Here is a 72,089-nt window from a genome sequence, read left to right as displayed (position 1 = left end):
TATCTAAAATGAACAAAGAAAACACAGAGGAACTCACCGATATCTTCACAAATACACAAAAGGAGAGCCGAACCTATCGATAAAGTAAAAAATACAGGAAATCAGAGCCTGGAACAAAATATTCAACAAAAAAACGAAGGGAAATGAACAAACAACAAACATAAATAAGATGAAAACAAACACGAAAACATACAGGAACTCACCGATATCTTCCAAAAAACACAAAATGAGAGCCGTAACAAAGAAATCGAATGAAAAAATCAACAAAAAATGATCGGAAATGAAACGGCGCTATCGGAAAAAGGAGAGAAATATTAGAGAATCGCTGGAGAAGAAAGAACCAGAAAAATATAGGAGATTACAAATATACCCCTAACTTAACAACTATTTATACTAAGCACGTAAAAATACAAATATACCCCTCTGTTTTTTACACAATTACTAAAAAGCCACTGTTGTCACACAATAAGCCTTGTCACACCATAAGGAATGTGTCACACCTGATCTCTCCTATATATATATATATATATATATATATATATATATATATATATATAATCCGTAAATGTAAATTTGGTTGATTTTGAATTTGATCATATAGCTAGATAGAAAAAAAACTTGAATTTCTGTTACAATGTCTCGACCCTGGCAAACTTTGAGTGATCTGACTCATGAGCTTCCTCAGTAGATAAGACCCCAAATCTAGATCCAGAACCAAGGACCGATTCTTTACTAGACCCAACTTTCTTATTGGGGGGCCTTTCTTTGATCTCAGGGGCAATCTGGAGAGAATTCATCTCCTTGCTAATGTCAGGAGGACGATTCTGAACAACAGTTGCCCGAGTCCTTCTTCTAACCGACCTCTTAGCTAACATCCAGGGGCCAAAGTTCCTCCCTTCACCTTGAAACCCCTCTTCTCTTTCTTTATCAACCACCATAACCTCTTCGACCAGCTTCTCTTTCTTTGGACACCCTTCATAAGTATGGCCAAACATACCACACTCATAGCAAATATTATGAATACCTTCATATTCAATATAGTAAACCGTATTCTGAACACAGAATTTAGACAAAAGAGGCCTAGCTAGATCAATATCAATACAGACCCTGGCAAACTTGCCTCTCACTGCCCCAATGGTGGTTTTATCCACATGGTGAACTTTCCCAACAAGACCACCAACTTTATTAAGAAAGCTATCATTATAGTATTCAATAGGTAAACTTGGAAATCTTACCCAAGTAAGAATCCTATTAACAGAACAGTCGTGAGGATTAAAATTAGGGACCCATGGCCTTAATGCCAAAACATGATTAGATATGATATAAGGGCCACCATTAATGACAACATTAAAGTCCTCTGCCCTAGTAAATTTGATAACATAATAGTCATTCTCCAAGTCAGTAATGGTGACTTTCCCTTTCTTTGCCCACTGTGCCTGGATCCTCTGAGCGAAATAATTGAAACTAATTCTTTTACCAAGCACAATCACTACTAAAGCCAACTTCCATTTAGACCTGAGTGCACGTTTATCCGAGTCAGAATAGTCCTCAAAGTCATCCTCAATGATCTCATCATCTAACACGGGTTCCTCCTCGACTATCCCCATCATAGTATCTCTCCAGGAGATTTTTCCCACGCCTTGCTCGTTAGGTTTATTAATTACCGCAATCTCGAAAGCCTTAGAAACCACTTTCGAAGTGGAACTAGACTCGATTTGCATCTCGACACCCTCTGCCTGACTACCCCTAACGGCCAAGGCCGAATCCACGACTTTCCCAGCCCCTTGGACAGCAGGCGCCTCCCCTAGGGCAATCGTCGGACCTTCTGCCTGTACAGCAGACGTGCAAACAGCGGTAGAAACGCCAGCCGCATGGGCATCCCTGCCTGCCCCCGTACTACCACCACCGCTCACCATATGAGGCGCCCCCTCCCTGAGTAGAACCATCAGCACCTGGCCTGCCTCCAATAATTCTCGATCTCCCTCCCAGATCAGCGCTCTCAACCACCTTCTTTCCTCCTACACGCCCACCCCTGCTCGCGCCCCTGCCCCGATCCAGGCGCTCCTCAGCCGCCTTGGATCCGCCAAATCCCAACCAAACCAAACCCGCCTCATCCCTACCACCTCCACCTTCCACCCCTTCCGGCACAACAAACACGCCCGACCCCTTGCCATCGAGCCGATCCGCCTCTGCATCCCAGAACCGTCCGCTCAGGCCGCCAGTCGCCGCCCTTTCCTGCGATCTATCCCTAACCCTCTCACGCTCCTTTTCTCGCTCTTTTCCTTTCGACATCATGCGATTTTCAATATTTTTGTTAATAATTGGCTCAATTTGTTTTTAATAATAACCAATCATTCCTATCTATTTATCTATAAACGAGAGCATCAAGTACCTTATGTGGCATCTTATTTATTTTTCACATTATTTTCCTTAATTTCTCAACAGCTAGGGATTTTTACCTCACACTAAGAATTAACAATATACGTTTCTACATTCACATAAAAGAAACTAATGCTTATTATGAGTTACAACTAATACTTTTTACAATCAAATAAATTGAAAAGGTCATTAACACCAATTAAAAAAACTATATATTATGACTTGCAACTTATATTGGCCTGTTATTAAAAAAAAACTTAAGGACTAGGAGAAATAATCTAAATGATTTTATGATGATAAACTTATTAGTAACTAACATAATTTTTCCTAACTAACCTTGCTAATTCCTTTATTTGACGGTTTGAAATTTATAATTTTTTTACAATATGGGTTATGTAAGATGGTGAAATAATATAAAAATGTTATTATTATTATTATTAGAAAATTTATATATGTATTCAGATTTGAAAATTTATCACTAATGATATCAAATAGTAATTTAAATTATATTTTAAGTCTAATGGCCAATGGGCCGTATGCATAATGTGGGTTTTGCCTTTTATTGTTGTGATTAACTACATTTAATTGTTGGGCCTCCAATAGTAAAAAGAGAAATTACATGGTTTTTTTCATTATGTTCTTTATATATATATATATATATATCGGTAAATGTAAATTTGGTTGATTTTGAATTTGATTATATAGTCATCAGGTCAATTTTTTTCTTAATTAAAATAGCTAGATAGAAAAAAAAAAACTTGAATTCGAAATTGCAAAACCGAACACTCAATTTTTTGACTGTATTTTCGATAAATAAATCGAACAGCCTTGTAACTCTTACTAGCCCCAACATATCCGAACCCGAACCCGCAGACTCTAGTCGCAGAGTTCGGAGAGAAAAAGGACAACAAAGTAAGAAGCCGAAGAGTAGCCGGATTATACACATAAATCTGATTCTCTGTTGAAAAGGAAACCAAACCGGAACAACTCGGAAGAATCAGTTTGATCGCGTCGTCGACCATGGCAGTGAATGTAGTAGTATGAATAGAAGTTGCTGTGCCATTGAATTTCGCAAAATAAAACTGATAAGAATAGCATGGATCTATAAAACTGATATAGATTGATCTTCTCCCCTGCATATTGGTGACAATAAAAATAGGCAAAGATCAATCTATTTGGATTCTAATTATAGTGAAATCATCCCTAGTAGGGGGTGATTTCGGCGAACATGGGCCTTTCGCCTCTGCATATTGGTGGCAATAAAAACGGGCAAAGATCGATCTATATGGACTATAGTTATAGTGAATATAGGGAAAAACTGTTATAGATTTAAGAATTTGGCAATGATACATATGATTTTAATCTGGATTTTTTTTGTTATCATTGTTTCAGTGATGATGAGAATCTCCTAATGGGAAAAGAAATTTCCAATAGGTTACAAGATCATGAGCATTGGAAGAAACTTGCACCCTTTTGAACCTTCTCATCCTGATATTGTAAAAGATGATTAAGTTACGATGTGATGCGAAAATAATCTCACCATCCTTGATGCATATGACTTCTCTGATAAGTGTCGGATCAACTCCTGTGAAATTAATCACTCCTCCTTTATGCCACTCCTGATCTCGCCACATCCATATTTGAGCATTAGTTGCGGAAATCTGCACCATGCACAAAACCTTGTCAAGATTAACCAGTTGAGTCCACTTATATGACTCAAATTCAAGTCTATATTTCCAATCTGATGGATTAGGAATAACAGAAAACTTTTCATCCTCAATGTTGAATGGGAGAATATTATGATTATCCTGACTCAGACTCGGACTCCAGTTCTTCTTCTGATTCTGATATCAATCAATCTTCCAGTAAATTGTTTCGTTAACAAAAGCCGAAATACTCAACTCTTGTATAAGGTAAGGAAAAGCCTATTCCAATACTTTCCAAGCAAGCTGTGAATCTTTTGCCCCAAATTAAATTGCAGAATAGAACACTCGATTCTCTGAGTGCATTTTCGATAGATCAATCTTACAACTCTATAACACTTATTAGGCCTGATATATGTATTTTCTAATTTCCAAGCCTAGCTGTCGTAAAAATTTATGTACATTTATTTCTATTATTTATTTTTAGGGGAATTCTTTTATTATTTTGGGCTAATTTTTTTAAATAGAAATTATGGTTTTGTGTTAACTATATAACATATTGAAGGAAACCTGCTATATATTAAAATACGTAGTTAATAAGAAAATATCCTTCATTTGACATTTTGAAATTTATAATTTTTTAAAATATAAGTGTTATCTAGCATACTTAAATAATATAAAAATATATCACAAAATAAATTGTATGTTTATTTTTTTTAATTGGTGATTCAATATTTTTGTTAATAATTGGTTCAATTTTTTTAATAATAATAATCAATCATCCCTATCTATTTATCTGTTTATGTATAAAGGTGAGCTTCAGGTACCTTATGTGGCATGTTATTTATTTTTCACGTCATTTTTCTTAATTCCTTAAGGACTATGGCCATTTTACCTCATATTAAGAATTAACAATATACGATTCCACATTCACATTAATTAGAACTAATGCTTATTATGAGTTACAACTAATACTTTTCTATTATTAGAGAAAAAACACTTACAATCAAATGAATTAAAAGGGCCATTAACACTAATTAAAAGACTGTGTTTTATGACTTGCAACTTATACTTTAAGGTTACTAAAAAAAAACTTAAGGATTAGAGAAAATAATCTAAATGACTTTATGATTATAAACTTATTGGTAATTAACATAATTTTTCCATACTAACCTTGCTAATTCCTTAATTTGACGTTTTGAAATTTATAGTTTTTTTTACAATATGAGTTATGTAGTATGGTGAAATAATATAAAAATATTATTAAAAGTTATTATTCCTGATATATTTATTATTATTGAAGGAAACCTGCCATATATTAAAAATGATTATTAATGAGAATCTTCTAATATGGAAAAGGAGATTCCCAATAGGTTACACGATCACGAGCAATGGAAGAAACTTGCACCCTTCTGAATCTTCTCATTTTGTTATTGTAAAAGACGATAAGGTTGCAATGTGAGGTGAAAATAGTTTCACCATCCTTGATGCATACGGCTTCTCCGATAAGTGCCAGATAAGTTCCTCTGAAATCAATGACTCATCCCGTATGCCACTACCGATCTCGTTGCATTCATATTTGAGCATTAGCTATGAAAATATGCACCATACACCACATATTATCAAGATTCGGCAGTTGTATCCAATTATACGATTCATGTTTATTTTTCCAATCCAAAGATTAGGAATAATAAAAAACTTGTCATCTTCAATGTTGAGTGAGAGGATATTATCCATATCGTGACTCCGAGGACTCTAATTCGGCCTTTGATACCAATCGATGTTCTAGTAAATTGTTTTGTGAAAAAAAGCGGGAAGACTCAACTTGATTGTTCTAGTTAATTGTAAAGATTTTTTAAATGGAAGTATTGATTTTGTGATGGCTATATAGTATGCCATAAATTAAAATAGTTAATTAATAAGAAAATGTATCCTCCATTTGACATTTTGAAATTTATCATTTTTTTTCACAATATGTGTATTATGTAGCATACTAAAATAATATGAATAAATTATTACTAATATATTTTTATTATTATTAAAGTCAATGCTTATTTTTTATATTCCACCCAGCATATTGGTTGCTATAAAAATAGGCAAAGATCAATCTATATGGATTATAATTATAATGAAAGCATCCTGGTAGGGGTTGATTTCGGCGGCCAGGGGCCCTCTAGGCCCCCCTTGTTTCCGTCCCTGCGTATTGGTGGCAAAAAAAATGTGCAAAGATCAATCTATATATATCATAATTATAGTGAATATAGGTAAAAAAAAATTGTTATAGATTTAATAATTTCACAAGGATAAAAATGATTTTAATCTGGAATTTTTTTATTCCCACTGTTTCTGGGTTGATGAGAATCTCCTAATGGAGAAAGAGATCCCAATAGGTTATAAGATCATGAGCATTGGAAGAAATCTGCACCGTTCTGAACCTTCTCATCTTAATATTGTAAAAAACGATAAGGTTGTGATGTGAGGTGAAAATAATTTCACCATCCTTGATGCATTAGCCTTCTCCGATAAGTGTTAAATCAAATCCTCTGAAATCAATCACTCCTCCTTTATGACACTCCTGATCTCATGGCATTGGTATTTGAGCATTAGTTGCGGAAATTTGCACCATACACAACATCTTATCAAGATTAACCAGATGGATTAGGAATAGGAATAACTGCAAACTTGTCATCCTTAATTTTGAATGACAGAATATTATGATTATCGTGACTCGGACTCGAACACCGATTTTGCTCTCGATTCTGATACCAATCGATCTTCTGGTAAAGTGTTACTTTAATAAAAGCTGAACTACTCAACTTTTGTACAAAGTAAGGATAAGCCTGTTCCAATGCTTTCCAAGCAAGCTCTAAATCTTTTACCCCAAATTGAAATTGCAGAATTGAACACTCGATTCTCTGAGTGCATTTTCGATAGATAAATCGTACAACCCTGTAATACTTACTAGACTCGACATATCCGAACCCACAAACTCTGGTCGCCGAGTTAGGAGAGAAAAAGGGCGGCAATGTTAGAAGTCGAAGAGTATCAGGGTTATACACGTAAATACGAGTCTCTGTTGAAAAGTAAACAAAACCATAACACTTACTAGACCCGATGTATCTGAGCCCGAACCCGTAGAATCTGGTCGCCATTTATAAACTAATTTAATTTTGGTTTATATCAATTTATCACGTGAAAGAAATAAATAAATAAATACAGAAAATAAATTACATTCCAAAAATGGCACAAATAGCCCTATAATATGTTGAAGAAATCTACTATATATTGTAAAGATTTTCTGAGTGCATTTTCGATAGATAAATCGTACAACCTTATAACACTTACTAGACTCGACATATCCGAACCCGCAGACTCTGGTCGCCGAATTAAGAGAGAAAAAGGGCGGCAATGTCAGAAGTCGAAGAGTATCAGGGTTATACACGTAAATACGAGTCTCTGTTGAAAAGCAAACCAAACCATAACACTTAGTAGACCTGATGTATCTGAACCCGAACCTGTAAAATCTGGTCGTTATTTATAAACTAATTTAATTTTGGTTTATATCAATTTATCACGCGAAAGCAATAAATAAATACGGAAAATAAATTACATTCCAAAAATGGCACAAATAGCCCTATAGTATGTTGAAGAAACCTGCCATGTATTTGTTCTGGTTAATTGTAAAGATTTTTTAAATAGAAATTTTGATTTTGTGCTAGCTATATAGTATGTTGAAGAAACCTTCCATATATTAAATAGTTAATTAATAAGAAAATATATCCTCAATTTGACATTTTGAAATTTATAATTTTTTTCACAATATGTGTATTATGTAGTATACTAAAATAATATGAATATATTTTTTCTAATATATTTTTATTATTATTAAATTCAATGCTTATTTTTTGTATTCCATTGAACATATTGGTGGCCATAAAAATAGACAAAGATCAATCGATATGCATTATAATTATAAGGAAAGCATCCTGGCAGGGGTTGATTTTGGGGGCCAGGGGCCCTCTAGCCCCCCTTATTTTCGTCCCTGTGTATTGGTGGCAAAAAAAAGTGCAAAGATCAATCTATATAGATCATAATTATAGTGAATATAGGTAAAAAAAAAATTGTTATAGATTTATGATTTTGACAAGGATAGATATGATTTTAATCTGGAAATTTTTTAGTTACCATTGTTTCTGGGTTGATGAGAATCTCCTAATGGAGAAAGAGATCCCAATGGGTTACAAGATCATGAGCATTGGAAGAAACTTGCACCCTTCTAAACCTTCTCATCTTAATATTGTAAAAGACGATAAGGTTACGATGTGAGGCGAAAATAATTTCACCATCCTTGATGCATACAGCTTCTCCGATAAGTGTTAAATCAACTCCTCTGAAATCAATCACTCCTCCTTTATGACACTCCTGATCTCGCCGCATCGCTATTTGAGCATTAGTTGCAGAAATTTGCACCATACACAACATCTTATCAAGATTAACTAGATGGATTAGGAATAGGAATAAATGCAAACTTGTCATCCTCAATGTTGAATGACAGAATATTATGATTATCGTGACTGAGGTTCGAACACCGATTTTGCTCCCGATTCTCATAATAATCGATCTTCTAGTAAAGTGTTACTTTAACAAAAACCGGAAGACTCAACTTTTGTACAAAGTAAGGATAACCATGTTCCAATGCTTTCCAAGCAAGCTCTAAATCTTTTACCCCAAACTGAAATTGCATAACAGAACACTCGATTCTGTGAGTGCATTTTCGATAGATAAATCATACAACCCTGTAACACTTACTAGACTCGACATATCCCAACCCGCAGACTCTAGTCATCGAGATAGGAGAGAAAAAGGGCGGTAATGTCAAGAGTCGAAGAGTATCAGAGTTATACACGTAAATACGAGTCTCTATTGAAAAGCAAACCAAATCATAACACTTACTAGACTCGATGTATCTAAACCCGAACCCGTAGAATCTGGTTGTCATTTATAAACTAATTTAATTTTGGTTTAGATCAATTTATCACTTGAATTTGACAAGGATACATATGATTTTAATCTAGAAATTTTTTTGTTACCATTGTTTCTGGGTTGATGAGAATCTCCTAATGGAGAAAGAGATCCCAATAGGTTACAAGATCATGAGCATTGGAAGAAACTTGCACCCTGCTGAACCTTCTCATCTTAATTTTGTAAAAGACGATAAGGTTACGATGTGAGGCGAAAATAATTTCACCATCCTTGATGCATACAGCTTCTCCGGTAAATGTTAAATCAACTCCTCTGAAATCAATTACTCCTCCTTTATGCCACTCCTGATCTCGCTGCATCGCTATTTGAGCATTAGCTGTGGAAATCTACACCATACACAACATCTTATCAAGATTAACTAGTTGAGTCCACTTATAGGATTCAGATTTATGTCTTTATTTCCAATCTGATGGATTAGGAATAACAGCAAACTTGTCATCCTGAATGTTGAATGACGAAATTATGATTATCGTGACTCGAACTTGAACATCGATTCTGCTCCCGATTAGGATAAGCCTGTTCCAATGCTTTCCAAGCAAGCTCTAAATCTTTTACCCCAAATTGCAATTACAGAACAGAACACTCAATTCTTTGAGTGCATTTTCGATAGATAAATCTTACAAGTCTGTAACACTTACTATACTTGATGTATCCGAACCCGCAGAATCTAGTCGCCATTTATAAACTAATTTAATTTTGGTTTGTATCAATTTATCACGTGAAAGTAATAAAAAAATAGAGAAAATAAATTACATTCCAAAAATGGCACAAATAGCCCTATAGTATGTTGAAGAAACCTGCCATATATTGTAAAGATTTTCTGAGTGCATTTTTTATAGATAAATCGTACAACCCTGTAATATTTACTAGACTCGATATATCCGAACCCGCAAACTCTGATTGTCGATTTAGGAGAGAAAAAGGGCGGCAATGTCAGAAGTCGAATAGTATCAAGGTTATACACATAAATACGAGTCTCTGTTGAAAAGCAAACCAAGCCATAACACTTACAAGACCCGATGTATCTAAACCCGAACCCGTAAAATCTGGTCGTCATTTATAAACTAATTTAATTTTGGTTTATATCAATTTATCACGTGAAAGCAATAAACAAATACGAAAAATAAATTACATTCCAAAAATGGCACAAATAGCCCTATAGTATGTTGAAGAAACCTGCCATATATTGTTCTGGTTAATTGTAAAGATTTTTTAAATAGAAATTTTGATTTTGTGCTAGTTATATAGTATGTTGAAGAAACCTCGTGGTTTTAAAACCCGGACCGGCCGGTTGAATCGGTTTAACCATAAACCGGCCAGGCAACCGATCCGGTTAAAGTGTTTAGGGGTCACTACTTGTGACCCCATATGAACCAGATGAAACCGGTGAACCGAAATTAACCCGGTGAACCGGTTTCACCCCGGTTTGGTTAATAAAACCTTTTTAACCTAAATTCGACCCAATTAGATCAGATAAATGAAAAACACCCAAATTTAGAAATACAAACTTTACAGATCCATTAAGGATCTGCTTATTGGGCATGTCAGCTAATGAAAGCCCACAATCTTGCAGCATCAATTGCAATTGTTACCCACTTATCTATTTATATCCAACTAATCCCTTTCTTTTGCTTAAAATACTCGATGTGGGATTCTACATGATGGGGTTTTCACTTTCTTTCTATCCCAAAAGCTTCATTTTTGTTTTCACACTGTAATAGTGGAATGAGAAATGAAAATTTGGCCTATAAAACTAATTTGATTATGACTTTCAAATTCATTCTTCCTTCCACTACAATATATTTTTAGTTTAGTTTTAACTGTATGCAAACCTAAAATTTAAAATACTTTCTAATCTTTCTCTTTACAAATTTATTTGTAATAATTAATTTAATATTTGGATGTATAAACTTTTATATTTGATAAAAATAATATATATATATATATATATATATATATATATATATATATATATATATATATTATTGTATCATCTGGTTCAACCAGTCCGAGTCAACCGGTTGAACCCATCGACCCCTGAACCCTTTGTCACACCGATTCGATATCCAGTCCGGTTTTTAAAACATTGAGAAACCTGCCATATATTAAAATAGTTAATTAATAAGAAAATATATACTCCATTTGACATTTTGGAATTTATAATTTTTTTCACAATATATGTATTATGTAGTATACTAAAATAATATGAATATATTATTTCTAATATATTTTTATTATTATTATTAAATTCAATGCTTATTTTTTGTATTCCGCTCAGCATATTGGTGGCCATAAAAATAGGCAAAGATCAATCTATATGGATTATGATTATAATGAAAGCATCCTGGCAGGGGTTGATTTCGAGGCCCCCCTTGTTTTCGTCCCTGCGTATTGGTGGGAATAAAAATGGACAAAGATCAATCTATATGGATTATAATATTAGTGAATATAGGGAAAAACTGTTATAGATTTAAGAATTTGATAAGGATACATATGATTTTAATCTGGATTTTTTTTTGTTACCATTGTTTCAGTGATGATGAGAATCTGCTAATGGAAAAGCAATTCCTAATAGGTTACAAGATCATGAGCATTGGAAGAAACTTGCACCCCTTCTGGACCTTCTCATCTTGATATTGTAAAAGACGATAAAGTTACGATGTGATGCGAAAATAATTTCACCATCCTTGATGCATACGACTTATCCAATAAATGTCGGATGAACTCCTTTGAAATTAATCACTCCTTCTTTATGCCACTCCTGATCTCGCCGCATCCATATTTGAGCATTAGTTGCGCAAAGTTGCACCATGCACGACACCTTATCAAGATTAACCAGTTGAATGCATAACACTCCTATGCTTGGAGGCTAATTTTACACATGCATTATAAAAAAAATTCCATTCCATATTGACACCCCAAAATCCCAATATTTCGGAAACAGGGGAGTTGAAACCATCCTTGGTAGGGGTGATTCCAGCGGCCAAGGAGGCCGGAGGCCTTCTAAAAATCAGGCTGTTAGTTTTTCTTTTCAATCCTATGTACATGTCAATCTTTAATTCTAATGAATGTAAATAGTTTCAGATGGAATGTTGGCAGCGACAAATACTGAATTGCTATGTTGTGAGGCTAATTTTACACATGCATACATTAATTTTATTTTTCCATGTTATCTTGACACCCCAAAACCTAATCTTCCAGAAAATGAGGGGTCGAAACCATCCCGGTAGGGGTGATTCCGGCGACTGGGGGACCTCTAGGACCCCATTTTTCTGCGCCCGGGTACTAGTGGCTATAAAAATGGACCCATACCAATCTATATAGATTACAATTATACCGAATATAGGTAAAAAAACTATTATAAATTTAAGAATTTGACAAAGTACAAATGATTTTAATCCGGAAAAAATTCTGTTACAATGTCTCGAAAAATTCTATTACCATTGCTTTCAGGGATGATGAGAATCTCCTAACGGAAAAAGAGACTCCCAATAGGTTACAAGTGTTGAAACACCTTTCCACATGATTTTGATTTGACAAAATTATTTAAGTAAAATTAAGTATATTCTAAACACACTCAGTTTAAATGCTTTGATTTATTACACTAATGTGTTTGTTCAATGTTGAGTTAAATTGTTTATAAGACATAAAGACTAAAACGCTCAAAGCCCAATACGGAAGTCAAAGCTCAAGTCAAACAGATCAAGACCACTCGGCCCGCGTGTGCAAAACGTTGTCGTTGTGTACAAAACGCAGCTCAGCGAAAGAGGATCGAGAAGACCTTCGTTAAGCAACTTCGGAACGAAGCTGCTGAGTTGATCGACAAAGAGTACAAGACAGCAGCTAAGCAAAAACAACTTCCAGACAAAGTATTTCTACTTTGGGCAAAGTTCAGAAGACACAGAAAGCTGTCTAGTTGACCTTACCATAAATGGAGAGACATTCTGCCGGACTGACTAAAAGCTGCTCAGTACTGACCGAAGACAGAAGATACTTGAATCTGATTGGCCAAGAGCACTGAGCAGGACTGAGTGACAACGACAGGAAGCCGTTTCCCTCCAACGGTTATTTCGAAATTCGAAATGACTAATACCTCAGACGTCTCTATAAATAGGGCCTTTCAGTTGCTTCATTCGATGCAGATCTTCATCAAGCCATTACGCTGACCAAAATTCTACTCGAAGTTCTGTGAGAAAAAGCAAAGCAAACACTTACACCAAATTCTATATCTTTCGTGTAAAAGTCTAGAGTGATTATTCAATCATCTAAGGTGTCTTAGCAATTGTTGTTTAGGACAAATCTTTATCATTTCTAGAGATTAGAAAGGAGAGGCTGTGTACTCGGTTATAGTACTCAGCGAGAGATTAAGAGTGAGTAGAGGTATAGAGGAAGGTACTCTTGTTATACTCAGCTTCTAAGTTGTAAAAGGTTTGATGCTCTACTGTTAAAGAGCTTAGTAGAGAATTCGAAAGCTCGGAACGTGTTCCGGGGATAGGACGTATGCTTAGAGGCCGAACCTGGATAAATCTGCTGAGTAACATCTTTCTAACCTTAAACACCTTAATATATATATTGCTTGCTTAAACAAAACTGACCAAGAAAAGAGGTCACGCTGAGTTGTGTGTATTGAGTATCTGAGTTCGGGAATAGACTCAAGTGCTATCTCTTGACTCAAAGAAAGAAGCTGACTTAGTCACCAGTTGAATAAGCTAGTGTCTTAATTTACTCAGCGCGCTGTGTAATCCTTTTTCAAAGAAAAAGAAGTCAGCCTTAACGTACTAAAATTTTAAATAGTTCCTATCCCCCCCCTTGGAACTAACTTATTACGTTATAAGGGACCAACAAGTGGTATCAGAGCTTAAAAGCTCAATGTGCAAGGTTTAACTACCTTGAGCTGATCCCCACTATGGCTGAAAACAGCACTCGGTTTCTCCCAGGAAATCTGACAACTCAGATTCTACCTGAGGGTCTGTCCATAACTCGGCCTCCCTTATTCTTCGGGTCTAACTATACCTTCTGGAAGAATAGGATGAAAAATTTCATTTAGGCTACAAATATGAGTGTCTGGCTATCTATAGTTCAAGGCCCATTTGTTCCTGTTGAAACTGTTGATGGCCAAACGGTTGTCAAATCTGAGACCAAATGGACAGAGGATGATCTCAAGAAGCTACAAAATCATGCTTCGGCTATAAACATGCTTCACTGTGCGCTAGATGCTGCAGAATACAATAAGATTTCAGGTTGTGAGTCAGCGCAGGAGATCTGGAAGAAGTTGGAGGTCACCTACAAAGGAACCAATAAGGTGAAAGAATCCAAGGTGAACCAGCATATGAGATTGTACGAGCTGTTCGAAATGAACGATGATGAAAGGATCTCAGACATGAATGCAAGATTCACAAACATCATTAACAAGCTCAAGAGACTTGGGAAGATCTTCACTGAGGAAGAACAAGTCAAGAAGATTCTTAGGAGTCTTCCTAAAAGCTGGCAAGCAAAGAAGACCGCTGTTGAGGAAGCTCAAGACTTAACCACCTATAAGTATGATGAACTCATCGGCTCACTGCTGACCCATGAGATCTCGATGAAGAATTTCGAGGTGAAGGAAAAGTCTGAAGACAAGAAGCAAAAGTCTCTTGTCATGAAAGCTAACTCCACTGATGGGAGCTCAACAGACGATGAAGAGATGGCTATGTTTACTAGAAAGATGAAAAGGCTGTTCAAAAAGAATGACAAATATTCTAAGAAGCCTTATAAGAAGTTTGATAAGTACAAAGCTGACTCCAGTGACAGCAAGTACAAGAAGGACAGCTCAAAGCCCATAACCTGCTTTGAATGTCATCAAACTGGCCATATCAAGTCAAGCTGTCCCTCGCTGAGGAAAGAAAGAAAGAACGGCAAGAAGGCAATGGTGGCAACCTGGAGTGATAGTGATGATTCATCATCATCTGAAGCTGATGCCACTGAGTCAGCGAAGATTTGTTTCATGGCTGACGAACTTGCTGAGCCATGTGTTTCTGAGCATGCTGACCCTTCCATTGCATCTAACGATGAGGAACATTCAACTGAGGTAATATCACTACCCTTGCTCAGAAATGAAATGGTTAATGCCCTGAGTGACCTCTACACACTTGTCAAAAAGTGTAATAAAAAGGTTAGAGCACTCAGCAGGCGATGTGACGAGGTTGAGGAGGTCAAACTAAGTGACCTTCGATATCTTCTTCAAGACAACTCAGATTTGCATAGTAACATTGGAATTACGCAAAAGCTTGTTTCTGAGGTCCAATCAGATTCTAAGAAACTGAGAAAGGACGTCACATCTATTCAGAACCAACTAATGGTTCCAAACAAAAGAAATATTCCTCTGAATACTCAGTACTGAAGTACTGGTCAGCAGAGATGGAATCCTCAGCGGAATGTCCAGTGTGACTTATGTGGGAAGAAAGGACACGCCATAAAGGTGTGCTGGCATGCTCAGCACTGGGGTGCTGACCAGTCAGTGAGATATCCTAAACGGAAAGTCAGCTATGACTTCTATGGAAAGAATTGCCATACTATCCAAGTATGTCGCCATAAAATCAAATATGTTGCTTTACCTGTTGAACCTAACAAACCAGGACCCAAAAAGAATTGGGTACCTAAAAGCAACTAGTTACATTGCAGGTAAGCCTGAGGTGTGCTGAGAAGTAAAAAATGTGGTATATTGACAGTGCATGCTCGAGGCATATGACTGGTGATGAAACTTAGTTCATCACATTTGAGCGTAAATGAGGAGGAAGCGTAAGTTTTGGAGACAACAAAAAGGGTAAGATAGTAGGGTCAGGAACCGTTGGAGGTAATCCTACTATTGAGTCTGTCTCCCTAGTCAGCGAACTCAAATATAACTTACTCAGCGTAGCTCAGCTATGTGACAATGGGAGAAAAGTTATATTTGATAACACTGGATGTAAAATATTCGAGGGTAAGACTAATGAGTTAATTTTAACTGCCCCTCGCATTGATAATGTCTTCATGCTGAACTTAGAGAAAAAGTTTTCAAAAACTGTATGCTTAGTATCAAAGGAAGAAAATTCCTGGCTATGGCACAGGAGACTTGGTCATGTAAGCATGGACCTCCTGGCCAAATTAGCAAGAAAGCAATTGGTTGAGGGACTGCCAGAACTTAAATTTGAAAAAGATCAACTATGCCACGCTTGCCAAGCTGGAAAACAAACCAAACAATCTTTTCATAGCAAAAACATTGTCTCAACTAAGCGTCCATTAGAGTTACTACACTTGGATCTCTTCGGTCTAGTCCAGCCACTGAGTCTGGGTGGAAGAAGATTTTCCTTGGTCATTGTAGATGACTTATCTCGGTACACTTGGATCATCTTGCTGAGTAGCAAGGATGAGACCTTTGAGACATTTTCAAATTTGGTTAGAAAACTTGAAAATGATAAAGACCTAAAATTGGCTCACATCCGAAGTGATAATGGTGGAGAATTCAAAAACCAACATTTTGTTGAATTCTGTGAAGCCAGCGGCATTGACCATAATTTTTCTGCTCCCAGAACGCCTCAACAAAATGGGGTTGTTGAAAGGAAAAACAGAACCTTGGTTGAAATAGCCAGGACAATGCTGAGTGAGCATAGGCTTCCAAAGTACTTTTGGGGAGAAGCTGTCAACACAGCGTGCTATATTCTTAATAGGGCTTTTGTTAGACCTATACTAAAGAAAACCCCCTACGAACTTTGGAAAGGACGAAAGCCCAATATTGGATACTTTCGTGCCTTTGGCTGTAAATGTTTTATTTTGAATACCAAAGATAGCTTAGCTAAGTTTGACTCAAAAGCTGATGAAGCTATCTTTTTAGGCTACTCAACAAACAGCAAAGCATACAGAGTTTTCAATAAACGAACTCAAGTTTTAGAAGAGTCGGTACATGTTGAGTTCGATGAAACTAACCCTGCAGAAAGATATCAGCCGCTGACCGAGGATGATCCACACTCAGTACCCGCTGATCAACATACAGCCGCTGAGTCATTCCCTCAAGGGCTGACCAAAGGTAAAAGTGAACCTCAAATTGTTTTCACTGACCAATCTACACCTGCAGAGATTGTTAAAACACAGACAGCACAAGACATCAATCTACCAAAGGAGATAAGGATACCAAGAGGACACTCAGAGAGTGATATTCTTGATGCCGCTGAGAATACCCTGATGACAAGAAATCAACCCAGGAGATACCTCAGCAACGTAGCCTTCGTCTCAATTCAGGAACCAAAGAACTTCGCTGATGTTGAGCACGATGAATTCTAGATGAGCGCAATGCAAGAAGAACTTGATCAATTCAGAAGAAACGATGTATGGGAGTTAGTGCCACATCCAAGGAGTCAGAAGACCATTGGAACAAGATGGGTCTTCCGAAACAAGCTGGATGAACAAGGAAATGTAGTCAGGAATAAAGCAAGACTTGTAGCTTAGGGCTACAGTCAGCAAGAAGGTATTGACTACGGTGAGACCTTTTCCCCATTGGCAATGCTAGAGGCTATTAGAATTTTATGCGCTTATGCAAGTTATATGAACTTTAAACTATTTCAAATGGATGTTAAGAGTTCATTCCTTAATGGAGTTATAAATGAGGAAGTTTATGTTAATCAGCCTCCAGGGTTTGAGGATCCTAAATTCCCAAACCACGTTTATAAACTCAAAAAGGCTTTGTACGGCCTCAAGCAAGCACCACGTGCTTGGTATGAGAGGCTGACCAGTTTCCTGCTGACTAGAAATTATGTCAGAGGCAAAGCTGATACAACTTTATTCATTAAGAGAAAGGGTAAAGACACCCTGCTGGCTCAAATATATGTTGATGATATTATTTTCGGTGATACTAATGAGTCAATGTGCAAGGAATTTAGCAAGCAAATGCAAACTGAGTTTGAAATGTCAATGATGGGAGAACTCAACTTCTTCATTGGACTTCAAATCAAACAAGGGAAAAATGGCATCTTCATCAGTCAAGCTAAATATGCCAAGGAGATATTGAAGAAATATGATCTTGAAAATTGCAAGCCAATATCCACTCCTATGGGCACTGACACTGTCCTTTGTGTTGACGAGAATGGTAAGTCGGTAGATAGCAAATTGTATCGAGGTATGATAGGCTCTCTACTTTACTTAACAGCGAGTAGCCCGGATATTCAGTTCTCAGTATGTTACTGTGCTAGATATCAATCTAACCCTAAGGAATCTCATTACATAGCTGTAAAAAGAATCCTTAGATATTTGCAAAGCTCAGTGAACGCAGGTTTATAGTATCCCAACACTCATGATTTTACACTCATTAGATACACTGACGCTGACTATGGACGAGACAAGCTTGAACGAAAAAGCACCTCTGGAGGATGCCACTTCCTAGGAAGCTGTCTTGTATCCTGGTTCAGCAAGAAGCAGGCGTCAGTAGCCTTGTCTACCACTGAAGCTGAGTACATTGCTGCTGGACACTGTGTTGCTCAAGTCCTATGGATTAAGCAACAGCTTGAAGACTATGGTGTTCAAACAAAGACAATTGAGGTCAAATGTGACAACAAAAGTGCAATTGATCTATCAAAGAACCCAATTCAGCACAGCAGGATGAAGCATGTCAGCATCAGACATCACTTCATTAGAGACCATGTACTCAAAGGTGAGATCAAGCTGACCTATGTCCCAACGGATGAGCAGCTTGCGGATATCTTCACGAAGCCACTGGCTCGTGAGCAGTTCAGCATACTGAGAGAAGCCATTGGTATGTTTAATCCCCTTCAGTAAATTCCAGCTCTTAATATATATTTATACTGAGTGAATTACCATGCTGAATGACTTATGCTATTACTTACTGAGTGGATAGATGTATGCTGAGTATTTAATGCTAAATGAATGAATATCACATACTGAGCAAATATTGGCACTGAGTAGTTATCTCAAACTGAGAAATCAATTACTTAAATCATCCGTTTGTGTAAAACTGACTACTCAGAATATAAAACGTTAGAATTCTAAACGCTGAGTATAAGATCCGTTGCATTTAATGCTAAAGCACGTGAATAGCCACCTAGGATGACGTATGCGCCGAATGTGTCATAAATGCCAGGATCCTTATCGGTTGACAATCCCAAAGCAAAACTGACACATGGATTCGATAAGATCCACCTCTTACAACTATAAATAATGGGCAAATTCCCATTTTTTTATCTCTTTACACTTACCGAATTCTCTGGCATAAATACTTTCTCTCTAAAAACTCTCAAAACTTCCAAACCCCTCTCTGAAACTATGACTAAGATTTCCTTGAACATCTCCGATGCCGGTCACTCTAAGACCAGTTCCGATGAACCTTCCAGGCATTCTACTCCGCCTGGAACGACTGAGGCCACTACACCGAGCAAAGGCAAAGCTGGCCAAGCCACCTCCTCTAAAGGAAAGCCGACCAAAGTCAGAACCTATACTAAGGTCTTCGAAAACGTTAGAGAGTGGAAGATTGACCACTCAAGGTGGTTCTCTGAGGCTTTCGTAGAAACCGAGCAACCATTCTGTGAATGGATATCGAAGAATGGCTGGACCGAGCTGTTCTCAATCAGAGATCCAACTTACCCTGACTTAGTAAGGGAATTCTACCATAATCTGTGGGTTGCTGACGATAGCTAGGACCACCTAGCAACTGTGGTAAAAGAGAAAACAATTTTTGTCAACCCTACCTACCTTGCCAACTTGCTGAAACTGAAGAATGAAGGAACAAAACTGAGGAGGACTGGTGATCATGAAGGAACTGGGTACTCTGCCACCTTCTGCAAGCCCACTGGCCATTCTGGAGAAATCTCCAGTTCCTCAATGGGCCAGCACTAAAACATGGCACACTACCTGCTGACCAATTATATCTTCCCAAAGATAAATTGCACCAGCTCAGCAACAAACTTTCAGCAATGCTTCATAAGGCAGATGCTGACCTACAAGCCTATCAACATGCCAGTATTCTTAATTGCCGGCTTCTAAAGGAGCACTGGAACTCTAAGGTTGGGCTCACTCATTACCAGAATCCTCATAGACCATCGGATTGACCTATCCGAGGAAACTAAGGCCCAAGGCTCTGAGATCACAGCTGCTGCGCTGCGTGCCTTGAAGTTTGACCAGCCGATTAAGAAAGCCAAAGGTGCTGATCAGCCTGCTGAGGAGACTGTCCCAAAGAAGGGCAAAACAACAAAGGCTCCAGCTGCCCGCAAAAGGAAAGCTGTTGGGACTCCTTCAAAAGATGTTGAGTCTCCGGCTAAGAAGCTGAAGTCAGTTGCTCAAAAAGGTCAGGAGAGACCTAAGTCAGCTGAGAAGAGAAACAGGCAAGATGAGCCTGATACAGAAGAAAGAATGGATGCTGATGAGCAACCTCTGAAGAAGAAGAAGTCTTCAGAGCTGACCCCTATTGATGTTATCCCCACTGACTTCATTGTTCCTGGTGATTCTCACTTCACACAATGTCAGGGAACTGAAGCTGAGCATCAAGAAGACGATGTTCAACTGGATGATCAGTTCATCACACAGCTTGAAGAAGAGCTAGAAGAAAACGAAGGGAATGATCAACAGGAGGAAAAAGAAAGTGGTCAGGATGACACTGAGGAGACTGTCAGTGAAGAGGAAACTGCTGACCCAACTAATACTGAGTTGGCTGCAGATGAAGAGCAAGAACAAACTGACCAGCTCAATACTGATCAAGAAGAAACTTCTCCTCCTCACTCAGTAGAGTCTATCCCAGCTGACACTACACCTCCTCGAAGAAGAAGACTAGTAAAGGCAAGTCAGACAACTGTCATTGACCTTCCTATCCAGAAGCCGACCAAAGACCCTTCTACACTTAAGCTAAAAATTTTCAGCAAACAAACTTCTTCTTCTCTGCCAACTTCTCTTGAAAAGCAAGCCTCTGTTTCTTCACTACAGGAACAAGCCGACTTGAATGCTTCTGCCAACCCTACAAGCCAAACCGAGCAAGTTCTCGCTAATGCTGCTGCTCCAAGCACTGTGCTGACTCAGGAAACTTCTGCCCCTGTCAGCACTGAACCCATTCAGCTTACTTCTGCACCAACAATCCTTCCTACCGATCAATCATCTCTACAAGAAAACCAAGTGCAGATTAAAAACCCCCTTCCAGTCACTGACCATGTCGTCACTGAGAAAAATCCATCTCCTCCGTCCACTGATCACACTGAGGAAACTAGGCAACCTGATGAAGGATCACTCAGCTATCTGCATGCCACCGAGTCTGGTAGACAAATCATCAACTCGGTGCAGTCATTAATCAAAAATCTTCATCAACATGCTGAACCTACTACTGGGTCTACCAACAATGAGTCAACTCAGCTGTCCCAAGTCACTCAGCTTTTAAATAAAGTTAAAGGACTGAAGGATCTGCTAAGTGTTATGATCTCAATTCAATAACAACAGCCCAAGCAGGACTCAATAACGAAGCTGGCTGAGCTCCAACTGACAACGGTTCAACATCTCAACACTCTTCAGGGACAATTCCAGACCTTGTCAGCTGCGAACACTCAATATGCAACTTCTACTGAAGTTAAGATGCTCTTTGCCCAGCTTCACACTGAGCAAACCAAGACCAACCATCAGCTGGCTTCCTACTCTCAATTCTCGGTGGAGCAAATTAGCGAAGCCGTTCGTTTGCTGAACTTGAATAAGCAAGAGATGGACACTGACCAAATGAAGCAAAATGAGATACTGGTCACTACCCAAAAGACTTTCACTCATGTACGTCACTACAATATCCAGCGTCAATATTATGACTCAGCCTTGCTGAAGACATTTCATCAAGTTTTTGCTGCACTGTCAGATACAATTACTTGGGTGGGTAAGTCTCAAGCCTACATACTGAGCATGCTCAGCGCAGCTGAACTCAGTATACCTCAAGAGGTCTTGGATGATGGCGTTGCTGTCTTCGACGGCATCAATGAAAGTGCCGACAAGCTTAAGGAGTTGTCCGCCTCACTGACCAACACGGCCTTAACCGAGTACTTTAGAATTCCTCCTCCTCCCGATGATGACAAAACGGGGGAGAAAGAACAAGCTAGAACTCAGCAGGAGGCTGCTAAAAGTAGTCAGTCTAAGCATAAGAAGAAGAAATAGAAATAGGCTAACTCAATCTTATTCTTTACTTTGTAGTTTCTATGTTTCTTTTTGCTTATCTTTTTGCTGTATATGCTGACTACTTTATTTCAATACAATACTTGCATCTTTTATCCAAACTTGAGTTATTTTATATGATGCTGAGTATTATGTTATTATGTATCTTCAAATACATCAACTGTACTTGTTGATTGTATGCTATGCTGATAAAATGTTTGACATTATCTTGTATGTTTATTAAACACTGTCTCATAAGACCTATTGAACAATAAAATACTCAACGCTCTCTGAATGTTAAATCTTCCGCTTAACACTGAGTAAAATAGAATATGTTCCATGAGCTGACCTATATCTGAAAACTGACCTTAGACTTACTCGATTAAACCTTAAAATGTTTAGAGTAAAACTAAGTCAGTAGCTCAACCCTGACGGGGGAGTCTGCTAAGTAATATTAGGACAACTATCATGGGGGAGCTCAACACTGAGTTCTTCGCTGAATAGTTTTGCCAACATCAAAATGGGGGAGTTTGTTGAAACACCTTTCCACATGATTTTGATTTGAAAAAATTATTTAAGTAAAATTAAGTATATTCTAAACACACTAAGTTTAAATGCTTTGATTTATTACACTAATGTGTTTGTTCAATGTTGAGTTAAATTGTTTATAAGACATAAAGACTAAAAGGCTTAAAGCCCAATACGGAAGTTAAAGCCCAAGCCAAACAGATCAAGACCACTCGGCCCGCGTGTGCAAAACGCTGTCGTTGTGTACAAAACGCAGCTCAGCGAAAGAAGGATCGAGAAGACCTTCGTTAAGCAACTTCGGAACGAAGCTGCTGAGTTGTATCGACAAAGAGTACAAGACAGCAGCTGAGCAAAAACAACTTCCAGACAAAGTATTTCTACTTTGGGCAAAGTTCAGAAGACACAGAAAGCTGTCTAGTTGACCTTACCATAAATGGAGAGACATTCTGCCGGACTGACTAAAAGCTGCTCAGTACTGACCGAAGATAAAAGATACTTGAATCTGATTGGCCAAGAGCACTGAGCAGGACTGAGTGACAATGACAGGAAGCCGTTTCCCTCCAACGATTATTTCGAAATTGGAAATGACTAATACCTCAGACGTCTCTATAAATAGGGCCTTTCAGTTGCTTCATTCGATGCAGATCTTCATCAAGCCATTACGCTGACCAAAATTCTACTCGAAGTTCTATGAGAAAAAGCAAAGCAAACACTTACACCAAATTCTATATCTTTCGTGTAAAAGTCTAGAGTGATTATTTAATCATCTAAGGTGTCTTAGCAATTGTTGTTTAGGACAAATCTTTATCATTTCTAGAGATTAGAAATGAGAGGCTGTGTACTCGGTTATAGTACTCAGCGAGAGATTAGGAGTGAGTAGAGGTATAGAGGAAGGTACTCTTGTTATACTCAGCTTCTAAGTTGTAAAAGATTTGATGCTCTACCGTTAAAGAGCTCAGTAGAGAATTCGAAAGCTCGGAACGTGTTCCAGGGACAGGACGTAGGCTTAGAGGCCGAACCTGGATAAATCTGCTGAGTAACATCTTTCTAACCTTAAACTCCTTAATATATATATTGCTTGCTTAAACAAAACTGACCAAGAAAAGAGGTCACGCTGAGTTGTGTGTATTGAGTATCTAAGTTCAGGAATAGACTCAAGTGTTATCTCCTGACTCAAAGAAAGAAGCTGACTTAGTCACCAGTTGACTAAGCTAGTGTCTTAATTTACTCAGCGCGCTGTGTAATCCTTTTTCAAAGAAAAAGAAGTCAGCCTTAACGTACTAAAATTTTAAATAGTTCCTATCCCCCCCCTTGGAACTAACTTGTTACGTTATAAGGGACCAACAACAAGATCATGAGCATTAGCATTGGAAGAAATTTGCACCCTTCTGAACCTTTTCGTCTTGATATTGTAAAAGACGACAATGTTATGATGTGAGGCGAAAATAATTTCACCATCCTTGATGCATACGGCTTCTCCGATAAGTGTCGGATCAACTCCTTTGAAATCAATCACTCTGCCTTTATGCCACTCCCGATCTCGCCGTATCCATATTTGAGCATTAGCTGCGGAAATCTGCACCATACACAACATATTATCAAGATTAGCCAGTTGAGTCCACTTATACGGTTTAGATTCTTGTCTATATTTCCAATCCGATGGATTAGGAATAACAGAAAACTTTTCATCCTCAATGTTGAATGAGAGAATATTATGACTATCTTGACTCGAACTTATATTTCGGTTCTGCTTCTGATTCTGATACCAATCAATCTTATAGTAAATTGTTTCGTTAACAAAAGTCAGAAGACTCCACTCGTGTACAAGGTAAGGAGAAGCCTTTTCCAATTATGCAATTCATGTGTATTTTTCCAATCTTAGGATTAGGAATAATAGAAAGCTTGTCAATGATAGGATATTATCAATATTGTAACTTCGACTGCAATTCTGCTTCTAATTCTGATACCAATCGATCTTCCAGTAAAAAAAATCGTGAACAGAAGCGGGAAGACTCAACTTGATTGTTTTAGTTAATTCACTACAAGAAATTGGATTTTTTGTGGCGACAAATTAGTGGGGAAACTAAAATCCCCAGTAATTACAATATATTTGTGGGGAATTCATCATTTCCCCATAAAATATAAGTATTTGCGATGACACTATAATTTCACCACAATTCATGTAATATACTGTGGGAGATGGTTTATGTCGCCACAAAAATAGAACATATAGTGGGGATTAACATCTTCCCCACTAATTTTCAGAAATATTAATGGTGAACCTTCGGAAATCCCCACAGATTAACGAACATAAAAGCGCAAAGATTTCTCACTTTAAGGGATGAAAAAATTCATTACATATTGTGGGGATTTCAAAAGTTCCCCACTATTTTTTAGACAAATTAGTGTCAAAATTTTATAAATCCCCACTGATTAGTTAAAATAAAAAGCGCCAATATAGTATAAGAACTAAAAAAAATTATTCAATATCTAAAAATAAAAAGAATCTATTTTATATATTATATATTGTAAAAGTAGTGGGGATTGTTAATATCCCCACAAAAGTTCACATATTAGTGGCTAATTGAAATGGATTCACCACTGATTGACTTGAAATTTGTGCTAAAATTTAGCTTAATATTTTATTAAAGCAAAAAATTTATCAATTTTTTATTATCAAATATAGCAAGATATATCTTGTAAATGGTCTCTCAAAAACCCTCTCTCTCTTCTGTAAATCCCTAAACCCAAAAACATATTTCCCTTTTCTCTGAATCCCTAAACTCAAAAACCCTAAACCGTATAAATGGTCTCCTAAAATTTCCGTGTCTTCTCTAAATCCACCTAAAAAGGAAATGGGTTGAAAGGGAAAAACTCATACATCCCAAAAACCCTAAACGGTCTTCATTCCTTATATCTGGTGAAAACTCATCCATGGTCTCTAGTTCCATAATCAAAATCAAATTCCAAAAGGTAAGGAGCTAAACTCATTCTCTCATTTAGATTTCAGTTTGCAACTCATTAAATCGGTGTCCTTTTCTCCACACTTGTCTCTCCCTCGCTTTATTGTGGAAAAAGAGAAAGCTCTGTTTGCCAACCTACATCGTGTTCTAAAGGACGATCTTGATTTTCAATTTGAGTACTGTATAAAGGGGTTTTGAAATTTTGTTCATTTATTTGTTTTGATTTTGTTGTGTTATGTGTTTTTTTTTTGTTATTATGGTACTGCCCTGTGCTTTAATTTGTACAATCTAATGGCCTCATTATTCCCAGTCCTTCTTCCTTTCTATGTGTGTTGGAATACACCTATGGACATCAAAAATCTGATTAGAAAACATAAAATGCAAAAAAAAGGGAATTTTCCTCTTTTGGAGAAGGACCGACCATGGCTGGTGTGCCTTTAGGCACCGAAGGCTACTGGGGAGGGTCCAGACATCTCCTCATTTGCCTTTTTGCCTTATTTCGTGTCTTATTATGCCTCCAAAATGCTTCAAAATACAAATGCTAATATTTTCCAATAGGTTTAAAAGTGTCTTGACGATATTATATGAATGGGAAATAAAAGGCTGGGTGTAAGAGGAATTAAATTGTGTATTTTCAGTTTCTCCCAAGGATCTGGTTTGTGTCCTCCTTGGATTTTTTCATTCAACTTGAGATTTCAAGTGCTTTTGTGTTCAGTAGTTAATTTGATTTTCTGGTTTTTGATTATTGATATATTCACTGATTTGCTTTATGCTCAGGCCCGTCCCTGAGCATGGGCAGGAGGGGCGTCTGCCCAGGGCCCAAGGATGAGAAGGGCCCCAATTATAGTAATGTATTAGTACCTATTAAATTTTACTTGATTAAATTCAAAAAAAAAATTATAGCTGATTAAAAACGTTGGCATTAGATTCTTTGCAAATTAATTTTTCCAAATAAAAAACGTTGGCATCAGTTATTAAATAGTCTTTCTAAATTCCCTAATTTATCTCATATTCTTTCCAAATTTTTTAATAAAAACTTTAGGCATCAATTCCCTAATTTATCTCAAAGTATTTCTATAATTATCTTTCGCACATATCAATCCCAACAAAAATTTACAATTTATCTCTCACTTTTTTTAATCACACTCCAATCCCAAAGAATATTAAACAGTAATATTATCACACATCCTCAGTTCATCTTCTCAATTCATCAGCTATATAATCAATTTTGTTTTCTAATCACCTCACTGAAACTTCCAATTACTAATAGCTTTTTTGTGGTCTTTGAGAAATCATATCAGATTTTGATTTACTCGATCTTCAAAAGAAGTTTGGGAAAAACGTATCAAAATCTTCCAATTTCAAGAAATTAGGCGCTAAATCTCGTTAAATGATGTGATTTTCAAATTTGGTTTTTTATTTTTCTGTTATCATGCTTTGTATCGTAAAGAGTATAAAATCTATTAGAACTATTTCATAATTTATTAAATTTAAGAAATTTACTTCTAGAAATACTCATAGACATCATTTTGTATAAGAAATTTGGTACTTAAAGTAATATAAAATGTTTTTATTAGATATTTTATCAAATATAATAAAAAAAGTGTCATTTTTAAGTAATATTCTTTTATACAATTTACTTTTCTATTTATTTTTTTTTCCACTTATTTATTAGGGCCCCACTTGATAATTCGCCCCGGGCCTCTAAAATCTCAGGATCGGCCCTGTTTATGCTCACATAATTTTGTCAGAGACCATCATTTGATTTTGTTGGATCGTCGATTGGTTTACATCGATTGTTCGTATTGATTGTTTTATTATCATTGTTAAAACACGCATTTAAAACTCAATTTGAAGTATTCTTTTGTAAGGTGATGATAGTTAGTTGGTTCTTACAAGTTCCTTACTCCATTTTATTTGCTACTACGATTATTATGTTGTTTATATTACTGAGTTTTTATTGTTTGTTTCATTGGTGTTTATAACTTCTCTTCTCAATGATGAGGGCTATAATTTTTTTTTTCAAGGAAATCACATTCTCAAGAAAATATTACAGAAAGGTTAAAGTTACCTGATTACTCTCAAGCTTTGGAATAAAACTAGAGAATAGACATTGAAGTGAACAACCCTATCCAGCCTATGCCTCTCTATGTTGAGATTTTGTGAGGAAATAATTCCCCACATAAAAATGTTAATTGTGGGGAATTTAAATTCCCCCGCAGATAAATAGCAACAGTAGTGGGAAAATATTCCCCACAAATAAAATTATTATTTGTGACGAAAAAATTCTCCACAGAATAGTACGAGGATTAGTGGGGATATTGTTCGCCATAAAAAAATGGGTCTAGTGTGGCGATCGAATAAATCGCCACAAACAAAATGCATTTTGTGGAGACATTCTATTTCGCCATAATTGTGTGTCTAATGTGACGAATCAAATATTCGCTACCTTTAACGTCGGTCTAACAGTGGCGATCCTGTGGCGAATTATTTTTCGCCACAAAAACCCTTTAGTGGCAAAATTTTGACATTCTGTGGGGAAAATTTTCCCCACAAAAAATTTGTTTTCTTGTAGTGATTGTTAAAGTTTTTTTAATAGAAATATTGATTTTGTGCTAGCTATATAGTATGTTGAAGAAACTTGTCATATATTAAAATAGTTAATTAATAAGAAAATATACCATTCCTTTGATGTATGAAATTTAAATATGGAAAGTTAGTGTCCTTTATATATGGCAAGTTAGTGTCCTTGTAAGATAGATATTATCGATATTGTGACTCCGAGGACTCCAATTCTGCTTCTGACACCAATTTGATTGTTCCAGTTAATTGTTAAAGATATTTTTAATAGAAATTTTGATTTTGTGTTAGCTATATAGTATGTTGGCGAAACCTGCCAATATTGAAATAGTGAATTAATGAGAAAATATATCCTTCATTTGACGTTTTGAAATTTATAATGTTTTTTACAATACGTGTGTTATGTAGCATACTGAATTAATATGAAAACATTATTTTTGATATATTTTTTATTATTATTAAAATTCAATCATTATTTTTTGTATTCTGCCCCTACATGTTGGTGGCAATAAAAATATGTAAAGATCAATCTATATGGTTATAATTATAGTGAAATCAACATGGTAGGGGTGATTCCGGCAGCCGAGGCACTCCAGGCCCCCCTTGTTTTCGCCCATGCGTATTGGTGGCAATACAAATGGGTAAAGGTCAATCTATATGGATCATAATTACAGTAAATATAGGTAAAAAAATTGTTATAGATTTAAGAATTTGACAAGGGTAAATGATGTTAATCTGACAAACATTGTGTTACCATTATTTCAGGGATGATGAGAATCTCCTATGTAAATAGTTTCAGATGGAATGGTCCATTTTAACTGCATAGTGTATAAACAAAGTTGTTCCATTGCATATTGGTAGCACAGAATTGCTACGTTGGGAGGCAAATTTTACACATGCATACATAAATTTTCTTTTTCCAGGCTATCTTGACACCCTCAAAACCTAATCTTCAAGAAATAGGGGGGCAAAAGCATCCTGGTAGGGGTGAATCCGGCGGCTGAGGGACAAGCCCCCCTGTCTTCAACTCTAGAAGTGCATAAAAAAGCTATTCCATTGCATATTAATAGTGGCGAAAACAAAACTCTGTTATGCTAGGAGGCCAATTTTACACATGCATATATAAAAAAAATCACGCTATCTTGACACCCCCTGATAACATTGTGATATTATCCCAAGGATCAAAAGGGATATTCGCCTAAAGAACGCCACGTGTAGGTCGCCTGATACAAGAATTCCGCGGCGTATCAAAGTAAAGAGATCCGACGGGCGGATCACCTAGGACTCGCCAAGAGAGACCCGCGGGCGAACCTGTGAGGCGAATCTCCATAAGCTCTCAATCCGCCATTCGAACGGCTGGGCCGATCCGACAATAAAGACCCTTAATGAGCTATCAATTAGCTAACCGCCAACTTAAGGGTAACTTGTAACCGCCATTAATGAGGTATTAATGGAGACTTTCTAGTTACTAGAAGTTACAACTTCATAGCTATATATAGCCTGTGTCTCAGGCTATCAAGGTACACATTCATCTTTACCCTTTGTCAATTCAGTTTGCACTCTTGTTCATCCTTACTGACTTTGGCATTAGAGCTTCCCCCCGTCGAACCCAACGACGCCCCCACAGGGACGGAAGCTGATCAGAATTTCTCCACAAGTCATCAATTGGTGCGGTGAACATGGAATCCTTAACCAAATAAAGGGTTTTTCGTTCACTTTAAAAGGATATGGCAACTGGAGAATCAAACCCCACATCGGGGGAAGAAACACCATTAGTAACACCATCGAGCCAACCTGTAACTAGTGCTGGTCGCGCTGATTCAAGTGCTCCCACAACGCAAGCTGAAGGTAGCGTCCCACCAGATGCATTCATCAACATGTGTGCTGAGGCAATAGGTAGGGAGTTTGGTCCTGAGGTAGGTAATCGCCTACGATCATTCATGATCATTCCTCCGTTCTGGAGCATGACGCCCACGTCTACGGTACCTTCATGGCCCCAGGCGACTATAGGATCAAACGCCCTCAATTCTTTATTTCTCCAAGCTCATAATACAGAATCCATGATAACTTCCACGGCAGCGCTTGGGGATCTACCGCTCAATCGGGAACTATTCCCTGCTGGCGCAGGAGGAAGTCAAAGGAACGATCAAACTCTTCCTAGCGGGTCTGTAAGCCAGGGGATAAACCTAGGCGGATCAAGTGTCCCAAGACGGCCACGGTCGACTCTCTCCTTGGGTGGATCAGAAGGGCGAAGGCATAAAAAGCATAGAAAAGAGAAAAGTAGGCGGTCCGAATCACCTTCGCCTCGGAGATCGAGATCTTCCCGCAAGGGTAGATCAGCCCCATCTACTGGACGTAGACAGAGCAAAAGGCTCGTAGAGATACCGCGTTCGGATAGGCCACCACCACTGCCACACCAAGGGGATGATAGGCACCTTCCCTCAGAAGGCCATGGAGGGGGTAACGGTACAGCTCCTCCGGGTGGACAGGGAGGAGGAGGTGGAGGTGGAGGTGGCGGCAGATGTGGAAGCGGAGGCGGACGATCACCCTCGGATCCGTCTTCTGGATCCAGCTCTTCATCTTCTCCAAGTAGATCTCCACGGAGGGAACGCCCAAGGGCGGGTCCGGAGAATTTTGACGACAGAGTTCGGGCTGTGGTGCTCCGCATGAATGAGGAGAATGCCAGGCATAACCCATTCGCCAATAGGGATTCGCCCTTCACGGCTTGGATCGAGGCAGAGGAAACGGATAGGCATTTTAAAATACCTAATCTCCCTATATACACGGGTGCTGACAACCCAGAGGCCCACGCCAGGAAATATCGAATACTGCTTCGCCTTAACCGTGCAACGGAACCAGTGCTATGCAAAATGTTTATCACCACATTAGGAGGTCCCGCTTATGAATGGTTCCAATCTCTACCTCCTGGCTCGATAGACAATTGGGATCAACTAAGCAGAGAGTTTTGTGCTAAATTCGCCGGCTGTATCCCTCCAGTGGTCAAGTCACGGAAGCTTTTTGAGTTAAAACAGAAGGCTAACGAATCTCTTCGAGAGTATGTAAACACTTTCAACAAATTGTGTATACAAATTGTTGATGTGGATATCTCCATGGCAGTGGAATCTCTGGTAAAGAACACAACTTGTAAGAGTTTATAGGAGGATCTAATTCGAAAGAAGGCCAGTAGCATGGCAGAATTGATGGAACGCTGCAAGGACTTTATGGAGGTGGATGACATTCGCCGCGAATCACTATCTCCGCCTAGAAAGGACAAAGGTGAATCTCGCCACCGAGATAGAGAAAAGGAGAAGCACCAAGACTCCTCCTCTAGAGGCCGAAGAAGGGGTTCTAAGAACAAATCGGCGTTTGTCACGTCCTTCACACCTCTCAATGCCTCTAAGAGCGAAGTGCTCATGTGGATAGAGAACAACCAGCACAAACGGAGCATTTCATACCCCGAACCAAAAGACGGGGAGTACACCAACACTGGTAAAAATCCTAAAAATTATTGTAAATATCACAGGAAAAATGGCCATGACACAGACGCATGCTGGGAGTTAGCCCGGGAAATAGAGCGTCTCATCGAGAGAGGCAAATTGGATCGGTTCATCCAAAATGATGGCAAGAAGGGAGATGGGGATAGATCCAGAGATGACCCGAAGAAGAAAGGAAAAGGGACCATCAATGTCATAGCAGGCGGACCTGGGTACCAACCTGTACTGAAAAAGGCAAAGACCACCGCTCTTGACAGGGCATCGCTGAATCGCCCCTTTGCAGATGTAGGTCCAGAGATCTCTCCTCATGCAGATGCCTTGGTCATTACTATGATGGTGGAAGGCTGGGAGATGAAAAGAGTGATGATAGATACTGGGAATTCGTGCAATGTCATCATAAGGGGAGCATTCGCCAAACTAATGGTAGACCCGATCCAGGTGGAAACCACCATAGTAGACATCCTGGGAGTGACGGGACACACCATTCGCACGAAGGGCCAAGTAACATTAGATTGTGAGTTAGCAGATGACGAACAAATCTGGAAAGGTGATCTGGAATTCTCTATCCTGGATGGTCAGTTAGCCTATAATATGATCCTTGGGCGACCTTTTATCTTCGAAGCGGCGGCCCTTATCTCCATACGCCACTTAACTCTTTACATCCCCACGGCCAAGGGAGGTGTAATGATCAGAGGAAGTCAAAAGGTGGCTCAGGAGACGTACTCAGCGTCACTAACGATTCGCCCACAGTCTAAAGATGAGGACGAGGAAGAACTGGTCACAATGGTCTTGGGCGAAACGGAGATGTACCTCATGGCGGATGAAAAACATGTACGAATGGCTAAAGGGCTCAAAGGAGAAATTAAAGAAGCAATCACCAAGGTTCTCCATGAGGCAGAAGACGTCTTTGCATGGAAGGATGAGATTCTTCCCGGGATTAGTCCAGATGTGATAACTCACAAACTCAACATTGACAAAGATGCAGTTCCGGTTGCCCAAAAGCGGAGAAACCATGGCCTAGAAAGGCAGAAGGTGATAGAAGAGGAAATCACCAAGCTCCAGCGGGCGGATGCCATTGAAGAGGTACTTTACACACAATGGCTGGCGAATGTCGTTCTAGTGAAGAAAGCAGGCGGATCATACCGCATGTGTATTGACTTTACAGATCTCAACAAAGCTTGCCCAAAAGACAACTATCCTTTGCCGTGTATCGATATCCTCGTAGATGGAACCGCAGGACATGCTATGTACTCCTTCACCGACGTAAAGTCCAGTTATCACCAAATCCCAATGGAGCCTTCAGATAGAATCAAGACCTCGTTCGTGACTCACCAAGCCACTTATTGCTTCAAAGTCATGCCCTTTGGGCTTAAGAACGCGGGAGCAACCTATCAACGGATGATGAACAAGATATTCGCGGAAAGCAAATGTGATAACTACTCCATCTATGTAGATGATATGATCATCAAAAGCACCACTGTGGAAAAACATGCAGATGATGTAAGGGAGGTACTGGGCGTACTCCGATGTCACAATATTAAACTGAACCCGGAGAAATGTACCTTTGGTGCAACGTATGGAAAGTTCTTGGGATTCATGATTAGCGAGAAAGGAGTGAGCCCAAATCCTGACAAGATTAAGGCCGTTCTGGAGATGCAAGCGCCACGGAACATCAGGGAAGTGCAACGCCTTAACGGGCGAATCATTGCCTTGGGCAGGTTTATCTCCTGTTCAGCCCGTAGATGTCAGCCCTTTTATGAGGTGATCAAGAAACAAAAGGCATTCGAGTGGAATGAGGATTGCGAAAAAGCTTTCGAGGGAATCAAACGATTTCTCACAGAACCGCCCATGATGAGCTGACCCCTGAAAGGTGAGAACCTCTACATGTATGTCTCTGTTACAGATAAAGCTGTTTGCACGGTCATGATAAGGGAAGAGGATGGCCAGCAGTATCCAATTTATTACGTGAGCAAAGTGTTAAAGGATGTTGAAACCAGATATTCCAAGCTTGATAAAATGGCGTTGGCTGTTGTCACCACGTCTATCCGCCTTAGGCCTTACTTCCAGGCTCATACTGTTATAGTTCGAACAAATATACCAATGAGGAAGGTGTTGCAAAAGCCGAAAACTTCAGGGAGATTGATGGAGTGGGCAATCCGCCTTGGAGAATTTGATGTGCGATATGAGAGCAGGTCGGCCTTAAAGAGCCAAGTCTTGGCAGACTTTGTGAATGAATTCACTGAAGAAGGGATGAACCTCCCTAAATCTCAAGTCGAAGAATGGACGATGTATACAGATGGAGCCTCCTCAGCCGAAGGAGCTGGTATCGGCATCGTGATCAAAGGCCCCCAATTTATAAAACTTCGATACGCAGCAAAATTGGATTTTATGGCAACTAATAATGCCGCGGAGTACGAGGCCTTGATATTGGGACTGCGTCTGCTGAAAGAAATCACTCCCGAGCGGATCGTGATCTATAGTGACTCCAAGCTGATGGTCAACCAAGTGATCAAAAATTACGAGCTGAAAGATGACGTTTTGGCCAAATACGTTGCTGAAGTTAAAAAATTACTGGATCACCTTGAAGCCAAAGAAACTAAATGGGAGTTGATCCATGTACCTCGCGGATCAAACACTAAAGCAGATCATCTAGCTAAAATGGCTTCCAGCAAGGAGAATTGGGTGGATCCGCAATGTCCATTCGAAGTTAAGGCAGCTCCGGCATTCGCCTCGGAAGAAGTATCCCTACTCACGACAGTAGAAGGTGATTGGAGGTCCGCTATCCGCCTGTATCTGCTAGAGGGAGCATTACCTATGGACAAAGAGGAGGCTCGGTGGATAGTCAGGAAGGCGGCTTATTTCTCCATGGTAAATGACCGCCTCTATAGAAAATCTTTTAGCGATCCTTGGTTAAAATGCATTTTGCCAGAAGAGGGACAACAGGTCCTCAAGGAGCTGCACGAAGGAGCATGTGGAGCCCATGAGGCATCCGCCTCCATCTTAAAAAAGTCCAGGCTAGCAGGATTTTATTGGCCCACAGCAGAACTTGATGCACAGAAACTGGTAGAACCTTGCCATAGTTGTCAGATTCATGCGAATGAATCTCATACTGCCAAACATCTCCAAAAGCCCATCCTTGAAGGTCGACCCTTTGCCCTCTAGGGAATTGACATCATTGGGCCATTTCCTCCTACTCGTAGATAAAGGAGGTATGTGGTAGTAGCCGTAGATCACTTCACCAAGTGGGTAGAGGCTGCAGCTGTCTCCTCCATCACTGCTGAAAGAATGGTAGAGTTCGTCAAAGATAATATCGTGGGAAGATATGGAGTTCCTCACACAATCATCACTGATAACGGAACGCAATTCAATTGTGGCGAGTTCAAAGCTTTCTGTGAAAAATTGGGCATTTTAAACAGATTCGCCTCCGTATATTACCCACAATCCAACGGTATGACTGAAGTCACGAATCGTACAATCGTAAAAGGAATAAAGAAAAGACTGGGGGAGCATGATAAGAAATGGGTGGATCAGTTAACAAGCGTCTTATGGGCGTATCGTACTACTCCTCGCATGGCCACAGGCGAAACCCCATTCGCCCTTTCTCATGGCGTGGAAGTTGTAATCCCAGTTGAGATATTGGTTCCGAATGTCAGAGTTGCATTCTATTGCGAGGAAGACAACGGTCAGAGATTAAAAGAAAGTCTTGATCAAGTGGAGGATAAGAGAGACAAGGCATATGTGCGTATGGCGGCTTACAAGCAGCGGATCGCAGCTTATCATGACAAAAACGCCAGACTTGTAGAATTGAATGTGGGAGATCTCGTGCTCCGCAAGGCCGACAAAATCCAATCAAAAGAAGGGAGGGGCAAGCTAGGGCTCACCTGGACTGGTCCATATCGCATAGTGGACAAGATTGGGTTCGCCACATTTAAAATACAGGACATGGACGGCAATACATTACCACGCACTTGGAATCTCCACAATCTTCGTAAGTACTTCGCCAGAAAATAGAATGTAAACAAGGTCTTGAGTACTCTTTTTCCTTTAATAAGCTTTTTTCCCATGTGGTTTTTCTTATTAAAGGTTTTAATGAGGCTCACATATAAGACATGCTTGCTGTACTAAGCGTATGTCCTATTAATAAAAAGCAATTGTTCTATTGTCCATATTCTTTTTAAGTATTTTCTTGCAGCAATATAAATATTCCAGTCTCAAAAAGAGGGGGGGCATCAAACGCTCAAACGCTCTCCACATTAAAAAGTACTGCTATCTCATAGCTACTTTTTCTCTTCAAAGATAGGAGAACAATCTCATGGGCGGATCCATCTGTAGATGATCCCCATTCGAGATAGAGTTAAAACGTTCCTTGGACGCAAGGTCTTTACACTCTCTTACTCACCTAAAGGCGGATCACTTCACCTCAAAGATAGGTAGCAAGTTGATCCCTAAAGGCAGCTTTACTTCCTCTAAAGGAATAAAACAGCTTCAAACCTTCACAAAGGTTCGCACAATGGAGTATGGCTGGCCACCTACTCCAAAATAAATCCTGAAAGTATATATATATTTATTTACGTAAAGGTAAAATAAATAGCAAACATACGGATTAAAAATTGTACTTAAAGTTTTACAAACAATAAACATTAAGTATCAACGGGAGCAGTCTCCTTAACATTCTTCTCGCCAGCTTGAGAGGCTTCCTTCTCAACAGCCCCAGATACGCCCACCAAGGAGACCTCCTTTTCCACGGAAGGTGTTCCCCCAGAAAGAAGGGTGCCATCGGTTATCAACTCCTCACCCGCCTTTGGAGGCACTTCCTCGAGGTCCACTATCTTGACGTTGGTGGAAGGTTTTCTTTCCTCGACGGGTCCCTTCATCCATTTCCGAACATAGTCACGAAGGTAATCTTTGATGTCGGGAATTTTGTTATATTTGATAACATCATCTGGATCTAGTACGGCGAACTACGGATCTGTGAAATCGATCTCGGGATGCGCCAGCTGGACATACGCCATGATCAGTTCGCCGTAGAAGAAAGCTTGCTCTCTTGCCATGTACTCTGCCTCTCCAAGAGCATTCTCATGCTCCTTGGCATCTGCCGCCATCTTCTCCTTTAGATCTTTAATCTCGGCATCCTTAAGGGCAATGGCGGACGCGGCGGATGCGACATTTGCCTTGGCATCAGCTACTTCTTTCTCCAACCTTTCTATGGTAGCCTTGTCCGCCACACCTTGAAGGAGCTCCGCCTCCATGGCACGTATGCGAGTATACATCTGTTAAAGGCAAACAGTTTTGTCAAAAAATGAAAGAACAAAGGTATGACTTTTTCTAAAAGAGATCCTTTCTAGCAAGGGGACCTACCGTAAGAAGCTCCGTCTTTCCCCTTTGAGCATGGATGGATCCTGGAATCTGATTCTGATTCCTCTGCACCTCACCCAACTGGCCCAGAGCCTCATCTAAATCGTTGATAACAGACTCATTCTCTAAGGATCCCTGGACACCATACTTGGCGGACCAGTACCTGCCCAGGTCGGGCTTCGCCGTCTGCACAAAAATGTAAGGATCAAGGCTTAGATTCCAAACATAGCTAACAGATAAGAGATAAAAACAACCTACTTGTTCCATCTCCACCACGGGCATGGCGGATCTCATGGCATCCGCCATAAGCTTTGGACCACCAAAAGCTGCAGGCTTCCTCCTTTTCAGAGGCGGATCGACCGCTGTATCCGCCAAATGTTTTCCAGTATCCTTTTGGGGGTTCGCCACCTGAGCTTTCTTGCGAGCCTCATCCTCCAACAACTTCCTACGCTTCTCTGCAAGAGCGTGATTGGCCTTAGATAAACCCCTGCCAAAGCAAACAATAAAGTAATCAAGGTTCAAGAAGAAAATAAAGTTACCTTGGTCAAATTGTGTAATCTTCGAGTAAATGAACTTGTCCCCATCCTGGCGAATCAGGGGAATATCACTCATCATGAAGGCTAAAGCATCCGCATATGTCCAGGCATCCGCCTTGACACTCTTCATGAGCTCCGCCACTACCTCATCGCATATCGCCCGCCATATGCAAAGGTTTGGGATTCCAGAATGTTGGAAAACCCAATGATTCGCCCTCGTTTAGCTTTACGTAGAAGAACTTTTCATCCCAATAATGGACGTTGGACATTTTGCCAATAAACGGCGAATACACTCCAAATTTTGCAAAAGTAAGGAAAGACTCAGACTTTCGCTTTGACGGTTTATGAAAAGCTCTGAAGATACGGGGAGTGAACATTACTCCTAAGTTCGAGGCCAGATAGCAATCTAAAGCAATATCTAACCAGCCATTGGGATGTAATTGGATGGCAGTAATATCGAAGTAGGAAAGGATGTCCGCCATCATCTTTGGAAGAGGAAGTCGGAACCCTCTCTCTACGTGACTACAGTATACGGTTAAGAAACCACTTGGCGGACAGGAAGGTCGTTGATGAGCCGCCGCTAACTGAGTCTCATAATTATTGATCCATGGGAAGCGACTCGCCAGATCCGCAAGATCCACGGCGTTCATACGAGACGGAGTGGACTCCGCTCGAGGATTTTTTTTCCTAAGTCGGGAAGAAGAAGAGGCCATCCTCCTAGAAAAACACCTAAAGTCTACGGCCGGAGCAGTACCGGTGACCGGACTGGAAAGGTTTTTACTTCTACCTAAATGAGTTCGATCACAATTATACGCCAATCTTCCCGAAACAAGGGGGCCGAAGTGATTTCGGCGGTTGAGGGGTAGGCTTCCCTTGTCTCTGCCCTGGCAAGTGCATAAATGAAGTTTTTCCATTGCATATTGGCAGTGGTGAATACAGAGCTGCTATGCTGGGAGGTCAACTTTATACATGCATATATAATTTTTTCTTATGCTACCATGACACCCCAAAACCCTAATCTTCCGGAATTAGGGGGCTGAAATGATCCTGATAATTCCAACGGCTGAGGCGGCCAGGGCACCTCATGTCTTCGGCCCTGCATATTGGTGGCAATAAAAATAGGCAAAAGATCAATCTATATGGATTATAATTATAGTGAAATCATCCATGTAGGGGTGATTCCAGTGGTCGGGGGCCCTTCGAGGACCCCTTTATTTCTACCCATGCGTACTGGTTGTAATAAAAATAGGCAAATATCAATCTATATGGATTATAATTATAGTGAATATAGGTTAAAAAAACTTTTATAGATTTAAGAATTTAACAAGGGTACAAATGATTTTAATCTAGAACAAATTATGTTACAATTGTTTCAAGGATGACGAGAATCTCCGAATGGAAAAAGAGATTCCCACTAGGTTACAAGATCATGAGAATTGGAAGAAACTTGCACCCTTCTGAATCTTTTCATCTTGATATTGTAAAAGACGATAAGGTTATGATGTGAGGCGAAAATAATTTTAGCATCTTTGATGCACACGACTTCTCTGATAAGTGTCAGATCAACTCCTCTAAATCAATCACTTCTCCTTTATGCCACTCCTGATTTCACCGCATCTATATTTGAGCATTAGTTGCAGAAATCTTCACTATACACAACATATTTTCAAGATTCACTGGCTGTGTCTATTTATATGATTCAAATTCAAGTGTATATTTCTAATCTGATGGATTAGGAATAACATAAAACTTGTCATCTTCGTGACTAAAACTCCAATTTTGCTTCTGATTTTGATACCAATCGATCTTCCAGCAAATTGTTTCGTAAACAATAGCGGGAAGACTCAACTTGATTGTTCCGGTAAATTGTTATTGATTTCTTTAAAATAAATTTTGATTTTGTGCTAGCTATATAACATGTTGTTGAAGAAACGTGTCATATATTAAAGTAGTTAATTAATAAGAAAATATATCGTTCATTTGATGTTTTGAAATTTAGAAGTTATGTAGTATATTGAAATAATATAAAATATTATTATTCTTAAAATTTATTATTTCTTATATATTATTATTATTATTAATATTCAATCATTATTATTTTTATATTTTCTACTTTGCTTGTGCTAAAACGTTTATGTCAATGCTTTTATTATTTTGGGCTTATATATATATATATATTTTTTTTTATAGAAATTCTAATTTTGTGCTACTTATATAGCATGTTCAAGGAAATCTCCCATATATTAAAAATGTTAATTAATAAGAAAATATATAATTATCATTTGACGTTTTGAAATTTATAATTTTCTATAGAAGTAATATAAAAATATTATTATTATTAAAATTTGTTATTTCTGAAATATTATTTTCATTATTATTAAAATTCAATCATTAGTGTTTGTATTTTTTACTTTCCAAGCCTAACTATGCTAGAAAATTGTGTAAATTTAATTTTTGGTGAATACATTTATTATTTTGGGTTTATTTTCTTTTAATAGAAATTCTTATTTTGTGCTAGCCACGTAACATGTTGAAGGAAACTTGCTATATATTAAAATAGTTAATTGATACGAAAATATATCCTTCAATTAAGGTTTTGAAATTTATAATTTTTTTACAATACGTGTTACGTAGCATATTGAAATAATAGAAAAATATTATTATTATTATTATTATTATTATTAAAATTTATTATTTTTGATATAATTTATTTATTATTAAAATTCAATCATTATTTTTTTGTGCTAAAACTTGTGTAAATTTATTTATTTTATTTTTAATGGAAATTCTTATTTTGGACTAACTATATAGCATTTTTGAAGGAACCTTTTCATATATTAAAATAGTTAACTAATAAAAAAATATATCCTTCATTTTTGTTTTTTACAATATGGATTATGTAGCATGCTGAAATAATATAAAGATATTATTATTATTATTATTAAAATTTATTATTCTGATATATTTTTATTATTGAAGGAAACTTGCTATATATTAAAAACGATTATTAGTGAGAATCTCCCAATAAAAAAGGAGATTCCTAATAGGTTACAAGATCACGAGCAATGGAAGAAACTTGCACCTTTTTTAATCTTCTAATCTCGATGTGAGGCGAAAATAATTTCACCATCCTTGATAAATACGGCTTCTCTTATAAGTGTCGGATCAATTCCTCTAAAATCATTGAATCCTCTTATATGCCACTACTGATCTCGCGACATTCATATTTGAGCATTAGTTACTGAAATCTACAACATACACAACATATTATCAAGATTCACCAATTGCGTCAAATTATACGATTCATGTGTATTTTTCCAATATGAGGATTAGAAATAATAGAAAACTTGTCATCTTCAATATTGAATAAGTGAATGTTATTATTATCATGACTTTGAGGATTCCAATTCTGCGTCTGATTCTGATACCAATCGATCTTCTAGTAAATTATTTCGTGAGCAAAAGCGGGAAGACTCAACTTGATTGTTCCAGTTAATTGTTAAAGATTTTTTAATAGAAATTCTGATTTTGTGCTAGCTATATAACACGTTGAAGGAACCTACCATATATTAAAATAGTTAATTAATTTTAAAATTTATAATTATTTTTTTCAATATGTGTAGCATACTAAAATAATATGAAAATATTATTTCTGGTATATTTTTGTTATTACTAAAATTACGATCATTAATTTTTGTATTTTCTAATTTCCAAGCCTGAATGTACTAAAAATTTGTGTAAATTTATTTCTATTATTTATTTTTAAGTGAATGCTTTTATTATTTTGAGCTTATTTTTTTATTAGAAATTCTGATTTTGTATTAGCTATATAGCATGTTTTAGGAAATCTGCCTTATATTAAAATAGTTAATTAATATGAAAATATAACCTTCGTTTGATATTTTGAAATTTATAACTTTTTTAAATATATGTGTTATATAGCATACTTAAATGATATAAAAATATATTAGAAAATAAATTATAATAATACTAACAATAATAATAATTTCTTCAAAAAAAAAAATAATAATAATAATAATAATAACAATAATAATAATAATAATAATAATAGTAGTAAAAGTCTCTAATTTAATATTCCCAATATCAAATAAAAATGAGTCTAGTTTAAACTAAAAATACAAATTATATACAAATACAAATTTACATACAATTTAAAGAGTTATCGTCACATTAAATTCTTTTTGCTTCCAATTTTATTCATATGGGGCATCATTAAAAAAAAAACAATTTAATTGGTTATTATTTATCAACTTGAAGCATAATTAGTTTAATGAAGAGATGAAGTTTTAAATAAGAAGTGAAGCGTACTATGAGATCTTTCTAGCAGTAAATTATAAGCTCAAAACAGATAAATAACGAATGAGACACAAAAATAGACATTGAAAACATTATTTCTAAAACATACGGTCATAAAACCAATTGAACTAAAATTTTACGCTGATAATCAAAGGATCAATTCATATTAATATCTGACACCCCGCAAGCGAATGTCAACTGGACTTGAAGCGTAAACAATATAAATCCATCTTATCATATATTGAAATTTGCCAGGAATCAAATCCCTTGATCTAAAAGGCTATGATATCATATCATAGAACCAATTGACTTGAAAACTTAAACTGGTATTTAAAAGCCAAATTCATATTAATATCTAACGCATACCCTTCAAACAAAAACAGACACGAAAAGCATAAACGTTACTAAATAGAAGTGTTCGTACAACATCGCTAGCAACCCTTGAAGCAGGAAAAAAGAGCTTTCCAAATTCCTTCAATCTTACTTCATTATTCTGTACAAGTACTTATAAAAACGGGTAAATTACACCTATGGCCACTGAACTTTACTCATTTTAACATTGTAGCCACTGAATTTCAATTCTTAACGATATGACCACCAAACTTTATTCTTTTTAACATCGGTGGCCACTGAACTTTAACTAATTCCTCAAAATGACCGGTAGCTACCTCAAAATGAAAATATTCAACAATTAAATGTGTTCGGAACGACATTTACACATTTTTTATTTTCCAAAATCACTTTTTTTTTGGAGCTTTCTCTCTCTACAAATTCACAATCTATCTCCTAACCAAAAAAACATCTAAATGACCTCAAAACAAAAAATTTCAAGAATTAAAGTCCCTTAGAATACCATTAACTCTTTGAATTTTTTATTTTAAGGCCGTCAACGGTCGTTTGGAGACGTTGAGTAGCCACCGGTGTTAAAAGAGGTAATGTTCAATGGCCATTCTGTTAAGAACTGAAGTTCAGTGACCACAATGTTAAATGAGTAAAGTTCAGTGGCCATGCGTGTAATCTACCCTATAAAAACTGATTCTTTTACAGTTTATTGATTCCTATTATGCTTGCCATCAAAGTCTAGAAACAAACATCATATTCTGAGGAAAGAGCAGAGCTATATTCTGTATTAGGTTCCAGTTAAATCCTAATTTATTTGACGGAAAATTTCCGTTAATATTCCACCCACAAATTTTACTGTAATTTTTATTACATTTGACGGTTTTCGTTCCATCTGAGTTCTGTATAAATTTACTTACTGACGGAATTTTGATGTTTACAACATCGTAAATAGATTTCTTGTAGTGATTACAGCTTTGATATCGCACTTCTATCGTCATCAATAGTAATCATCAATTTCATTCATGTAGAGTATTGGGACTTAATCAGTTAATGAAGAGATGAAATTTTAAATGAGTAAAGTGTCGTTGTATTTTACTCTGTAAGATCTTTCTAGTGATAAATTATAAGCTCAAAACGGATATATAATGGATGAAACACAAAAATAGACATCGAAAACGTATTTCTAAAACATATTGTCATAAAACCAATTAAACTAAAAGTTTATGCTAATAGTTAAAGGCACGTTCATATTAATATCCGACACTCTGCACGCGAATGTCAACCGGACTTGAAGCATAAATAATATAAGCTCATCTTATCACGTGTTGAAATTTACCAGGAATCAAATCCAATCTATGATACCATATCTAATGCATACCATTCAAACAAAAACAGACCGGGATACAAAAGGGACACGAAACGCATAAACGTTACTAAAAAGAAGTGCTCGTGCAACATCGCTAGCAACCTCTGAAGCAGGAAAAAGGATTTCCAAATTCCTTCAATCTACTTCATTCTTCTGTACAAGTATTTATCACAACTAATTCTTTTCACAGTTTATTGATTCCTATTATGTTTGCCATCAAAGTCTAGAAACAAACATCATATACCGAGGGAAGAGCAGAGGTTCCAGTTAAATCTTGATTTATTTTCGACGGAATTTTTCCGTAAATATTCGGTCTGCAAATTTCACCATAATTTTTATTTCTTACACGTATATTTAACGGTTTTCGTTCCGTTCGAGTTCTGTATAAAGTTACTTACTGATGGAATTTTGATGTTTACTTCGTAAACAGGTATTTTCTTGTAGTGATTACAGCTTCGATATCGCACTTCTATCGTCATCAATGGTAATCATCACTTTCCCTATAGCTTTCCTATCTCTAATAGCAGAAAATGCATGGTTGGCCTGCAGAAGACATTCAAACAAATAATATTAAGTGATGTCTTTCTTAAAGTAAGATCAAAACTATAGCTGCTGTCAGGTAAAATGTTTGCATTTAAAATTTAATTTCCTAAAGTGCCAAATTAGGAAGGGTAGATTTGGCTCTAATGTACGAAATCGTACAAATTTAACACTAACGTTTCCCAGTAAGGTCAATTTTAGTCTTACGTACTGAAATTTTAAAAAGACTGATTTGACTGTTATTTACCTGTCACACCTTCCATTTCAATAACATATAGCTTAAATTGATCTTGTTTAGAAAAGTTAGTGTTAAATTTGTGTCATTTCATACATTAGGGTTAAATCTGATTCTAAGGGTCAAATTTGGCATTTTATCCCAGAATGCAACAAGTCACATGTTTTCAATCCATGACATAAACAATACCGACAGAGACCTACTCATAAAAATTCTAAGGTAAATTAGATCCATGGCCACTAAACATTACTCATTTTCACAGTAGTGACCACTAAACTTCAAAACGTAACATAAAAATCGCTCAATTTAACACTTTTTAAAATTATAGCCAGACACCTCAAAATTACCGTTAACGACCATAAATTAAAGTTGTTTAGAATCACATTTACCATGGAACCACATTTTTATTTTCCAAAATCACTATACTTAGAGCTTTCTCCCTCTACACATTCACTTTTTCTTTGCTAACCAAACAACACCTTAATAACCTCAAAACAAAAGTTGAAGAATTAAAGTTGTTTAGAATATCATCTAACTCTTGGAATTTTCTATTTCGAGGTCATTTTTAAGCGTTAATTGAAGTTTGGTGGCCTATGTTAGAAAGTGTAAAGTTAAGTGACTTTTATATTATGTTTTGAAGTTCAGTGGCTATACCATACCGTCAAAATGAGTAAAATTCAGTGGCATGGGTGTAATTTACCCAAAAATTCTGCAATCTGCCTCAAAGGCTTTCATCAGACACGGAAACAGACACGGACATGGGAAACGTTATTTCTAAAACATAACCTTCATAAAATAACTTACAAATGAAAATGGACATGGACACGAAAGGCAGAAACGCTACTAACTAGAAGTGTCCGTGCAACATAGCTTTCAACTAAAGAAAAAGTTATAAATGTAACTATTTACAACAAGTTAACAACTAACAAGAAAAAGTTGAGTTCCAAACCTCTTTTAGGCTGTAAGTATGAGAAATGTGGACACTAATCAAGCCTTTTTCCATCCAGGAGAGTAGCTCCCTGAGAGAATCTTCTAGAACACCTGGTCGATGTATTTTGTAGCTACCCCAGTAAAGTCCATGTATAGTCCAGTTCTGATAAAACATCAACAAATTTTTGGATCAAAAACTCAGATTCATGTTTTCAGTTGTTTGATTTCCATAGATTTTTCTTTTTCTGTTTCCATGTTAATAGCTAAACAGTGATTTACATTGGAACTTCAGATCTATGCAGCATCACACAGGAAGATACTCCCTCCGGTCTAAATTAACTTCAGATCTATGCAGCATCACACAGGAAGATACTCCCTCCGGTCTAAATTACTTGGTCGTTTTAGAACTCTGAAAGAAAGTCCAAAATGGATGATGTTTTCATTGTTTTTGTTTCATTTAGACATTTTTGCCCGCCCTTCCATTTACTCCGATTAACCTAAATGAATGCATAGCTAGGAAGCACCGACACAGATACACGTACAAGTGCGGGTGCGGCAAACGACATTTTTAAAAAATATGAGACACGGGTACGGCGGGGACATGCCAAAGATAAATTCAATCAACTGTATTAATTAAAAATAAATTTAAAACATCCATCAACAAAAGCACAAGATTAAAGGTAAAAATAACAGCCAACATGTTAATTTTCTTTGAGGCTGAACTAATTAAATTAAAAAAAAACTGGGCCCAGATTAAACGAGTCTGGGCCCAATTTTTTTTTAAAATGGTGCCCAGCCCTAATGGGCTGGGCACCTTCTTCTTCGCTGAATTGAAACCATCTCAACGAAGAAGAAGAAGATACATACATCAGCGGCGGGCGCAGACCTTCTTCCTCATCTTTCGCCGGAGATGGAGGGCTGTTCAGAGCTTGCCGTATCCGAGTGTTCACTCACGAATCCGACATGGATTTCGTACCCGGATCCATGTCGACACCGGTACTTCGGCATTTTTGCCGAGTCCAGGTAACATAGATCATAGGTAAGCCAATTTGTAGGTAAATGAATTAGTACCAAGTACCTTAACTAGAGCAATATTAGCAGGGATGACGGGAACTTCGCCACTAGCAAAACCAATGACGAGAATTTGAGCACCCCAATTCAAAAGCTTCAAGGCATCTTTGGTGAGCTTGCCTCCAACTGGATCGTACAAGACATCTACCCCTTTAAGCTTCCTTGTCTTCAGGAAATCCTTAACACTTGCTATGATGTTTTCTTTGCTCGAGTCCACTGCACAATCAACTCCTAGTGACTTCAAAAATGCTACCTTTTCGGCTCCCCTATTTTTAGTTACAACGCAATAGAACGAGAAATTTTTCAGCAAACTCAATTCAAGAAAGATGAAGAAAAGAGAGAAATCATTGTACCTCGCAATGGCAATAACAATGGCACCACAAGCCTTTCCAATTTGTACAGCAGAAATTCCTACACCTCCAGCTGCTCCAAGAACAAGCAGTACCTAAAAGAAATCATTGCATTTGACAAGCAGAGGTTAACCATCTGAAGGAAACACAAATACAAATACAGATCAACAAACACTAATATGAAGGAATAGCATTTATATGATTCATAATAGAGAAATTGATAACTATAGAACAATGAAAAGGACGATCTAATAGAAAAGAATTATCTCCTGTACTAGCCTAAGGAGAGAACCTCTCCTCCCAAGCCAAAGGCCGATTTCCCAAAGTGAGATTCAAAATCCCCCTCTCCACTACCCCTAACTCATCTATATAACCTCCCATACACAAACTCCAGCTAACCCTATTCATGTATCACTTTTCTATTCCAATATTGCCCTTAAGTCACATACAGTATTATATTATATATCATATTCTCTATCACCATCTCTCCCAGATTCATTTGTATGCGACATGTGATAAGTGCAATTCACCAAAGTTACATGTAGAGTCGTCTTTTTATTTTAATTTTTATATGGGGGTAGTAAACCCCTAGTTACATTATGTCATGTTAAAAGCTCTCTTAAAATGATTCTAGATTGTGAATTCAAAAAGGCAAAATCAGCTGAAGCACATTGAGATTTTTTTAATTTCTCGTATATGTAGCAAAATGATTATTGCTTTAGCATCTTTAGAAAATATAGAAAAGAACCTATTTAGGATAGTTATGTATAAGGTAACAATCAGTGTGAACAAGAAGCTAGTGTGGAGAGGAACGATAGCTGGTGCTAGTCAAGTGATCAGAAGCGAGCTGAAGAGAAGATCGGAGTCGAGCTATGTAGATATAAGCTGAGCTATGCAATTGTAGTTGAGTCATTTAATTAAGCTGCGGTAAGAATTGTAGTTGAGTCATTTAATTAAGCTGCGGTAAGAATTGTAACAGAATGGATAGCCTAATCGTACTTAGATGGTCACTAGTTGTAATCAATTTTAACTATACAAGAGACTGAGAGATATGTAAAAGCAGTACTTCAGTTCATGTCTATAAGAGATACTCAACCAAATAATACATTCAATAATCAACATAATTCATTCTCTTTGTGTTCTAGATTTTTCTCCATTTCTCTCTCAAATCGTCCAAAATATTCTCCAATCCTTGTTTACTTCTCACAGTTAGTAAGTCCAAATCCCAACAGCATGCTCATAAGCTATGTTGCACGAAAATGGAAACACAGCAGTAGAAATAAAATGCAAAAGCAAAGCAAACAAAACAGTGTTTTTAACAGCTACCTAACAATTTGAATGCCAGATGAATATAAAAGAAAAGATACCAAAAGTTTAAGAAAATTTCTTCAATTTGTTTCACGTTTCTTAGAAAACTAGTAATTGCAGTAAGTAAAAAATGCCTGTAAGTCTTATTTTTCAGCTGACAATATGCTTTCTTTAACAAAGTAGCCTCTAATTTGGCACATTAACATGCTGATCAATGATCAAGGGATTAGGACCGACCGTAAATAAGCCGAGCCGCTCGTTAGACTCGATAAAAGTTCGAGTGTGTTCGGTTCGATTTGTAAATGAGCCGAGTTTGAGCACGGCGAAACTCTGTTTGAAAGCTCACGAGTTATAAGTTCATGAACAAACTTGATTATAATGTTCATAAACAAACTCGTGAGCAAGCTTGATTCAATTATTATTTAAAATAATAGTATTTCTATATTGTGAGAAATGTAAAAGTACAATGTCTTAGTATATCTGTTGTCCCGAATACTTGGCCCAAAATTCAAATGTCCTGAACTTTCAAAAGTTGCAAATGAACCTCATTCTCATCCAATTGCATTCAATAATGAATGTCTATTCTTATCCAATTGCATTCAATAACCCAAACATTCAAATGGCCCTGAACTTTCAAAAGTTACTAATTATTTGTCTATTTGACATTTTCTTTTTGACACATTGCAGAGAGTGTGCTCCATTTTCTGGATACAACAAATTCTATAGAAAAAAAATGGTGTTATTGAATGCAATTGGATAGGAATAGAAATAATTTGGAACTTTTAAAAGTTAGAGAGCAATTGAAGTTTTGGGCCAAAGTACGGGGAGATGTATGATGAACAGAATTACAATCTGGAATAGGATGTTAAGCTCAATTCTGCCCAGCCGAACATGAGCATGCCAAAGCTCGACCTAGGAGCGAGCCTACAAAGGATCATACGAAATACCTGAGAAGAGGTCAACTGAGCTCGGTGAACAAGAGCGACATGTGAGGTCCCAAAAGCAACTGGCAATGCACCGGCAGCCACCAGATCACACCCATCAGGAACTCGAAACCTTCCTTCGAATAGAACAAAAGTATTTTACAGTGCACAATCGTTGTATAAATGAAAACCTAGTCTAATTGAAAAACGAACAAACTTACAGGTGAGATTGATCGGCAACAATGAATTGGGCAAAGGAGCCAAGGGAAGCGAAAGAACAGACACGGTCGCCGACCTTGAAATTGGAAACATTTGGACCAACAGCATCGACAATACCGGAGTAATCGGAGCCAGGAATGAAAGGTAAGGGAGGTTTTTCTTGGTATTTCCCCAAAATCTGGAGGTAATTGGCGTAGTTCAAGCTGGTTGCTTTAACTCTAACTCTCACCGCAGTTGGGGAGTCCAATTGTGGAATTGGGTGGGATTTGCTCAACACAATCGGAGAATTATCGTCTATCTTTCCCACTGGTTCTCCCAATTTCTTACAAACAAGAGCCTCCATTTTTAGTTCCTCGTGGAAAAGAGAGATTGTGATTTTGATGACAAAGGTTGAACTACCCGCTTTGCTCTACCATATACGACTTGTCGTTTAGGAAACTAGTCAATTTTAGGTTAAATTACACCCAAGGCCCATGAATTTTGCTTTTACTTTCACTGTATCCTTGAACTTCAAATTTGAATCATTACTCATGAACTTTGCGTTTTAGTTAGGGGTGAGCAGAACCGAACCGAAAATCCAAAGATCAAAAAAACTGGACCGAAAAAACCGGACCAAACCGGATCGAATTATATTTTGGTTCGATTTGGTCTTAATTTTTAAACTAGTTTGGTTTTCGGTTCTGTTTGGTCCGGTTTAAAACCGAACAAAACCAAACCGACATACAATATGTACTACTTTTAGTTTTAAGGTTTTAAATTAATTAATTTTCTTCAAAAAAAAAAAGGTTTTAAATTAATTAACTAATTATATATAGAAAAAAAAACAAGGGTTAATTTCAAATATAACCCTTGTGGTTTCAAATTTTGGCAAATAAATACCTGTGGTTTGATTTCGAGCAAATAAATACCTGTGGTATGCTCCATTTTTCAAAAATGCGGAAACGGTAAAGACCGTCTATATGCTGACGTGGCCAAGGGTAATTTAGTCAATAAAAATTAATTTCAAATAAATTGTTGTGGTTTGCGTGTTTTTTGCAAATAGATAAATGTGGTTTGCATATTTTTTTCAAATAGATACCCGTGGTTTGGATGTTTTTTGCAAATAGGTACCCGTGGTATAACAAACCATAAACAAAAGTTTAATTTAGACAAATACCTGTGGTATAACAAACCATAAACAAACGTTTAATTTAGGCAAATAGATATCAGTGGTATAACAAACCATAAATAAATGCTTATACCACGGGTACCTATTTGCAAAAACATCCAAACCACGGGTATCTATTTGTAAAATATGCAAACCACAGGTACCTATTTGTAAAAAACACGCAAACCACAACAATTTATTTGAAATTAATTTTTATTAACTAAATTACCCTTGGCCACGTCAGCATATAGATGGTGTCTTTACCGTTTCCGCGTTTTTGAAAAACGGAGTATACCACAGGTATTTATTTGCTCGAAGTCAAACCACAGGTATTTATTTGCCAAAACTTGAAACCACATGGGTTATATTTAAAATTAACCCAAAAAACAATTAAACATATTTTTTCTCTTTCAACTAATTATATATACAAAAGAAAAACTAATTATTTGATTATTGTCTTTATATAATTGTTTAGTTAGTGAAGACACTAGTAGTTATAGGTCTCTAGTGCTTTGTTTCGTCCAAACATGAACCAAACCGGACCGGACCGAAATAATTCGATTTGGTCCAGACCAAACCGAATTATAATTTGGTTTGGTTTGGTTCTGAAAAATAGAGGTAATTTGGTTCAATCCAATTCGATTTGGTTCGGTTTTTAGACTGAACCGGACCATGCTCACTCCTAGTTTTAGTAACATAATGACAATTTTTCCGGTTGATTAAATCAAAATGATCGATTACGATCTTAAAATAAAAATATTTAAGAATTGAAGTTGTTAACACAATATTTCTAATAGAACACCGTTTTCGATTTTTCAATCACAATTTTTTAAAGTTTCTTTACCTAAGCAACTTATTTATCTCTTTTAACCAAATAATATACAAAATAATTTTATAACAAAAAATTCAAGATTTAAAGTTATTTAGAATATCATTCTCGGACCGGTCCTGGCAATTTAGGGACCATAAAAAAAATAAGCAATAAGAACTATTATGTATGATTTTATCACTGCCCCTCTAGCCTTGGGCCCTGAGCCAGAGCACTCTGGGCCTAGGCCCAAGGCCGAAACTGATCATTCCCATTATTTTAAGGGTAAAATATATGAATATCATAATTAAGTACAAAATTACAACTAAGTCATATCACAAAATTTAATTCTTCATATATCATTATTCTCTATATATTATGATTTTACACCATAATTTAAAAGATTTAGACTTCTATTTTATAAATTCTAATCCTTAAAATATATTAAAAGTACTGATTTTACTAGTTTGACATAATCCAAAATTATGACTTAATATAGTTGTAAATAGTTTTTAAAATATAAATTTCTGTGTAATTTTGGTTAACTAGTTACTGTTACCTAGTATTAGAGTAGTCTCAATGATACAAAAGGATAAACAACACTCATTGTCATTAAATTTTATTTATTTTCACAACATGACTACTAAACTTTAAAATGTAACATAAAATTTACTTAAATTTATACTTTTAAGATTATAACTATTAAATTTCAGTTAACGTCTAAAAACGACCATTGACGACTTAAAAATGAAAATATACTAAAATTAAAATTCTTTAGAACCAAATTCACCGTGGGACAATATTTTTTATTTTTAAAATCACAATTTCAAGAGGTTTTTTCTCTTTTTAACATTCATTTTTTTCTCTTTTAAACAAACAATACTTAAATAACTTCGAAACAAAAAAGTTGACGAATCAAAGTTTTTTAGAATACCATAGATTCTTGAATTTTTAATTTTGAAGTCATTAACGGTAATTTCTAGATGTTAATTGAAATTCAGTGGCCATAATATTAGGAAGTGTAAAATTTAATAACTTTTGTACCATGTTTTGAAGTTTACTGACCATACATGAAAACGAGTAAATTCAGTGACAATAAATGTAATTTACCTAAATAATCATTATGTAAATAAAATGCAAAACTGACAAACATAATGTCCAATTTTAAAAAACAAAAAACATCATTAGGTCTCTGATCATTTATTTTTGGTCTTATTAAGCTATTGATGACAAAAAAAAAAGTAATTTTGACATAAAATTGAGTTAACGGATTGTTATTCATTGTACCTGCATTTGAAAATTGTACATTTTCATTGTTTAAGAGCAGTTTTAGATGTGTAATGTGAATATAGGAAAACTGTAAAAACCTTAATTCAAACTGTTTAAGAGCAGTTTTGGATGTGTAAAAAATATTTTTTTTATTAATTGTAAATATAGATGAAGTTAATAATGTATTTTTAACAGAATTAGATATTCCCAATTAATAAGACTAAAAATAAATGTTTAAAGATTTAATGAATCCAAATAAAAGATCAATAATTTAATAAACCAACAAATAAAAGATCAGAAGCCTAATTATACTTTTTGCCATTTTAAAATTTAGGCGTGATACACAAATAACCCCCTCAACTTGTCCAAATGTTGCAACTGCCCCTCTCCCCCGAACTTTCAATTGTAACAATTTACCCATCAAACATGTCCAATTGTAAAACATAACCCCTCAAACTTATCCAATTGTAAAACATAACCCCAAATTACTGATATAGACTGCAATTGAAGAAACACGTGAAATACAAAAGCTGCAACGCTCGTGGAGTGTGATAATGAGATCTTTGGCGTGATACGAATCCGGGGAAATATTTTTACGGTTGTTTCAAGTACGGGGTAAAAAAATTCCCAATTTAGGGTTATGTTTTACAATTGAATAAGTTTAAGGGGTAAGTTACAATTGAAAGTTGGAGGGGACAGTTACAACATTTGGACAAGTTCAGGGGTTATTTGTATATTAGGTTCAAGGGCCATAGTGTAATTTACCCGTCAATTTTATTATCCACAACGTGTACAGTTTCCTTCCTTTCAGACTCTCTCTCTCTCTCTCTCTCTCTGTCTCAGAGAGGTTTCACTCACCGTCTTACACTGCCATTACCGGTTGACTTTCTACTTAATTGGTCAAAAAGCTATACCATGAGTGTGGCGTTTCAGCAGCTGACCTTCCCATCCTCTTACCACCACAATCTCAGTGATAATAAGCCGTCTTTGATATCGCGAAATGGTGAAATCGTCAACAACAGCATCAGTTTTCCTGATTTGTTAGGTCGCCGGACAATTTTTCAGTCAAACAGAGTTCTTCCTCGTGCTTCCTCTTCTTCTTCTGCCTCTGTTAGCGGCTCTGGTAATATCTGTTCTTAATTAGTTAGCTCTATTTATTTCCCATTTCTCACTTGACTCATCTAGTTATCTGTGTGCAATTTTACTTCAAACATTGTCGAGCAATTTTATCCCTAATGTGTTGAAAAATTAGTTTAATACGGGAAAATTAGGTCAATTTCAAACATATGTAGTTGGCACAAAACTTCAATTGATTCAGTGAACTTTCAAAAGTTTAAAATGACCATTTTTCTTATCCAATTGCTTCAATAACTTCTATTTCTCAATTGAAATTTATTGATGTAGAAATTGAGCACCCTAATGCAATTAAACAATAATATGAGGTTATTAAATAAAATTGGATAAAAATTAGTTTCATTTGAAACTTTTGGAGCATTTGAAGTTTTAGGCCAAACTGATGTATTCAGTTTTTTTAGGTTATTAGTTTTATAATAGAATTAGACATTAATGTTTTTAAATTCTATTAAATATTTGAATTTTTTTCTTCAGTTCATATCGAACATAATATAATTTTTTAATATTTTTCATTTTTTTTCACATGTATAGATATGTTTGTGATCTTTTACTTATAAGTGATAAAATAATGTATGTATGCAGTGGAAATGACAAGATTCATAACCGATAAGATTCGGTTGACAAGTTATTTCTCAAATTAAACTAACTTGGATAAAATTGCTCTTTGTTGCCAATATTAGGGTAAAATTGTATCATTTTAGACGTTAAAATTAAAATTGCTCTTAACGAACTTCAATGTTAGGGGCCCTAAACCATACGAAACCTTTTAAAGTTGTCCATTTTGGTCACTTTGTCCCCCAAACTTAAGGGACAACACATTCGCCACTCTAACTTCATGAAAGTGTCAAAACACACTCCTTGTTGACCTATGAGGACCACTCGATCGGTTCACTTCCAACATGCAATGGCTTTTTGGGATGATATTTCAAAGTGCTTATGAGTTTAAAGTGACTATTACAAAATATGCTGTAAGAAAACATAAATTCTTCCACAGAGAAAAGCCACATTGCATAAGGCGAGTCACTAATGGGTTATCTCTTACATTTGGAGTGACTAATGAGTTTTCACTTACGTTTGGGGGGCAAAATGGACAATTTAGGGGGCTCGGTATGTTTAGACCATGTTGGTGATTTTGCAGCTTATCTTACATTTTTTGCGTTTATGCTCCATCTTTTACTTGTCCTCCGTTTTCAATCCTCAGAACAGTGGTTAGATCCCAAAATACAGCAGAAAAAGAAGAGAATAGCAGGCATTGATCAAGAAGAACTATTAGATCCTAAACTTTTAGCCGATTCCGACAGCTGCTTTTGTGAGTTCAAAGGTGTACAGATTCACCATAAATTATACAGTGCTGAATCAAAAGCTCATGATTCATCACAACTAGGCAAAATTGGATTTCCGATCATCCTTTTACATGGATTTGGGGCTTCTCTTTTTTCTTGGAGTCGAACTATGAAGCGATTGGCAGAGATTACAGCTTCTAAAGTTCTTGCATTTGATAGACCTGCCTTTGGATTAACGTCTAGAGTTGAACATTCATCATCTGCAACCGGTGATTCAAAAGCATTGAATCCATATTCCGTTGCTTTTTCTGTGCTAGCTACCTTGTATTTCATTGATTTCTTGACTGCTGAGAAGGCAATTCTAGTTGGGTAAGTAATGCTATTTTTCTCTTTGCATTTTAATTGGATTTAGTTTATAATATACATTTTTTGAATTATGCACTATTAGTGGCTTCAGTGGTAACTTTTTATTTTCTAAAGCATTATACTGGGGTATATTAGGCTTAAATTTTACAGATACAAGACACTAGTCATAAATTAATGCTTGCTGTAAAGCTCTAATCGAGCGGACTAGAGTCGAGCTTTGGTCTGCTCATGCTCGGCTAATTGACGATGTTGCTAATTGACAATATTGAGCTCAACATCCTGTTCGTAAGCTACTCTTGACTACTCTTGAGCTGCTCATTTATTTGTCCACGAACTTTGTTCGTGAGCAGTTTGTTAATTATGTTCATTTGAATTTTTTTTAACAGAAAACTAAATAGTTTTGGAACCTACAAAACTAAAGTTCGACGCAAAATTACGTAGTTTTATATTTCCCCCTTCATTGAAGTATTTTTATGAAAAAGATAATCGAACTAAGCTTGCTCACGAGCGTATTCATGAACATTATATTCGAGGTTGTTCATAAATTTGTTCATAAACCTATAACAGAGTCTGCTTGCGACCTTTTACCATGCTCAAGCTCGGCTAATTTATAATTCGAGCTGAACACAATCGAGCTTTTATTGAGCCGCTCACGAGCAACTTGGCTCATTTACAGCCCTAGCTGTAAATGAGGGGAGCGGGTTCATAAGTGGCTTTGGCTCGATAGAAGTTTGACCGAGTTCGGCTCAATTTGTAAACGAGCCTAGCTTGAGCAGGGCAAAACTCGGCTCGAAAGCTCATGAGTAGACTTGATTTAAGTAGATCAAAGCTCGATTCGATTTGGCTGGATTACAACCTTATTTTCCCGTCTGTCAGTGTTTGCATTGAACATTGACTTAAGCTTCTAGCCTTATTGATGGCAAAACATTTGTTGTATTAGTTTCTCTATGTTTATTGCTTATCAATAATGAAGCATGGTTGTGTTTCTCTCTTACAAGACACTAGTCATAAATGTAATGCTTGCTGTGGGTTGCTTATGCTCTTTTCCTGTAGAGCTGTAAACGAATCGAGCCCTTCATGAGCAGCTCGACATTCGGCTCGATCGAGTTTCGATTATAGCCCTATTTTCCTGTCTGTCGGCGGTGTTCGGCTTGATCTCATAGTTTTTTCTATTTCACTTGCCAGACATTCTGCTGGCTCTCTTCTAGCTGTCAATTCATATTTTGAAGCTCCAGAAAGAATTGCAGCTCTGATTCTTGTTGCCCCAGCAATACTTGCCCCTCGTTCTGTTCGTAAATCTGCTGAAAGAAATAAAGATGGGTCAAATTTAAATACAATTGGGAAACAGTTTTCCAAATTTTTGGACAAAGTGTTAAAGCTCACAGCAATTATCACTAGGCCAATAATTCAAATGGCTAAAGGAATGGCAGGGATGCTTAATTCTCTGTATAAGAAAGCGCTTTCTGCTGTTCTGCGCTCTGCGTTTGGTGCTATGCTGGTACTCATTCTCAACAATGATATTTTGATGGCTTAATACATCTTTAGCCCCTGTACTTCAAAAAAAAAATCATCTATCCCGTTGTACTTTGAAAAAGTTCTATTTAGGCTTAATACATTGGTTGCCTCTGTACTTGGCCCGAAACTTCATCTGCCCCTGAACTTTCAAAAGTTACAAGTGACCCTCAATTCTTGTTCAATTGCACTCAATAACCTCGTAGTCTTGTCCAGTTTCATTCAATAACCCTAAAACTTCAACTGCGAACTTTCAAAAGTTCCTAATTATTTGTCTATTTGACATTTTCTTTTTGACACGTGGTGGACGGTTCCAATTTTTTGCATCCAACAAATTCTATTGAGAATAGAGGGTTATTGAATGCAATTGGACAAGATTAGTGGTCATTTGGAACTTTTGAAGGTTCAGGACAGTTGAAGTTTTGAGCCAAGTATAAGGGTAACATATGTATTAGGCCTTGTATTTACCCCCATTAACTTGCTTAAAGTGATCTATTGGCTTTCTGAAAGTTACCTATTACCCCCTGAACTTTCTTAGAGTGATCTATTAGCCACTTGAACTTTCAAAGTGTCACCATAGTCCCCTCAAATTGCTTAAAATGTCGTGATAGTCCACTCAAATTGCTTAAAATGTAGTCAATTAATCCCTCGATTGTAAAGAAGTAAAATGCATGCGGAAGGTGTGTTGCACATGTATTGGAAAAATCAAAAGATCAAGGTTAGGAATGGGGTTCTAACATCAGAGAGGCAGTTGAGCAAGTAAAACCTTCCTTTTGAATGTGTTTTATTCTATATTATGTGAATTAATGTAATAACATTCCAAGGCATATTGACACCTTCCGCATGCATTTTATTTCTTTGCAATCGAGGGATTAATTGTTACATTTTAGACAATTTGAGGGGCTATTGAGACACTTTAAAAGTTCAGAAAGCTTTTTGAATAAGTTCACGAGGTAGATGATGATGTATTGAGCTTTGTTTTAATGATTGTTTGAGGTAGATGATGATGTATTAAGCTTTGTTTTAATGATTGTTTAAGACATAAGTATGAGTAATAATCTTATCTCAATGTCTAAAGTTATGCATAATGGTTATTTAGGTTCAATACATCATCCATCCCTAAACTTGTTTAAAAAAATTGATTGCTCCTTTGAACTTTAAATTGTCCCGATAGGCTCCTTAACTTGTTTAAAATATCCCGATAGCTTTCTCGACTTGTTGACAATGCAGGCAATTAATCTCTCAGTTGCAAAGCAGTAAACTGTATACGAGAGGTGCATTGTACGTGCTTTGTAAAAGTTAAAAGAATTAACACGTAAACAACACATCGGATTTGGAATGACACGTAGGAAAAAAGAAAGGGGGTTAATTAATATTTTTCACTATGAAAGCCCTAACTTTACGAATTATGTAGTAATATTGTTCAGTTTTGGTTGCGTTCTAATAGTAGCATGATACAACGAAAGGATGAGTTGTTACAATTGGAGCAAGGAACATAAAAAAAATTAATTAACCCCTTTTTTTTACATACGTGCCAGTCCAAATCCGACATGTCGTTTATGTGTTACTTCGTTTGACTTTTCAAAACGCGTGCAATGCACTATCTGCATATGGTTTACTTCTTTGTAATCCAGAGATTAATTGTTTAAACAAGTTGAGAGGGCTATCAATACATTTTATGCAAGTTGGGGGACTATCGGACAATCGAACTTTTTGAACAAGTTCAGGGAGTGTGGCCGATGATGTATTAAGCCGGTTATTTACCGCATGGATTTGTTACTAACGTGCATTCATATAAAATGCTTGCTACAGCAGCAGTTCTCTTATAAAATGACAATTTGCAATGGCTATTAGATAAGGATGGTGATTGATAAATTTGGTATAGCAGCCGTGAGGAATGCATGGCATGACTCAACTCAAGTCACTCAACATGTTCTAGATGGTTATACAAAGGTATTCTTCTTCTTTTTTTCATCTGCATACCTTATTATAAGGTGCAAAAACACCCCTAATGTTTACAAATAGGAGTAATTTTACCCTTAACGTTTAAAATGGTGCAATTTTACCCTTTACATTGGCAGCCAAGAGCAATTTTACCCCTTACGTTGGCAAGTTGACTCAATTTTAGACATTATTATAAAACACATATATTTTGTTCCTTATTCTACACCAGTTGCACGTAAATTGATTCTTAAAAAACATTTCATATTTTTTGTGATTTGATAATTGAATTGAAGATTAATATTTTTAAATTCGGTGAAATATTTGAAATTTTTTTTGTCCAACCCGTATAAAATACAGTATATATTTTTTTTAAATTGTCATGTTTAATCATACGTTTGTGATATGTTACTAAAGAGTGATAAAATGACGGACATGTGAAGTGTAAATGACAAGATTCATGATTTAGAAGACAATTTGATGAATAATTTCTCCAATTGACCCAACGTTAGGGGTAAAATTGCTCTTGGCTGCCAAGGTTAAGGGTAAAATTGCACCATTTTAGACATTAGGAGTAAAATTACTCATAGATATAAATATTAGGGGTATTTTTGCACCTTATCCCTATTTTATAAGTCTTTACTAGAGATTCTTATCTAGCATTACCTAAAAATGCAGCCACTGAGGGTTAAGGGCTGGGACAAGGCTCTTGCAGAGTTCACTGCAGCTACACTAGCAAGTTTTGAATCTGAATCAAAGCCATCACTCTCAAAAAGACTACATGAAATAACATGTCCTGGTAATTACTACTATCACTGCTTACTAGGTTCTTCTGAAAATTGCCTCTAATGAGGCTGTAAATGAGTCAGAGCTGTTTATTAGCGGTTCGGCGTTCAGTTCGATACAAGCTCGATCGTGTTTGGCTTAATTGATAAACGAGTCGAGCTTGAGTATGGTGAAACTCGACTCGAAAGCTCATGAGGAGGCTTGGTTATAAATTCATGAACAAGCTCGATTATAATGTTAATGAACACGCTAGTAAGAAAGCTTAGTTCGATTTTTTTAAATAATAATATACTGTTTAGTCTCTTATAAATGGACTAAACAGTATATTATTAGAATACGAGTACTAAACAATGTTAGGTATATTAGAATACGAGTACTAAACAATGTGTTAGGTAAAAATGTAAACTCTAATAAATTATTTACCTTAAGTTTATCTATGTCATTTTCGTGATGGAACTACAGTTCTGATTGTCCCTGGCGACAATGATCGAATTGTTCCCTCATAATGCAAAGAGACTTTCTGAAGCTATTCAACAGTTTAGTCTCTTGTAAATGGACTAAACTGTTTAATAATTCAAATATTTGAATGATTAAACTATTGAATAAAACAAAAATTAAGAACTAAATAGTATATTATTAAAATACGAGTACTAAACAGTGTGTTATGCATGTCATTTTCGTGATGGACTACAGTTTTGATTGTCACCGGTGACAATGATAGAATAGTTCCTTCTTGGAATGCAATGAGACTTGCTGAAGCTATACCTGGATCTTGCCTTGAAGTAATTAAGAACTGTGGTCATTTACCCCATGAAGAGAAAGTTGAAGAATTTGTGTCAATTGTAGAGAATTTTCTGCAAAGGAACTTCTCTGATTTGATTGATTCATCTCAAACAGTAACGATCTAAATTTTGTAATTGATCTCACAATTCATTTGAATAATGATCCTGTTTAAATTATGTATAGGAAAATATGTTGATTTAAGTCATATTTTCAATTCTCGATCAAAATCATGATTGTTATTCTTCATTTATTAGTAAGGATTGTAAACGGGGCGGGAATTCCCCGTCCCGTCGGGTACATGAAATTCCTGATTAGAACCCTCGCGGGGCAGGGATGGAGATTGTTCTGTTCCCCGCAAGTGGAGATGGGGTGAGTATGGGGATAGGTCTCCCCATCCCGTGAGGATCCTAGTACTTGTAATCGGTATAAGACACTAATCATAAATGTAATGCTTACTGTGGACTGCTTAAGCTTTTTTCCTGTAGGGCTGTATATAAGCGGGGAATTCATGAGCGGCTCGACGTTTGGCTCAAGAGTTCGCTTCGATTCGTGAACGAGCGGAGCTCAAGTATGGAAAAATTCGGCTTGAAAGCTCACGAGTAGGCTCGGTTATAGGTTCATGGACAAGCTTGATTATAATGTTCATTAAATTTAAGGTAAACAATTTATTTGTCCATAAGTTTTTACCTAACATATTGTTTAGTTCTTATATTTTAATAATGCAATGTTTAGTCCTTACTTTTTATTCCATTCAATAGCTTAGTCCCTCAAACATTTGAATTATTAAACAGTTTAGTCTCTTGTAAACGGAGGGACTAAACTAAACTGTTGAATAAAGAAAAAATTAAGGACTAAACAATGTATTATTAAGCTACAAGGCCTAAATAGTATGTTAGTAAAAATATAGGGACTTATAAATTATTTACCCTTGAAGTTTAATATTCGTGTCATTTTCGGGTTATCATGTTACCCTTGAAGTTTAATATTCGTGTCATTTTCGGGTTATCATGTTAACTCTAATCCAACCCAAAAAAAGTTGTGTGAACTTAAAAATGATACATTACCTATTAAGCTAAACCTAAATACTAAAATTACCAATAGATTTTGTGTCATTAAACCTAAATACTAAAATTACCAATAGATTTTGTGTCATGTAATTGTATCGTGTATATATTTTTGATTGTAAGCTATACCTGGATCTTGTCTTGAAGTAATTAAGAATTGTGGTCATTTGCCCCATGAAGAGAAAGTTGAAGAATTTGTTTCAATTGTAGAGAATTTTCTGCAAAGAAACTTCTCTGGTTTGGTTGATTCTTCTCAAACAGTAACAATTTAAATTTTGTAATTATCATACAATTCATTTGAATAATGGTCTTGTTTAAATTATGTATAGAAAAATATGTCGATTTAAGTCATATTCTCTATTCTAGATCATAGCCATGATTTCTATTCTTCACTTATTAGTAGGGATTGTAAATGCGCCGGGATTCCATGTCCCCGCCAAGAATCCGCCTTGTCGAGTACAAGAAATTTCTGATTAGAATCCTCGCGGGCGGGGTGGGGATTGTTATGTTCCGTGCAAGCAGAGATGCAGATAGGTCCCTTCGTCCTGTGAGGATCCCCGTACTTGTCCTTGATATAAGGCACTAGTTATAAATGTAATGGTTATTGTGGACTGCTTAGGCTCTTTTCTTGTAGAGCTGTAAATAAGCGGAGCATTTCATAAGTGGTTCGGCGTTTGGTTTGATAAAAGCTTGACCGAGTTCACTTCGATTTGTAAATGAGCCGAGCTTGAACTTGGCAAAATTCGGCTCAAAATCTCGCGAGTAGACTCGGTTATAGGTTCATAAGATTATAATGTTCATTAAATTTAGGGTAAATATTTCATTAGCCCATACGTTTTTATTGTTTAGTCCTTATTGTTTAGTCTTTGGTCATGTTTGGTAAAGAGCTTTTTGATGCAAAATTAGAGGTTTGAGCCACTTTAGAGGTTTTGACTAGTCAAACCTCTAATAGTAGTGTTTGGTGGAGAGATGTTTCAAAGAGCTTATTGGATCCAAAAAGCTAATTTTGAAATGCTCATTTTAGGAGCCTTTTCAATTAGCTTATTGTTCCATTTTTTAAGGACATTTTTACCCCTATTTAGTCCTCTAACCCCAAATAAAGACTTTATTATGTTCTTATTTGTCATTTTACACAAACAGTTACTAACAATTAGCTAAATTTTACCAAACAAGTTTACACAATCAGCTAGTCAAATCAGCTAACCAACAGCTAATAGTTAACAACTATTTGCCAAATAGGGTCTTTATCTTTTGTTCATCTAGAGGGGACTAAACTTTTGGATAAAGAAAAAAATTAAGGACTAAACAATGTATTATTAAACAATGTGTTAATAAAAATATAAGGACTAATAAGTTATTTACTATTAAGTTTAATATCCGTGTCATTTTCGGGTTATCGTGTTAACACTAATACACTCAAAAATTTGTGTTAATTAAAAAATGACAGTAAATTAAATCCAAATACTAAAATTACCTGTCAATCTCGTGTCGTGTAGTTGGATGGTATGTATAGTTTTTATAGTAAGCTATACCAGGATCTTGGCTTGAAGTAATTAAGAATTATGGTCATTTACCCCATGAAGAGAAAGTTGAAGAATTTGTGTCAATTGTTGAGAATTTTCTGCAAAGGAACTTCTGTGATTTTGTTGATTCATCTCAAACAGTAACAATCTAAATTTTGTAATTAATCCAGACAATTCATTTGAATAATGGTCTTGTTTAAATTATGTATAGGAAAATATGTTGATTTAAGTAATATTTTCAATTCTAGATCATCGTCATGATTGCTATAGGGATTGTACACGGGGCGGGGATTTAAGGATCCGCCCATGGGACACATGAAATTTCTAATTAGAATCTTCGCGGGATAGGAATAGAGATTGTTCTGTTTCCCGCAAGCAGGATGGGGTGGGGAAGGGGATAGGTCTCCAGGTCCCGTGAGGATCTTCGTACTTGTCCTCGATATAAGGCACTAATCATAAATGTAATGCTTACTGTGAACTGCTTAGGCTCTTTTTCATGGGTTGTAGATAAGCGGAGCAATTCATGAGTGGCTAGGCGTTAGGCTCGATAAAAGTTCGACCGAGGTCTCTTCGATTTGTAAATGAGCCGAGCTTGAGTTCGGCAAAACTCGACTCAAAAGCTCGCGGATAGGCTCGGTTATAGGTTAATGAACAATCTTTTGGACAACTCAATTATAATGTTTATTAAATTTAGGGTAAATAATTTATTAGTTCATACGTTTTTACTTATCATATTGTTTAGTTCTTATATTTTAATAATACATTATTTAGTCCTTATTTTTCTTCTATTCAACAGTTTAGTCCCTCTGTAAAGGACTAAATTGTTGAATAAAACAAAAATTAAGGGAATGGGTGGCAACAGGGATATGTCTCCCTTTCCCGTGAGAATCCTCATACGTCCTTGATATAACACACTAATCATAAATGTAATGCTTATTGTGGATTGCTTAGGCTCGTTTCCTGTAGGGCTATAAATAAGCGGAGCTATTCATGAGCAGCTCGATAAAAGTTTAACCGAGTTCGCTTTGATTCGTAAACGAGTCGAGCTCGATAAAACTTGGCTTGAAAACTCGTGAGTAGACTAGGTTCATGAACAATCTTATAGATTAGCTCGATTATAATATTACTAAATTTAGGGTAAATAATTTATTCGTTCATACGTTTTTACATAACTGTTTAGTCCTTATATTTATTAGTCCTAATCACAAGGATTGTTTTGTCGCCTGCAAGCTGGGATGGGGCGGGAACGGGAATAGGTCCCTTTGCTCCATGAGGATCTCCATACCTGTTCCCGAGTGATATGGGAGAAATTCTAGAGAAAGAAGAGAAGAGCTAAAAGAGAAAGATTCTAGGTATTTTCATTGATAACCATCCAAAGGACAACGTACAGATATATAACCGTTACACCAAAAGGAGGAATGAAGACAGCATGACAGACCACGTGTCATACAAGCTGTAACTACTCTTTAGGAAAAATGTAAATGCAAAACGCAAGATAAAATGATAAAACGACAGATGCTGATTTTCCACATAACATGCCATTCCCCTTAGAAACCTTGACCACAAGGTTCAGGATCGAAGCAGCTCCAAATCTATCTCAGGAAAACGCTGGCGAATGTTGTCAGCAAACTCCCATGTGACATCTTCAGCGGATTGACCAGACCAATGGATTAAAACCTTGGTTGCAGCTTGATTACCACGCTTAACCATTTTATTATCTAGCACAACAATGGGGACTAACTCCTGTATCTCATTTCCTGGCAAGGTTGTAGAAGCCAAGGCCTGATTTGAAATCTTTTTCTTCAACTGAGAGACATGAAAGACTGGATGTACAGAAGAGCCCACATGTAATTTGATTCTATAAGCTGCATGCCTTATCTTATCTTCAACTGCATAGGGACCATAGAATAATGGAGATAGCTTCTGATTTGCACGTTGAGCTACACTTGTCTGCCTATATGGCTGCAACTTGACATAAACCCATTCACCAATCTGAAACTCTCTGTCTGTGCAATGGGAATCTGCCTGCTGTTTCATTCAGTGTTGTGCTCTCTGCAATTGGTACTTTATGACCTGCAAGCCTAGTTCCCTATCTTGCAAGAACTGATCCACTGACTCAATCAAGGAATCCCCAGGCACATATGGAATATGAAGAGGAGGAGGCATTCCATAAACAATTTCAAAAGGAGACAAGTGAGTTGAGGTGTGGTAATTTGTATTGTACCACCATTCGGCTAAGGGCAACCATTTCAACCACTGCTTAGGGTGATTTCCCGTCATACACCTGAGATAAGTCTCTAAGCATCGGTTGACTACCTCAGTTTGGCCATTTGTTTGAGGATGGTATGCAGATGATTTGAGTAAAGCAACTCCTTGTGATTTCAAAAGTTCTGTCCAGAATGCACTGATGAATATAGGGTCCCTGTCACTAACAATTGATGAAGGAATACCATGTAATTTGCCCACATTGTCAAGGAAGGCTTGTGCTATAGAAGCTGCTGTGTAAGGATGCCCCAAGCTTGTGAAATGAGCATACTTGCTCAGTCTGTCTACCACCACCATTATAACTTCTTTGCCTGCAACTTTGGGAAGTCCTTGGATGAAATCCATGCTCAAATCTAACCAAATTCCCTCAAGAATTGGTAGAGGCTGCAATAACCCAGGGGATCCACTAGTTTCATACTTACAAATCTGACAGATAGCACAACTCCTTATATAGTTCCTGACATCTCTCTCAAGCCCCTTCCAGTAAAATAGCAGTTGTAACCTCTTAACGGTAGCTTGGACCCCTGAATGCCCTCCTGTGGCCGTGTCATGCATCAACTGAATTAATTTAAGCTTTAGTTCTGACTTATCTCCAATAGCCAATCTTCCCTTCCTTCTATATAGAATCTCTCCATGTATAAGGGTTGTCCCGAAGCTTGTTACCCTCCAATGCTTTGATAATCTCTTGCAACCTTGGATCCTCAGCCCAACTACTTTCAATCTCTAGCATGAGGCTCCCTACTGGTGTGGAAATTGTGATGGCAGTAAGGGTAGCAGCAGGAAGTCTGGAGAGTGCATCAGCTGCAACATTTTCTTTACCCTGTTTGTATGATATTTCAAAGTCATACCCAAATAATTTTGCAATGTACTTCTGCTGATGTGAGGTGGTGATCCTTTGCTCCAAAAGGAATTTAAGACTTCTATGATCAGTTTTGATGAGGAATTTCTTGTGCCCCACATAATGATCCCATTTTTTCACAGCAAAAACCACAGCCAACAATTCCTTCTCATACACAGACAGGCCTTGATGCCTAGGAGCTAGAGCCTTGCTAAGATAAGCAATGGGATGTTGTTCCTGCATTAATACTGCTCCAATTCCCACATCACATGCATCTGTTTCTATGACAAATAACTTGTCTGGTGAGGGTAGAGCCAAAGCAGGGGCAGTAGTAAGAGCTTCCTTTAGTGTATTAAAAGCTGCAGTAGCCACCTCAGACCATACAAAATTGTCCTTCTTCAATAAGTCTGTGAGAGGTTTGCTCAACACTCCATAACGCCTGATAAACTGCCTATAATAGCCTGCCAATCCCAGGAAACCCCTAAGCTGTTTAAGATTGACAGGAACAGGCCAACTGGAGACAGCTACAATCTTTTTAGGATCTGTTGAAACTCCATCCTTAGAGATGATATGGCCCAAGTATTCAACTGAAGGAGTGCCAAAAACACATTTGCTTTTCTTTGCCAACAGCTGATGTTCTTATAGTTTAAGGAACACATTCCTCAGATGTTGCACATGAGTCTCTATGTCCCTGCTATAAACAAGAATATCATCAAAAAATACTAATACGTATTTTCTCAAAAAAGGCTTGAACACCTCATTCATCAAGCTCTGGAAGGTAGAAGGAGCATTTGTAAGCCCAAAGGGCATGACAATGAACTCGTAGTGGCCCTCATGAGTCTTGAAAGCCGTTTTGTGAACATCTCCTAGGTGCATTTTTATTTGATAATATCCAGTGGTCAAATCTATTTTTGTGAATACTGAAGCTGAATGTAATTCATCTAAAAGCTCCTCGATGAAAGGCATTGGAAATCTGTCCTTGACTGTTTTGTTGTTAAGTTCTCTATAGTCAATGCACATCCTCCATGAGTTATCCTTCTTTTTTACCAGCACTACAGGAGAAGAATAAGGACTCACACTGTGTCGGATAGTACCATTGTCTAAGAGCTCTTGTACCATCTTCTCAATTACATCCTTCTGCATGGAAGAATGCTTATAAGGTCTCACATTAACAGGGCTAGCTCCCTCAATCAGTGGAATCTTATGGTCATGGGTTCTGGTTACTGGAAGGGAGGTTATTTTGTTGAATAGAAAATCAAATTTAGAGAGTAGTGGTTGGAGTTCTTGGGGAATGGTATTTTGGGTTGAGTTGGTGGAATTAGTTTGTTGAATATGGGCAGAAAATGCTATACAGCCATGGTCTAGCATCCTTAACAAGTTACTCTCACTGATAACCTTAACAGAAGCATTAGTCAACCCTAACAGCTTGTGATCCACTCCAATTTTAAAACTCATACTCAGGGAATTGAAGTTCCATGTGATGTCACCCAAGGTAAAGCCATTCAATCCCAATGACCATTTCACATCCACCTAAAGCCATCACCAGGAAATCTGCAGTAAAACATTGACCCTATGCCATCCATGTAAACTGCTCGCACATATATGAACAAACCATTTCTTGCCCATTTGCAACTAATATTTTTACTGGAGTAATAGCTTTCATAGGATATCCTAAACCTTTAATCACAACAATATCAATGAAGTTATGAGTGCTACCTGAATCAATGAGTATGTGCAGGGATTTTTTCTTGAAACTCCCTATGATTCTCATGGTTTGTGGTGAATTTTCCTGTAATCCTCCGATAGCACATAGAGATATGGTTGGTATTTCTGCAAAATTGTCATGTGCTTCTTCTATGACTTCTTCACTGTTCAATTCTTCTATCTCAGGGCATTCTTGCACCATGATCATATGCATGCATTTCTTCTTGCATTGATGACCTGGTGAAAACTTCTCATCACACCAAAAGCAGAGGTTCTTAGCCCTCTTATCAGCTAGCTCAGCTTCTGTAAGTCTCCTGGTTTTAGGTTGGGGATGGGTTTTTAGGTGGTTGTTTGGTGTAGTTGGTTGGGATTTGTAGGTGGTATGGGCATAATTAGTAAGAAGTTTGGGGACAGTTGGAGTGGGAAGTAATGGGGGTAAGGATTTCTGGTGATTATTTGGGGGTGTAGGGAATTACTGAAGTTCCTGAAGAACTGGGTCGGTTACTGATAGTTCGATTGGTTTTGTAGCATTGTGATAAGCATCTTGTAGCCTTGCCAGAGCATAGGCTTATTGTAAAGATTTTGGGCCTAACATTTGCAATGGAAGAGCAATCTCATCCCTCAACCCACTCAAGAAATAGCTTAAAACGTATTCCTTAGAGATTGTTACCTTGTGAGAGCATATGTCAAATGCCTCAATGTATTCCAACAATGATCCAGTCTGTGTCAATCGCTTCAAATCGGCCATAGGATCTTCGTACACCCTCTCTCCAAATCTGCCTTTGATGGCGGTTGTTGGTCCCTTATAATGTTACAAGTATAGTTCCAAGGGGGGGGGGGTTAGGAACTATTTAAAAATTTTAAGCTAGGGCAGACTTCTTTTTCGTGAGAAAAAGGTTTGGACAACGGCGCTGAGTGAATAGCAAGATATTGGCTTAGTCAACTAGTGACTAGGTCAGTTTCTTTTCTTGAGTCAGGAGATAGCACTTAGAGTCTATTCCTGAGCTCGGATATTCAACGCGCACAACTCAGCTTGACCTCTTTACTTGGTCAGTTTTTGTTTAAGCAAGCAATAAATGTATGAAGGAGTTAAAGGTTAGAAATATGTTACTCAGCAGATTTATCCAGGTTCGGCCTCCAAGCCTACGTCCTGTCCCCGAAACACGTTCCGAGATTTCGAATTCTCTACTGAGCTCTTTAACGGTAGAGCATCAAACCTTTTACAATCTTAGCAACTGAGTATAACAAGAGTACCTTCCTCTATACCTCTACTCAATCCTAATCTCTCGCTGAGTACTATAACCGAGTACTCAGCCTCTCCTTTCTAATCTCTAGAAATGATAAGTGTTTGTCCTAAACAATGATTGCTAAGACACCTTAGATGATTGAATAATCACTCTAGACTTTTACACAAAAGATATGAAATTTAGTGTAAGATTGCTTTGCTTTTGCTTGGAGAACTTTGCGTAGAAATTTGGTCAGCGTAATGGCTTGATCAAGTTCTCTCTTGAATGAAGCAACTGATGGCACTATTTATAGAGACGTCTGAGGCATCGGTCATTTCGAATTTCGAAATAACCGTTGGAGGGAAACGGCTTCCTGTCGTTGTCATCCTGACTTGCTCAGAGCTCTCGGCCAATCAGATTTGAGTATCTTCTGTCCTTGGTCAGCTTTTGGTCAGCTCGGTAGAGTGTCTCTCCATTTATGGTAATGTCAACTAGACAGTATACTGTGTCTTCTAAACTTTACCCAAAGTAGAAATACTTTGTCTGGAAGTTGTTCTTAGCCAGCTGTTGTCTTGTACTGTTTGTCGAATCAACTCAGTAGCTTCGTCCCGAAGTTGTTCCTTGAAGGTCTTCTAGATCCTTCTCTTGCCGAGCTGCGTTTTGTACATAACGACAGCGTTTTGACATACGCGGGCCGAGTTGCCTTAAACTGTTTGACTTGGGCTTTGACTTCCGTATTGGGCTTGGGCCTTTTAATCTTGTGTCTTATAAACAATTTAACTCAACATTGAACAAACACATTAGTAGAATAAATCAAAGCATTTAAACTTAGTGTGTTTAGAATATATTTTAATTATACTTAAACAATTTTGTCAAATCAAAATTATATGGAAAGGTGTTTCAACAAACTCCCTCATTTTGATGTTGGCAAAACTATTCAGCGAAGAACTCAGTATTGAGCTCCCCTATGATAGTTGACCTAATATATCTTAGCAAACTCCCCCGTAAGGGTTAAGCTACTGACTTAGTTTTACTCTAAACATTTGAAGGTTTAATCGAGTATGTCTGAGGTCAGTTTTCAGATATAGGTCAGCTCATGGAACATATTCTATTTTACTCAGTGTTTAAGCGGAAGTAATAGCATTCAGAGGGCGCTGAGTAATTTGTTGTTCAATGAGTTTTATAAGACAATGTTATATAAACATTCAAGTCAATGTCAAACATATTATCAGCTTGGATGTGATTGAAGATACATAAAAACTTAATACTCAGCATCATAGATAATAACTCATAACTCAGTTTTTGAATAAAAAGATGCAAGTATTGATATTACTAGAAGTAGTCAGCATAAACAACAAAAGAAAAGCAGAAACATAGAGACTACAAACTTAGCATAACTGAGCTAGCCTAAATTCTATTTCTTTTTCTTTTGCTTGGACTGACTATGCTCATGCTGTGTTCTAGCTTGTTCTTTCTCCCCCATTTTGTCAGCATCGGGAGGAGGAATCCTAAAGGCGTCGGTTAAGACGGCTCTGGTCAGTTCTGTGTACAGCTCCTTAAGTCTATCGGCGCTTTCATTGACACCATCAAAAATAGCAACTCCATCATCTGATACCTCGGCGAGTATATTGAGTTCAGCACGCTGATCATGCTTACTATGAAGGATTGAGATTTACCTATCCAGGTAAGTGCGTCGGTCAGACTAGCAACGACTTGATGAAAAGTTTTCAGTAAGGATGTGTCATATTATTGACGCTGAATATTTGTGTGACGTATGTGATTGAAGGTTTGTCTGGTGATAGACAGCATTTCATTTTGCTTCATAGCGGCAGTATCCATTTCTTGCTTGTTCAAGTTCAGCAATCGAACAGCCTCACCAATTTGCTCCACTGAGCACTGAGAATAGGAGACCATTTGCTCGTTGGTTTTGATTTGCTCGGTGTGAAGCAAAGCAAAGAGCATTTTTACTTCATCAGAAGTTGCATAGCGCGTGTTCGCAGCTGACAAAGTCTGAACTTGTTCCTGAAGAGCGTTGAGATGTTGAACTATTGTCAGCTGGATCTCAGCCAGCTTTGTGATGGAATCTTGCTTAGCTTACTGTGCTTGAAAGGTAACGATGACACTCAGCAAGTCCTTGAATCCCTTGACTTTGTTGAGAAGCTGGGTTACATGGGAGAGCTGAGTTGTCTCAGCAGTAGAAGATCCAGCAGCAGGTTGAATGGTTTGATGAAGGTCTTTGATTAGTGTTTGCACCGAGTCGATGATTCTTTTTCCAGACTCGGTAGCTTGCAAGTAGCTAAGAGGGCCTTCATTAACTTGCCTTGTTTCCTCAGTATGACCGGTTGGAAGAGGAGTCAGTGGAATAACGTGGTCAGTGACTGGAAGTGTGTTTCCAATCTGCACTTGAGGTTCTGGTAGAGCTGATTGATCGGCAGTGGTGTTGATTGGAAAGGAAGTAATTCTAATACTGTTTGTGCTTACAGGGGCAGGAATGTTTTGAGTCAGCACAATGCTTGGATTGACAGCATTTACAGGAATTGACTCAACTTGACTTGTTGAGTTGGCGGAAGCATTCAAGTCGGCGTGTTCTTTTGGTGAAGAAACAGAGGCTTGCTTTTCAATGGAAGCCGATGGAGTAGTAGTTGGTTGTTTTCTGAAAAATTTCAGCTTGAGCTTAGAAAGGTCTTGGGTCGGCTTCTAGATAACAAAATCAGGGACAGTTGGAGGAGGAGTGTCAATGACAGACTTCTGACTTGCCTTGATTAATCTTCTTCTTGGAGGAGGAGTGTCAGCATGAATAGATTCTCCTGAGTGAGAGGGAGAAGTTTCCTCTTGATCAGCATTAAGCTGGTCAGCTTGTTCTTGTCCTTGATCAACATTGTGTTGGTCAGGTTCTTGTTCAGCAGTCAACCCAGTATTGGTTGGCTCAGCATCAACCTCACTAGCTGTTTCCTCAGTGTCCTCAGCGTCATCCTGACCGCCTTCTACTTCTTGTTCTTCATCTTCTTCACTATCACCATCTAACTCTTCCTCAACTTGTGCAATGAACTGATCGTCCAGATGCACCTCATCTTCTTGATGCTCAGCTATAGTTCCTAGACACTGTGTGTAGTGAGAATCACCAGGAACAATTACATCAGTAGGAATAGCATCAATGGGAGTCAGTGTAGAAGACTTCTGCTTCTTT

General features: G+C 37.2%; 2 protein-coding genes across 2 annotated transcripts; one reads left to right on the top strand and one right to left on the bottom strand.

Annotated features, from left to right (window-relative positions):
- Positions 1-43,938: 43,938 nt before the first annotated feature.
- Positions 43,939-49,628, bottom strand: LOC136227523 (uncharacterized). The gene is made up of 6 exons (XM_066016214.1): positions 49,256-49,628; positions 49,059-49,167; positions 46,807-46,898; positions 46,461-46,719; positions 45,402-45,545; positions 43,939-44,220 (listed from the first exon to the last, which is right to left on the bottom strand). Exons 1-6 carry the CDS (start codon positions 49,594-49,596, stop codon positions 44,125-44,127), a joined length of 1,041 nt encoding a protein of 346 aa, XP_065872286.1. The 5' UTR covers positions 49,597-49,628; the 3' UTR covers positions 43,939-44,124.
- A 3,665-nt stretch (positions 49,629-53,293) lies between these two features.
- Positions 53,294-60,487, top strand: LOC136226421 (uncharacterized). Its single transcript, XM_066014891.1, has 6 exons — positions 53,294-53,600; positions 54,813-55,263; positions 56,446-56,758; positions 58,627-58,725; positions 59,392-59,512; positions 60,193-60,487. Exons 1-6 carry the CDS (start codon positions 53,393-53,395, stop codon positions 60,405-60,407), a joined length of 1,407 nt encoding a protein of 468 aa, XP_065870963.1. The 5' UTR covers positions 53,294-53,392; the 3' UTR covers positions 60,408-60,487.
- The last annotated feature ends 11,602 nt before the right edge of the window (positions 60,488-72,089 follow it).

Source organism: Euphorbia lathyris, chromosome 4, assembly GCF_963576675.1.
Source record: "Euphorbia lathyris chromosome 4, ddEupLath1.1, whole genome shotgun sequence".
Classification (NCBI taxonomy): Eukaryota; Viridiplantae; Streptophyta; class Magnoliopsida; order Malpighiales; family Euphorbiaceae; genus Euphorbia; species Euphorbia lathyris.
The sequence above is the reverse complement of the archived record's forward strand: the minus strand, read 5'-3'. Positions and strand labels throughout refer to the sequence as shown.

What these genes read in the sequence shown, in the direction of transcription:
- LOC136226421 (XM_066014891.1), top strand. Translation starts at nt 53,393, where the DNA reads ATGAGTGTGGCGTTTCAGCAGCTGACCTTCCCATCCTCTTACCACCAC. An exon ending in GAGAAGGCAATTCTAGTTGG is followed by an intron (nt 55,264 to 56,445) that starts GTAAGTAATGCT and finishes TTCACTTGCCAG; the next exon opens with ACATTCTGCTGGCTCTCTTC. An exon ending in ACATGAAATAACATGTCCTG is followed by an intron (nt 59,513 to 60,192) that starts GTAATTACTACT and finishes GATGGACTACAG; the next exon opens with TTTTGATTGTCACCGGTGAC.
- LOC136227523 (XM_066016214.1), bottom strand. Translation starts at nt 49,596, where the DNA reads ATGGAGGCTCTTGTTTGTAAGAAATTGGGAGAACCAGTGGGAAAGATA. An exon ending in GTTGCCGATCAATCTCACCT is followed by an intron (nt 49,168 to 49,255) that starts GTAAGTTTGTTC and finishes ATTCGAAGGAAG; the next exon opens with GTTTCGAGTTCCTGATGGGT. An exon ending in CTAATATTGCTCTAGTTAAG is followed by an intron (nt 45,546 to 46,460) that starts GTACTTGGTACT and finishes ATGTTTTATCAG; the next exon opens with AACTGGACTATACATGGACT.